Source organism: Camelus dromedarius, chromosome 27, assembly GCF_036321535.1.
Source record: "Camelus dromedarius isolate mCamDro1 chromosome 27, mCamDro1.pat, whole genome shotgun sequence".
Taxonomy (NCBI): Eukaryota; Metazoa; Chordata; class Mammalia; order Artiodactyla; family Camelidae; genus Camelus; species Camelus dromedarius.
The window spans coordinates 22,346,052-22,415,598 of NC_087462.1; the positions used below are offsets into that span (position 1 = coordinate 22,346,052).

A 69,547-nucleotide genomic window follows, 5' to 3' on the forward strand; every position below is an offset into this window, starting at 1 on the left:
TAATAACCATTTCACTGCCCTTCTTTGCTAATTTCAATCTCTGTGTCAGTTCAGCTGGTTGCTTTTACTCCTTATTGCGGGCTGCATTTTTCTAATTCTTTTCATGCCTGGCAATTTGAGGCTGGATGATATACATCGTGAATTTTATCTTGTTGGGTCTTGGATCTCTTTATAGTCTTACAACTATTCTTGAGCCTTGTTCTAGGACACATTTAGATTACTTAAAAACAGTTTGGTCCACTCAGGTATTGCTTTGAAGGCTTGTTAGGTAAAACCAATGTTTATTCTGGGGCTAATTATCCCCCATGATTGAGGCAAGACTCTTCTGTGTGCTCTGCTCAATGTGCTGTGAATTTTGAGGGTTTTTTTCCAGTCTGGCTGGTGGCAACAAGCACTGTTCCTGGCCCTGTGTGAGTTCCCGATACTTTTCCCTATAATCTTTACCCTCTCATTTCCTCACATCATTTACTGATGAGTTTCCTGGTGAATGCTCCAGGGGACTGCGGAGATCTCTGGAGCCCTCTCTCTCTCTCCAGATCTCTCCTCTCCAGTACTCTGTTCTACTCATGATCAGGGTTCTGTCTCTGGGTGTAGTGACACCTCTTTTTTGTTCACTAACACTTTCATCCCCCGCCTGTCATGGCACTCAACTCCCCTGACCACACAGGACAAGCACAGGACCTATACAACCCTGTTCAGACTCTCCTTGGGCATCTGAAATTTACGTTGGAAACACAGAGGAACAAAAAGTGGTCAGAACTGTCTTTTCAGCAAATCTTGTTGGGAAATCTGGATCTCTACATGCAAAAAGACCTAGCACCATCACCTATGGACCATCACCTAGCGCCATATGTAAAAACTAACTCCAAATGGATCAAAAACCTAAAAGCAAGAGCTAAAACTATAAAACTCTTAGAAGAAACTACAGGGTGTAAACTTCATGACAATGAATTGGCCATGGACACCAAAAGGAAAAATAGATAAATCTGAATACATCACAAGTAAAATTTGTGTGCATCAAAGGACACTATCAACAGATTGTAAAGGCAACCCACAGAATAGAGGAAACTATTCACAAATCATATCTGACAAGGGATTAATAACCAGAATCTGTAAAGAACTCCAAGCAACTCAAATTTTAAAATAGGCAAGAAACTTAATTAGATATTTCTCTGAAGAAGGTATACAAATGGCCAATAAGTACTTGAAGAGATATTTATCAATAATCTTTAGGGGAATGCAAAACAAAACCTCAAGGAGATACCACTTTATATCCATTGAGATGGCTATTATCAAAAAAGCAGAAAATATCAAGTATTGGCAAGGAGATGGAGAAACTGGATCCTTCATGCTCTGCATTGCTGGTGGAAATGTAAAATGGTGCAGCCAGTATGGAAAACATTGTGGCAGTTCCTCAAAAAATTAAAAATAGAATTACCACATGATCCAACAATTTCATCTCTAGGCATATACCCCCCCCAAAAAATTGAAAACAGATACTTTCACACTCCTTAAAAATGAACTCAGACAGGTATATTCACACTTCTGTTCATAATAGCATTATTCACAATGGCTAAAAGGTGAAAGTAACCCAAGTGTCCATTGATGGATGAATGGGTAAACAAAATGTATATACATACAGTGGAATATTATACAGCCTTAAAAAGGAAAGATTCTGACATACACTTGATCCTTGAGGAGATTATGCTAAGTGAAATAAGCCAGTTAACAAAAGGACAAATTATTGTATGACTCCACTTCCATGAGACACTTAGAATAGTCAAATTCATACAGACAGAAAGTAGAATGGTGGTTGTCAGGGGCTGGGGGAAGGGAGAATGAAGAGTTGTTTAATTGGTACAGAGCTTCAGTTTAACTGAGGAAGAGGAAAAAAGTCCTAGAGATGGATGGTGGTGACAGTTGCCCAACAACGTGAACGTGCTTAATGCCACTGAACTTCACAGTTAAAATCGTTAAAATGGCGTATTTTACGTTATGTATATTTCACCACAATAAAGAGAACGGGAGATTAGAGCTGAGCCATTAGACGGCAGCCTCAGGAGGGTGGTCTGTGCGTTCCTGCTGTCAGAGTGCTTCCCCGGACCCTCCATGGAAAGGTGGACCCACTCTTTTCCGGTGTGTGAGCTCCCCATTATCCTCACCATCAAGTCCTCTTTCAGCCTAAGGCATCCAGGATAGATCTCTTTTGGCCAAAGGATATTAGTTGAAATTCTGACATTCTACAAAAACAAAAAACAAAAAACAAAAAACAAACAAACAAAAAAAACAGCTGCAGCAATCTGTCTATGAGGTAGCATCCCAAACTTACTCCATGGCACAAAGAAAATCTGCCATTTGCTGAGCATCCTTCATGTACCGTGTTTTCACCTGTGCCTGACACTTCATCCCAGGGTCACCTTGCATATCCAGGCCCTTCAAGTTGAAGATTTCTTTGACAGTACACTCATTTTTATACCAGTTTCTCGCTAATATTTTCCCCTCTTCCGCCACTAAGTGACACGCACCACATAGCCCACGGGTCAGAAAAAGCTACCAACTTGTGCTGGTCCTCATTCCCGGACATGACGTAATTCTCATCACCAATCCTGCTTGGTCATTATTCAGACATAGTCTCTATTTTACTCGAGATAACTGGGGGCTCGGAGAGGGGAAGAGATTTGTTCAAACCCACAAAATGAAAAAGATGGAAGGGCGGGAGTCTTGAGGGTCCTGTCTGACTCCAAAGACCGTAATCTCTGTATGCTGGCTGGAGGATGGCTGGTGTTCTGTATGTCAGCAGCAATCGTTGCATTAAACACAAAAGAGCCAGGGAGCATTCTCCAAAATCACATGCATTGCTTTGGGACTAGGACTCATTATCATTATTAAAAAAAAAAAATTAGATTTCTTTACTTGAAGGCATGAAAAACAAATTCATCCATTGAAACATAACACTCATATCAACAGAGAGCAGTTTATAAAAGCCAGATTTAGCAGGTTAATTAAGAAATATGAGACACGGTGGCATAGCCAGAGGTCGCTACTGTCCTCCTGGGTTACATTGTCACGAAACATAGCCAATGCCAAATAAATGAGTTTTCTGAATCAACACCAGCCCAAACATGCTTTTTTCCTAATTGGTGCAATGCAGTAAATACCATGTCCATGCTCACATGTGCTGAAATGAAAACCACACCAAAAGACGAATAGCTCGTGAAGAAACAAAGTGGGGAAAAAATACTACCGTTTTTGAGTGCCACCTATGGGCCAACTCCAGTGAAAGTTTTTATCAGCCTTATTTTAAATATGAAGAAATTGAAGCTTGGTTAATATTTGTTCTCTTATCTGAGATCACATAGAAATAAGAGGTCAGGCTGGGATTCACACCTAATCCTATTTGATTGAAAAGCCTGCTCTTTTTCCAGGTTTCTTCACATTCATGTATTCATTCATTCAGTGATAATTTATCAAAAGCCTACCATGGTCCAGGGCTTCATCACAAACACACACACACACACAGAGGTTTCCAAAAAGTATGGATTTGTTTGCAATTTACAACTGTAGTAATTGCTACCAAAAAAAAAAAAAGCAATAAGAGGAAATAAAAGAGAATGCAGATTGGGGATGAACTTTTTGGTAGGTTATACTGTTGTTCCAAATATTTGCTGCTCTCGCCAGGGAGAATATTATATTTCCCTAGCTCACCGACTTCAGGCTTGCCTGTGGGACTTACAGCGCCCTCCCTATTACGTCCCCACCCTGTTGCACTCAGGAGTGTCCATGTGACTTGTTTTGGCCAGTAGAATGCGGCTGGAAGCCATATGTGTGTTTATCAGGCAGATACCTAAAGACCAGTTCAGGGTTCACTGTCTCTCTTTTCCCTCCCCTGAGTCCAGCAGTGTTCGAGGTAGAGGCTGTGATCAGTCTGTCCCAGAGTGAAGCTATTGTGGATCAGGGCTGCAGCTGACCCGTGATGGACATGTCTTTGTTGTAAGTCACTGAGGTCTGGGGTCCATCTGTTAGCACAGCAAAACACAAACTTATCCTGACTTACATACCACACTTACAGGAGGGTGATCAGGGAAGACCTCTTTGAGGAAGTAACATCGGCGCTGAGGCTGAATGCAGGACCCCACTAGGTAAACAGCAGGAGAGGAGGGCTTCCCAGCAAAGGCAAAACAGCCAGTGCCCACACCGTGAGGTGGGAGGGAAATGGCGTGGCCTGGGTGTCTGGAACTGATAAGAAATGAAGCTGAGGAGACGTCTGGGCTGAGTGTGAAGATGCCAGGAGCCAAGTGAGGAGGTTGGATTGCGTTCTGTGTGTGAGAGGAAGCCTCTGAAGGATTCCAGGCAGAAGGATGAAGTGATCAGATTCAAGTGTTCAAAAGATTGCCCTGAATTCTGTAAAGCAGGAAAGGAAGCAGGAAGGCCAATTAAGAGGCTCTTGCATCCTCTTGCGAGAGGCTGAACTGTGTCTCCGCTGTGGGGACAATTGGCACCCTTCAAAGTCCAACGACCCCCTCTCAGATGTCTGCCTGCGATCCCTCAAAAGATAAAGTACATTCTTTACTGGGCATGTTTCCCCTAACAAACTAATAGCCTTAAGTAACGACTAATCGTACAATAGCTCAGGCTGGTTTGTTTCAGCCCACGTCTCCGCCTTGACAGAGTCATAAACCTCACTGCCCCTTCACGGACCCCAAACTTCTTACCTCACCTACAAGCAATCAGAGATTTGTGCACAAGCCGATCATGTACCTTGTGACCCCTGGGTACCTGTTGTAACCCTCCCGAATGAAAGACCTTAGCAACTGACCCTCAGGGCTCTCACGGGCACGTCTCATCCATGCGGCCCACTGTTGTCTGTGACAGTGTCCCTAATAAACTCCTTTTCTATTTTCGCCCTTTGTCTTTGGTAAATTCTTTTAAAACCTGTGCACGAGCCCATCAGACCCCACGACACCCCCCCCCAAAAAAATCATATGTTGAAGTCCAAATCCCCGTACCTCAGAATGTGACCTTATATAGAAAAGGGGTCATTGCAAATCTAATTAGTCAGGTTTAGATGAGGTCATACTGGAGAAGGGTGGACCCTTGTCCAATATGACTTGGTATCCTTATAAAACGGGGAAATTTGGACACAGATTTGCCATGTGAAGAAGGCAGATGTTGGGGTGATGCTTCTACAGGTAAAGCCATGCCCAAGGCTGCCCGAAAACCTCCGTGAGCTGGGGAGAGACGTGGAACATAATAACCTCATAACCTTCAGAAGGAACCAGACTTGCTAACACCTAGATCTTGCACTTCTAGTTTCCAGAACCTTCAGGCAATAAATTTCTGTTGCTTAAGCCATCCAGTCAGTGGTGTGTTGCTATGACAGCCCCAGAAAACAAACACAAGGCCAGAGACAATGGTACCTGGAACTAGAGTAATAGCTTTGCAGATGGTAAAGCAGCAGGTAAATTCAACATATAATTTTGTTTTTTTTACTTTCTTTTTTAATTGAGGTATAGTCAGTTACAATGTGTCAGTTTCTGGTGTACAGAACAATGTCCCAGTCATGCATATATATATATGCATATGTTCGTTTTCATATTCTTATTCATTAAAGATTATTACAAGGTATTGAATATATAGCTCCCTGTGCCATACAGAAGAAATTTGTTTTTTATCTATTTTTATATATAGTGGTTTTTAATATTTGCAAACCTCAAGCTCCCAAATTTATCCCTTCTCACCCCCTTTCCCCTGGTAACTGTAAGATTGTTTACTATGTCTGCGAGTCTGTTTCCGTTTTGTAAGTGAGTTCGTCGTGTTCTCTTTTTTTCTTTTTCTTTTTCTTCTTCTTCTTTTTTTTTAGATTCCACATATGAGTGATATCATATGGTATTTTTCTCTTTCTGGCTTACTTCACTTAGAATGATGATCTCCAGGTCCCTCCACGTTGGTGAAAATGGCATTATTTTATTCTTTTTTTTAATCACTGAGTAGCATTCCATTGCATAAATATACCACAACGTTTTTATCCAGTCATCTGTCGATAGATTCAAGATACATTTTTGAAGGTGGAAAGGACATATTTTTTTTTTTTTTTGGAAAAAGCATAGATTAAAATGGAAAGGGAGAAACAAAGAGGAAATCACTGAAATTGTGTATCCAGCACTCCACCCAATGCTTTCATGACCTATTGCCTCGTTTCCTCTTCATAAGAGTCCTGTGTATCAGTCCGGTCCCCTGGGGAGCAGGCACCGAGATGGGATTAGGAATACAAGGGGTTTAATGGGAGGCAATGTCCGTGGAAGGAAGTTAAAAATAGAAGAAAGCAGAATTGGACACAGAAAGGGCTGTGATGCAGATCTGGCAGCATTTCAGCACACTCAACCCAATGGGGAGTTCCAGAGCAAAGACTTCCCAGCACGGGAGTCCTGCACTGGGCAGAAACAGACAGGCCCTTGTATTCCCATCATGGCTGGTCATTGACCTAGAAAGAGTGTAGCTCCTGCTTGAAAATGAAGGCAGATCCTAAAGGCGCTAACTAGCGTTTGTCTATTACATTCACTCCTTGAAGGGAGACCCAAGCAGTGCATCACACCCTGTAAGGTCGGATTTTTAGTCATATCTGACAAATTAAGAAATAGAGGCTCAAAACTCTGCTTTGGATGAGACCACATAGACTCTGGCTCCCATCCCATCCTCTGTTGCCATGGTCTCTGCCAAGTTCAAGTTAGTACTTGTGGCAGACACTGCCGGCAGCCACCCCAAGCCCCTCCTAGCTTGCCTCTCTGTGGATGAAGAGCTAAAAGCCACATTTCCCAGACTCCTTTGCTGCCAGGGCACAGGTGTGTGAAGTGGTTTCAACCTGCCTGATACATCCCTAGATGTGGATGTGGCACTGAAGCGAGGGAAGATATGCTGCCAGCAGATGAGAGGACCACTGGGTGAGCCCTGGGGCAAAGATTTTTTCTAGAACAATCCTTGATCTGTTTTCTCCCAACTGTGTTTTTTTCCGGAACATGCATAACCACGCCTGATTCTCCAAACACCCTGGAGGTTTGCAAACTATCTGTAATCCCTTAACAAATCCTCTTCTGTTTAAATAAGAAGAGAGGCCTCTGTTGTCTGCAACTGGGAATCCTCGGGGAGCTGGTACTGGATAGAGTGCACTAGACGGTAAGGGCACAGATGCCCCATTCAGCGGGGAAAAGGAACTTAGATCCAAAGGCATTTCCCACGCTCTGGCACCCTTCAGTGTGGCATCCATCCCAAAGGAATCATACACAATTTTGGCCTTTGTAGCATATAAACAATATTTTGAAAATCAAATACACACCTGGCAGTGTTTTGGTTCAGAAAGTCTAGATACTTTCAGATCTGCTAGAAATTGCCTTGCAAGAGCCAGAATTTCTTGCCAGCTCTATGCAAATGAACTTCAGCATCTCTCAACAAAGCAAAATAGCAGTGCTGAGGAGTCTGACTCAGCTACCACACAGAAAAAGCTGCTCACAAGACTTTTTTTATATTCAAGACCCTTTTAAAAACATCCCTTTTCAGTCTTTGATGTAAATCAGAGAACAAGTGTGATCATCTTTCTTTAGTTGTCCACCACAAGCAAATCCTACGCAATTTTCTTCAAGTGATTTTCCATATTACACAGCAGCCAAGAACGTTAAGGACTGACCTGTGAGCCCATCACAGTAAGGACCTCTTCCTATGCTGGTGTGGATGTTGTGTGGGACAGTGAAAAAAGCAATGAAAAGGAAAGACATTTGCCAATGGGGTGGGGGGGAAATTAGGACTGCCACCCCTCCCAGAACCTTCGTGTCCTCCTTCCCACCTCCCAGGGTCAGTGTCAGGGCCACAGTGAAAAAATGACGAAATAGGAAGCTAAGATGAGACGGTCTAGAGGGCCAATGAATTGAGGCAAAGAAGCTCAGAGGCCATCCCCTCCCTGGAGGAGCCATATGAGCAGAACCATGCCCAGCACACCAGTAGGAACCACACCACCCTCAGGACATCCCATGAACAACAGTCCTGCCCCCAAGGTCTCGTGATCAAAAGCCCCACTCCAGTACGGCTGCAGCTGTAGAATTTCCTGAAGCTATTCTCAAAAATCCTGTTCACCGGATTAAAAAAACCGCAGGATATTTGCACAACGGAACCCTACCCAGCAATAAAAAGGGATGAAACACTGATACACCCAACACCGTGGATGGATCCCAAAGCCGAAGAAGCCAGAGACAAAAGACTCCAAGTCTATGACTTCCCTTATTTGACATCCTAGAAGAGGCGGAACTAATATCTAGTTACAGAAGGCAGATGAGTGGTTGTCGAGGTGAGGGCTTGACTGCCAAGGGGCACAAAGGGAATTTTTTTCAGGCAATAGAAATATTCTCTCTCTGGATTGCGCTGGTAGATACATGTGTGCGTATACCTCTGCCAAGACTCCATGAGCTACACAACTTCCTGTGAGCTGTGTGTTTTATTTTGTATAAATTGTACCTCAATAAAATCCACCAAAAATTCCTATCAGGATGACTGGGACTGTGTTAGCTATAGGAAATCTATGTGAATCTGTGTGAAAACCCCTTTGCTACTTGGTTCACTCAAAACATGCCCCTTCACCTCTCGGAGGATAGAGAGAGTTCTGCAGTCAGCTGAATCTCACCACCTGATGAAATCATTCCCAGCCTCGGGGAGGAGTAAACACCACACTCCTTAAATCCCCTGGTGCACAGATGAGTAGACAGTGCAATGAAAACTGGCTCATTCTTTGGAGAAAAATAAAATTGAATCCCTACCTCACACCATATAGAAAAGTAGGTGCTAGGTGGATTAAAGACCTGAATGTGATGTATAAGACTACACAGCTAGAGAATTAAATACTGGGGACTATCTTTACAAGCTAGCATTCGGGGACACCTTCTAACACAAGACCTCAAAAGCTCAAAATGCAAGGCCACAAGTGAATGCCTTTAATGACATCAACAACACTGGAATTTGACACAACATTGTAAAATGATTATAAATCAATAAAAAATGTTAAAAAAAAAAAAAAAAGATTTCTTTTCAGCCAAACACTGTAGACAACATTAACAGGAGGATGACAGGTTGGGAGAAGAGATTTGCAATAGACACGGGACATCTGCAAAGGAACAAAGCTAGGAAACCTGACTTCAAAAAAAACCAAACAAACAGGCAATGAATATGATCAAGCAAGTGTTAATAAGCAGATGAGAAGATTCTCAAAATCACTGATAACCAAAGGGCTGCAAATCAGAACGACAATCTAGAAGTCTACTCCCTTCGAAGATCAGAGAGGTGAATAACCCCAGTTCTTGGTGAGATGTGAGGAACAGGAGACTTTCTGTGCACTGCTGGGGACTGTTGAGATATTGCTGCCATTTTGGAGAGTTCTGTGGCAAGACGTATCTAAATTAAGTATGCTTGCCTGGGCGGAAATCTCACCGAGGGTCTTTATGAAACAGGACCCTCACTAGACATATGAGAAGGCATTCAGCACAAAGCAATTTATGGCACTGAGAAGTAGAAGGCACCTTGGTGGTCATCCTGGAGAATGTAGTCACTGCTCTGTTCCAAGGGGTTGGATCAGCAGTTGCAGGGAACAAAAAAGATATGCAGAAGACCATGAAAACAGATCCCCAAAACTTAGCGGTGAGTGAAAAAGTAAGAAACCAAAGGAGAACTACAACAGAATAACATTTCTGTAATTTAAAAATCATGCACCCAAAACAACATGGAACATGTGGAATGAAATTACATGTTCTATGAGGGTACGGAATACTAAGTTAGCGCTGTTGCCTGTGGAGGGGAGGAAAACAGACATGGAGAATGTGGATTCAGGGAGTAAATAAATATAAGGGGGATATTTCTTTCAAATATATTGTCTCACTCCCCGCCCTCCATAGACTCAGATGTGTTCATGACCAGAGTCTAACAACTTTCTCTCTGTCCCGTAGCTACTTTCCACCAAGAAAGTTGGCCCAGGACACCTTGATCACTTGAAAGGGAAGGAGGGGGACCAGAAAAGGGGTTGAGGAAAGAGACCAGTTAATCAGATAACCAGCTAATCTCTCAAAATATTATCCCACCACAACTGTTTCAGGCTTCTTGCTGAGAGTTCTCAAACCCATAAAAATTCACCAGCAAAAGAAAGTCTATTCCATCTCATTATTTTCCTGTGACTTAGGTGAGTCTGTTTTAAATGAACCTCAGTAAGGGCTGCTGCATACAGTTGGACAGGCTGTGCACTGCACAAAGACGCCCTGGGCCAAGGGAGTGAGGGTGAGCTGGAATCTATTAGGGGCTCTGCTTACAGTCTGGGCCAACCTAGAGCTGCTCCAATCACAGGTAAGGGTGACTTTTTGTAATCTGTCTGCCAGAGAGGGTGAACTTTTGTAACTTCTACCAAGGCATTGTATGTGCCAGCTGGAGCCCTGGGTCTGATTAACAGTCTGATCAGAAATTCACGCATCAACTCAAAATTGTCGGTAGCCTCTGCTTTTAGGACAGCCCGAGGCTATTCCGCTGGGTCCTCTGCCTGGTTCTTTCCCTCCTTCATTCAGGTCTCTGCAGAGAAGCCTTCCCTGAACATCCCCTCTAAAGTCGGCCCCCTCCCCATTCTTATATTGCTCTGTCCTCTTATCCAGCTTTCTTCACGCCACTTTTCACTCCCTGAAATTCTGTATGTGTTGCTTTATTGTCTGTCCCCCAAGGGAGGGATTCAGCCTCACTCACTGGTCTAGTCATGGCATAGAATAGATGCTCAGTAGATACACATTGGATGGATGGATGGATTGGACCTAAAGAGCAAGTGAGGTACCATATTCTTCTCAGAAGAAAGGGAGCAGCAAGCACTTACCCAGAGCAAAAAGAAACGTGGTCTTATTTCTTCCTTATTTCTGCCCTGTTACGTTAAGATTAATTTGCCTAATGAACCAGTTCCTTAAAACCCATACTGGAGTGACTCAGCTTTCTCCACATAATCAACATTGTGTTTAGCCTCCAGGACATAATTAGCTTCCAAGTGATATTTAGCATTGCTTTATTTTTAAACAAAGGGTCAATTCATGATGTGTTATTCAGATGCTTTGTATGCGAGACACACTGAGTTTTCAGCCCGAAACAAGAATGCTTTTAGGACAATTGTCTCCATATTTGAGGAACAAAAGCCTAAGGCTTGTCTGCCTGCTGCCCACAGTCCAGCCCCCATCCTGGGCAGATGGCAGGTCAACTCTGCTGTTCCCACGAAGATCCTGCAGCCCCACCCCCGCATCTCAAGAAGCGGAGGGGCCGCTTTGAATCAAAGTGGAGGAGGAGTCTGTCTGTTCCCTGGTGTTCGCTCCGTCCCTTTATTGTCGTGGCCCCCATCCCTGGCTGTACATGGAAGCTTTAGAAATCCAGATTCCAGATCCTGCTTTTAAGATTCTGAGGTAATTGTTCCGGGCTGTGGCCTGGGAAATTGGGTAAAATTGCAAAAGTTTAAAAGCTCTCCAAGTGATTCCAAAGTTCAGCCAAGTTTGAGTCACTATTTTCAAAGGTGCCTGGTAGAACTTAGGCAAACAGCCTGAAATCCCAATGCGGCCTGCGCCCTGCTTCCAGAAACGCCCTAGGCTGCCCCTTGGTCCTCTCTGCTCTGCTGGCCCCTTGATTTTCGCCTCCTGCGTCCTGGCCCTGGCCCTGGCCCTACCTTTTCCTAAGCTCTCCAGTGGAGGAACCCGTGAGGATGCTCCTTCCAGCTTTGACCTCACCCCCTCCCAGGGAGAATGCCCTCTAGCCGTATGCAGCCCCCTCTTGTCTGGGTGCCAGAGGGCTACACCTGCCCCCTCTCCACCTATCCCCATCCCTTGAGATCTGCAGGCAAGCCCACCCCATACCCATCATTCCACACGTGGGCCACAGCTCCCAGATCCAGCCTAACTGGTTGGGCCTCGATGCTGCAGAGCGTACTGTTGCCCCTACAAAGAATGTCCTTTCCCGCCTCTTTACTTCACTTTCTCCTACTTGCCCCTTAAGGCCTGGCTCATCTATTACCTCTGCCAGGAGCCCTGCCCTGACACGGACTCAGGGCAGGTCAGCTGGTCCTTCCTCCAGGCCCCATGTCTGCCGCTTAGACCACCTGCCCCTGCCTGTGCTGGGACCAGAGTGTCTTCTTTGGGGGAGAAAGGGTTTCAGATCATATCCCCTGATTTTCATCCCAACTCCACCTTCCTGGAGAGAGAAGTTTTTGTCTTTATTTCATCTGGACCGGAAGTGTCATGGTGTCGGTGCGTGATGGGTACTTCTAATCTGCAAGGCTAATTTTATTGAAATGAGGGCATAATGAGCAAAAGATTACATTCAGACACTGGAGATTCCTGCTTTTTCCCATCTTTCGTTGTCGGCCTCTAGGCCGCTTGTTACCCCGAAATGTGTGACCCCTTTTGCACCCAGAGGTTTCTGCTTTTCTTTGTCTGCCCAGGAACCCCTGTTGTTTACATAATGTATGGTTTCCTGTGTTTGGCCCGTGCCCCTTCCTTTTTGCTCAATTCCTGCCTTTGGCCTGCGTCCCCCTTTCTCTGCTCATGTCGAGCTATCTGCCTGCTCTAATAGCCACAGGACCCTCATGGGGCTTAACCCAAGCGACATCAGAGACGTGGTGAGTAAACCAGCAAACAAATGGCACATCAGAGACAACCAGGAGATTTGCCTTGGTTTTCAGGTGCATCTCTGTCTGGACTACAAGCAGTCATCGATCATTCTTAATTTTAACATGTTCCCTTCCCATCATCAGAATGCAGATACTGCCTGACAAAGCTTGGGGCACCAAGAGCGGATCAGTGAACAATGGCCTGAACCCAGCCCACAGATGTTTTTTTGATTGTCTAACGTTGTATTTAACATACTAACTTATCAACATTCAAAAACTAGGAAAATCTACATATTCTGTGGATTTCTGGTTCTCTTGAAAGAAGTCACAAGATGTGGCCCCTCGGAACTCATATTCCCATGGCAACAATTTGCCGGGGTGGGTGGGCTCTGCACCCTCTGGTGGGTGCGCCCTGACCACTTGGCCCCAGATCCACACTCCGCTGCTGTCATCACCAAGACCTGCTGACCCTCAGGGCCTTAGAGCTCCAGCCCCTGGTCTCCATTAACCTTGTGCATGGCAATTAGCATGCAATCCACCATGTGCTATAGTGTTAAGAGTATTTAACCTGGAATCAGGCAGACCAGGAGTCACAGAAGCTGTGTGGCATTAAGCACTTCACGTCACAGCTCTGAGCCTTCTCTTCTGCTCATAGAGGTCCCAGACAAGAAAAGGAGACAGCCCATGATCACAGTGATTTATGTGATGAAATAAGTTCTCTAATAACATGAATATCAAATGTTATTGTACCCAATGAAGGGCACAACAAAGTGCCTGGCAAAGTGAAGGACAACTTCCTGGAGGAGGTGTCTTCCAACTAGGTTTTGAGGGATGTGTATCAGTTCGTCCAGGAATCAAGACTCTCTGGGTAAAGATACTCCAGACAAAATTTGTTCAAAGGCAAAGAGGAATAAAGCAAACTGGTGCGTCCTGGAAACAGTGAGCTGGTCAATGTGCCTGCATCAGGGTGCAAGGAAGGACTTGAAACTGCTTGGAGGGTAAATCAGTATCAGAAAGCCTTGAATGCCATACCACAGAGGTTGGACTTTATCTGGTGGCAAAAACCAGCTTTCATGTGGGGACTGACATAAAACATCAGATCTTGGGAAGATCACTCTGGAGGCAAAAATTAGGTCAAAGCACATGCCCCAAACATTGCAAGCTAAATGTAAAAAAAAAAAAAAACAAAAAAACCCAAAAAGACAAAACTCCTCTTACATTCATAAAAAGTTTGAATGTCCATATCACAGCCACTTTATTCATAATAACCCTAAATGGGAAACATCGTAAAGGGTCATCAGTTCGGAAATGGACACAAAAAGTGTGGTATTTTCATATAAACCAGAATTCTACATGACGCGGAAAAACAAACTGCAACTACATCCAACAACATGGATAAATCTCAGAAACATGCTGAGTGAAGGAAGCCAGACACACATTCAAAGACGTACGCACCGTAACTGAATCGCCATGCTGTACACCAGAAACTAATACAGCGCTGTAAGTCAGTACTATACTTCAACCAAGAAAAAGCATATACTGTATGATTCCCTTTAGAGAAATTTCCAGAAGAGATAAAGCTAATTAGAAGTTAGTGTTAGATCACAGAAAGCAGGTGATAGAGATCAGGACAGTGTTACCCCTGGAGGCATCAAGGAATCAAGGCATGTACTGACTGAGGAACAGAGTGAGGGAAGTTCCTGGGGTGATTCAATTCTCCATCCTATGTGAGTGGGGACATAGATCATCAGCCTCTACAGAAAAGACTGGGTGTGGCCCTCGCACGTGACCTCAGCTCAGCCGGTCGGACGCACGTGCCCAGACAGTGGAGCATCCATTCCAGCGGTGGCTGCAAGATGCAGCTCCGGGAGCAGCAGTGGCTCTTGTGCAAGTTGCAGAGTCTGACATTCGGGGGTGGAGGCCACAAGGTCCTCGCCCGCCTGAGTGACGCGTGTGCAAAGAGTCTCCCGGCCCAGCTGAGTGGAGGATGACACGGCTGCTCCTTGGACTGCTCCACAGCCGCTGAAATGAGAGAGGACACTTGCCCCAGAGCTTTGCCCTGACCACCCTTCCTGCCACCCCTCCCTGCTCAAGTTGTGCACACCACCACTACGTACTGTGCACATTCCCTGTGTTGACCGTCCAGCTCTCCTTTCCAGAATGTCAGCTGCAGGAGGGCAGGGGGTTAAATCTGTCCCTTTGGATGTAGAATCCCCAGTGCCTGGAACAATTATTAATGGAGAATTGGTGAGCAATAAGCATTTACTGAATAAAAGCATGAATGAATGAATGAATGAATGATGAGGATTATAATGCCACCCGAGAGAATGTTTAGGAATCATACCTTTAAGTGAAGAAAGCAGATCATAAAATACGTGCATCACAGCTCTAACATATTTAGCAAACAAATACAGAATCCACCACCCATCCTGCACTGTATTGTGCTAGACACCAGGAAAATTGAGTAAGGTTGAGTTTCTTTTTTTAAATCGTTCACAGTCTAGAGAGAAGACAGGACTATAAAGCAATGGTTCAGTACCACGAGGTAAGTACCCACAGAGAGACTTCTGAAGTGCTGTAGGAGCCATGAAGCTAGAACCCCAATAACAACAGCTCTCAATTATCCAGGCTCGCACGGCGCCAGGCGCCCTGCTAAATCTCGCCACATCCGTCATTTCAGGTAATCTCCACAAAAGCCCCAGGAGGAAGGGTGTTGGCCTTATCCCTACTTTAGAGATAAAGAAGCGAAGGCACAAGAGAGGTTAAGGAACTCATTTGTCAAGGATCTCACAGGCGATCAGGGCAGAGATTGAATCAAAAGCCAGGCTGGTCTGCCTCCCAAGACCCGTGTTCTTAAGCACAGGTCCACATGCTTCTGTTCATACATAAGAGGGCAGAAACTCAAGCACAGGAGAAACAGAAGTTTGATTGGGTCAGAAAAGAAAAGAAAATCCTAGAAAGAAACATACTAAAAAATCTCTCAGCGACAGTGCTGGCGAATAGCACGGAGTGTGCCCGTGAACTTTTCCTTACATTTCAAATGCATCTGATTATGTATTTATTTTATCGTCATATATAGCATTGTATCGTCATAATAGAATCTAGAATTTAAGGCTTTGATTTCACTGTGTCGACTGAAATAAACGCGCAGCCTAGAAGTTGAGAGTTATGTTTTATTTGGCGGGAGGACTCGAGCCGGGATGACAGCCTCTCAGATGGCTCTGAGGGACTCCTCCGAAGAGGTAGGGGAGGAGCTAGGATATATAGGAGCTTTACATCAAAGCTTTAGTTGGAACAATAAAAGATTCCTTGTTATCTAAAGAAAACCAGGCATCTCAAGTTAAAGAATTTAGTGCTTTTCTATGTATGAGAGGAAGCAAACATTTGGGCTCATTGAATTCATTCCTTTGACAAGCACCTAGCTATCTAGGGCCAGCATCTTGTCCTTTCTTATTCTGAGTCCCCTCAGAGGGCACCATTGTGAGTGGCTGCAGAGGCTGGGCTGCAGGCTTGTCTTCACTGGGGGTTGGTGGCAACTGCTAACGACTTGATGGCTTCAGCATTCTTTGTTGACTGATATGACTTGCAGTATTTTTCATCCACAAATGTTAACTTAAAAGAAAAATATTGTCTCACTGAATTTCCTGTTGGACCCTGAGGAAACCTGCACCTTGTGGTATATTGTCTGCAAGATCTTTGCTCAGACCACTGAACTTTCACTATGCTCAGAAATGTGCCCCCATCTTTGCTGACTTAAGTGTTGTTTTGTTTTTTGCCATGCCCTGAACAGTTCAAAGTCCATATGAGAATGCCAGGGTTTTGCAACCTTGGTGCGCACAAGCTTAGCAAGAATTCCCAAGCCTTTAGTTTCCTTATCAACGAAGCTGCAAAATGTTGTTTTAGCAACCCTGGAAGCTGTTTCTGAAAGATGTTTATTTAAGTACAATGGTGGGAACATGTGGACATTGGCTTTTTATTCTGAAAACCTTAGCTCATTTCTCTTCCTTCATCTGACTTCTTTTCCTGATTTGTCAAATTTGGTTTCATGTAGTTCTGCTGTCACCACTTCTGTGAACATCCCAGTCAGTCAGAGATAGAAATCCAACTCAAAAGAGCTTATGATTTTTTTTTAAAAAAGAAATGTGTGTGTGGTTGGATTTATGAGTTCCTATAACTGGAAGCCTGGGAGGTAGATCTAGCTTCAGGACTGGATGAGTCAGGGGCCTGCAGTGACCTCATCAGAATTCTTCTCTCTCTCTTGCATTTTTCAGGTCAGTTTCAATTCCGCTGACAGGCAAAAAGAGTAGCCCTGGCAGCCCCTGATCCACATTCTCCCAGCTTAGCAGCCCCAGTAGGGGTGGAAGAAGGGCATGACTTCCTATTTTCTCAGTGTCTGAATATAAATTCAGGGCAGGATTCTGTTTGGCTCAGCTTGGGACACATACCCGTGACAGTGGCAGGCATGAGAGGATATAGTCCTATGATTGACAATCTGACCAGGGCGAAATGAAGTGAGAGTGGGGAGCTCCCCAAAAGAAACTGGGATGCTAGGAAAGCAAAATACACACAAGAAGGAATTTGTGAAAAATCATGTTCCCAATTCCCCACCTGTCTGTATACCACATCTATTCATAATGTCATTTTGAAGCTCCTCCCATCAAGAGATAAAGAATCTAGGTCGGTCTTGTGACTTGGTTTGACCAATAGGATAAAGCAAAAGTGAGTAGTCTCTCTGTCTCTCTCTCTCATTTCCCCTCCCTCCCTCCCTCAGACTTTGCCATGTAAACAAGCCCAGGTTGGTTTGCCAGAGGAATGAGATTTGGAACAGAGCCAAGTCATTCCACTCCTCCTAGCTATGGCTTCAAGCAGTGAGACAGCCTTGCCAAGACCCTCAAAGCCAATAACTGACACACATGTGAGTAAACCTTGCAGAGCCCATCTCAGATCCGCAGAACTGCCAGCCAGTGCGCGCGCATGCGCGCGCACGAACAAAAATCAATGTTTATTTTTGTATCCTTCTGAGGCTTTGTGGTTCTGCTGCAGCATTACCATGGCAACAGATAACGGCGACACTGTGTATCAACTATACCTCTCTTGCATCCGCATCCTGCTAGTCAGTCCCTCCTCTGTGCTCTCACAGCACTTACACAGTCCACATTATACTGTGGCAATTTTTATATTGAAATGTAATCATTCTTTTAAATTACTTGTTCTTATGTTTTTCTCCTTCTCACTAAGCTCTTTGAAAGAGGAATTTGTTTTTAAATCTTTGTGAGCCCAACAGTTGGCACAGGGGTGGTAGAGAACAGAAACTGATTAAACATTCAGAATTCCAAGGATAAGAAGTGTCACCAAAAAAAACTATCTAGAAAAACTATGCAGGCAGAGTCCCCAATCTCCAGTCGGTTCCAATATTTTTTTTTTTATGTATCAGGGCCATATTTTTTTTCCTTCTCTGTGAATTGCATGTTCCCTGGGGTTGTTTTTGTTTTTGTTCTATATGTTTTTTTTTTTATTGGATTGCCCCCTCTTCCTTCTCATTCATTTCTAAATGTTTTTTTACATTTTTCTCCATATGTAATCTTTGCCAGATCCATGAATTGAAAATATTTCCTGCCGATGTGAACGGAGAGACGCGAACTCTTTCACTTCTATTACGGTATCATTGGCGAGCATGGATTTTTTTTAGTTTTAATGAGATTTAACTTTTTAATCTTCCCTTTATATTCCATACACTTCGTGTTTATTTAAGAATGTCTCCATATCCCCAGGTCAGAAACATACCCTCCTGTATTGTCTGCTAAAATTGGGGGAATTTTGTTTTTTCATATTTGGGTCTTAAATCGGTCTGGAGTTGAGTTTTGAATATGGTAGAAGGCAGGGATTCAATTGCCCCAGTATCATTTAATGAATATCCAATCTCCCCCTTCACCTGGGATGCAGCTAATAGCAGGTTTCTCTGTGTGCAGGGTCCATGTCTGGTGCATCGATTTGGCTGCACTAAGCTAATTAATTGGTGATCCCTGCACAAACACAAACTCTCAGTGTTTATAGCATGTTTACTCCACCTTGCTCTTTTTCTTCTTAGTTGTTTTGGCTATTTCCGGCTCTTTATTTTTCCAAATGCATGTTAACAGTCTCCTTGTCAAGTTAGGCACCCACTCTTATACCCACTAGAGTTGTCAGAATTTTATTTGGAATTGAATTATGTTTTAAAGTTAATGTGGGAATATACAGCTTTAGAAATAGAATCTTCCTATCCATGAACAGGATGTAATTTCACCATTTATTAGATTTCATCTGCCTCCAAAAGATACCCAGAATCCAATGATTCTCATCATCTCCCCTGTTACCAACCTGGTCCAAGCCAGCATCATCTCTCCGCTGGTTAAGCACCATTGCCTCCCTACTGGCCTCTCTGCCTCCACGTCACCTCCTCAATAGCCTATTCACCCAGCAGCCAGGATGATTCCCATGGCCTTTGCACCACCGAAAATCGCCTTGTAGCCCCAGTGGCGGCAAATGCCACACTTTGGGAAACAATGGTTTAAATACGTGAGTGAGTGGATGCTGACTCTATGTAAGACCCTGGGGATAGAGAAATGAGCGAGTAAGGGGTCGTCCCTCGGGGAAACCAAAACGGAAAACGCGGCGCCAGCCCCACACCACGGTGAGGATGAGCTCGGGAGCTCATGATGGAGCCAGACGCAAAGGCGGCGCGCGCAGGCGCTCGCGCCCGGACCGGCGGGTGGCGGGGCCCAGAGCGCAGCGACTGCGAGGCCGTGTCCCCGGGCCCGCGCGCGCCGCCGCCTGGCCCGGCCTAGCGGCTCCGCACGGGGACGCGCTCCGGGGGCGCGCTCCGGGCGGCGGCGGCGGCGGCGGCGCGCGGGGCAGCCGTGGCGGGACAAGCGCTTCCGGTGGCGGCGGAGGCGGCGCCGAGCGGGTCCTGGGAGCGGCGCGGGCGGCGGCCCGGGGGGAGCGGTGAGTGGCGGGTAGCGGGCCCGGGCGCGGGGGGCGGGAAAGACACTGGCGGAGGGGCGCGGGCTGGAGCCGGGGCGCGCGGCCGCCGGCAGGTTGCGAAGAGCACCCCCCCGCACCTCCCCCGGCTGGGAGGTCGGACGCCCCCTGGCCATACCTGGGACTCCCAGTGCCAGGGGTGCCTGCACCTTGGGGACCCCTGGCATCCCGCTGCCTGAGCTCCCCACCTCCAGCAGCCTGACCTCCCCTGGGGTCCCCCGGAACCCCCGAGGTGAAGTGGTTCCCCCCGGATGGGAGGGGGCTCAGCCATCCACGCCCGCACGCGCTCCGCCACGCTGTCCCCGCGGCCGCGTGACGAAACTCGCCGCGGGGAGGACACCCAAGATGGCTGCCGCGGGGACAGGCCACGGCGGGGACGCGCGCGAGCGACTGCTGGGTGGCCCGGTGGCACCGACCCCCCCCCCACCGCCCCTCAAGCTCCGATCTCCCGGCTTCTTCCCCTGGCGCAGAGCGGGGCTGCGGGGCCAGAGCAGATCACCTGTTCCCTGCCCTGCAGCTAACTCCCAACCTGGTAGGGAAGGGACAGGCAAGTGGTTGGCATAGCAGTGACCCGGCTCGGACCCAGCATTTCTGTGCTGCCTAACTTGTCACAGGCCTCCAACCTTCTCAGAATGACAGTAGCCACGATGCCTACTAAGTGTGTGCAGAATATTCAGGTCCATTTACTTCTGCATTCGTCCAGCCCCATGAGGTGCTTGGCCTTGCCTTCCTAATCCAGATGGGAAAGCTGGGGCTCAGAGAGGTTGAGTAAACCGCCTAAGGTTACACAGTGGTCTGTAGTCTCAGCTTCAGTGTTACTTCCTCAAAAATGTTCTCCCTTGGCCGAGTTGTCTGAAATTGCCCCCTCAAGCACACATCCTTTGTTAGATTACCCCAGTGTTTTTTCTTTAATAGCATTTGTTTACTTGCTCTTCTGATTCTCTGCTTGTGATCAGGGCTCATGTTTTGTGTTTGTCTTGCTCATCCATCTATCACCTGCACCACGTAGACCCTCGCTGAGTGTTTGTTGAGTGCCTGAGTGGAAGAGCTCGGCCGGATTGACTTCAGTGCTCGGGCACTTAACCACTCCATGGGCAACTGCCTTCTGAACGCCCCCCGGCATTTTATTTGTACTTCTCTCAGAGTCGTGATCTCTCTTCTATCTCATCTTCTACATTTTCACTCGGGTGCCTCTAGATTTTTTCATCCTTTGCCCATCCCCAGTTTTCTGAACTCTTTCCATGTTCCAGGCATTGTAATAAGTGCAAGGTGGGTATCCAGACGAGTAAGGAGGCTTTGCAGCTTTTACAGTGCTGAGCTCAGTCTTGCCAAATAAGATCTGTAAGATGGGCGGGAAGTCTCTGGGAGGATGAGTGGAAGCTTTACCAAGAGGTTTAGGGACCTCGGGCATCTAGCTTGTTAAAATGATGGTGTTTGGAGAGGAGTATCAGTTCCTATGCAGTTCTAATATGTAATTGCTCTAAGTATGGATTCAAGGGTTAGACTGAGGGTGCAGGCATTTAATTTAGATCTCATGGGCTTTCAGGAAAGGGATGTTATCTGTGGTCGAAGCTCTCAGAGAAGAAGCTGTATAGCAAGGGGTAGCTGTCATTCAGGCTTAGTAAAATATTTAGAATGCTTTTAATATTCTGTAAAAGTTTTCTGAAGTCCCATGTGGATGGGTATAGTAAGGTGTTACCTGAGGATGGGGGGGTGGGGAATATCCCTTCACCCTCTTCACTTCCTGCAAAGGATGCTGAGAGGACACTCAGAGCAGCAGTGACCCTTAGAGCAGATCCATCATCCAACTTCTTTGCTCTCTGATGCCTTAGAATGAAATATGGCATCTGCATCCTACCATGCAATCAGTGGTTAGGTTCATGTGGTTGGAATATAATCATGAGTGGAACCAACCTTTTGCTTGAGGTTAAAGGTAACAAATCAGTAGCAGTAAGTCACTTTTTTAAAGGCTGACTGTTTTCAATTAATTATTAAGTTAGAATTAATTAACAGTTATTAAATTATAAAGTTAGAATACATGTCAAACCTACACTTCAGGATACAAAGTTGAAAGTTATTATTTTTAGTTAATTGCTGTTGGTAAAATACTTTCAGAGACAGTATATATCATCTGTGATTTGATTCTTTAAAGTAGGTGGCAAAATGTGGAACTGAATGTATCCAAAGTACTGCAGTTGGTAATATTTTATTATTTTTACAGGCTTATGCCACCATCTCAAGTATAAACCAATAGAAAAAAAAATTTTTTGAAGTGGATAAGAACTTCTCTCATCATAAGAAATTAAGTAACCAAACCCAAAGTTGATCTTGAGGACCACCGAAACAATGATTGTACTGTCACTTGGGAGTTTTGAGGTTAACATAAGAGTGGGATCTGCCTTGTAGGGTGGGAGGTGGGGGCAGAAAAGATGGTGAGACAGACAGAAGGCAGTAATTCCCCATGTCTTCCTGATTCTCTAGGTCTCCATCTAGACCTATCCTAGGAATAGAGGAGGGTATGCAACAGAAAGCCAGTGCTGAGTAGAAATGCCCTTTGAAAGAATCTACTTCCTAGCATGGGATTCGACTTTCTGATTTATCATTTGATCTTCTGGGTGGCCACGCCCATAAGAAAGGAACGCTGCGTACAGATAACCAGCTTAAAGGCAAATTAGGAAACTAATGCTGTTTAATGCTGTTAATGCTGTTTAGCAATCCTCCTTGAGTGATTGGATCGTTCTTGCTGGATGTCACCTCTGGCCCTGGGAGGGTCAGGAGTGGGCTATAAAGTCAGATAGAACCGCCACTTCTGGGCTGGGTCATCTTGGGCGTGACACTTGATTTCTCTGCATAACAACAAAATAGGGGGAAATTTCATAGAGATCTGCAGTGAGAATTTAGCCATCTAGTCACACATGGAGAGCCCAGTGCCCGGCACACAGTGGACTCTCGGCCACATGACTTTGCAGTGACGTTGGCAGGGCATTTCACACCTCCAGCCCTTAACTAAATAAACCAGGGCGACCAGAGTCTTAACTCTTTCAAACTGCAGTTCTTTTAAGTAACAATAAGTTTCCAGTTTAATCACTGAATTATCATTGTTAATGTTTAGCCAGGGTTAAAGGTCTTTCTTACCAAGTCCCTAATAAAGCATGTTGCCTGCTAGTGTGTTTTCTGTGAAATTTTGGAAAATTCTTTTTTTTTTTTTCCCCAGTAGTTAAGCATTTTCTTGGCATGCAGCTGAAAGTTTGCAATGAAGTTTATCTTAGAGAAGAGTTCTTTTTCTTAGACGTTTCTGATCATCCTTGGGCTGCTCAGGCAGCCAAGCACCATTCCATTCCCCCCGTCTGAGCCCACCAGCACCACCTGCCACTGCGTTCATGGGCAGAACATCAGCCAGCGAGGACAGGAGCCTCCACACATGGAGAACGGCTGGTTAGTAATGATCCTGTATTGGTTAGCCGTTTACACTTAATAAAGGTTAATAAAGCACAGCTTCTTGTTCACCTTAGTTTGCTAATGCTTCCAACTCTGTCAGCCAGCTCTTGCCTCCATCTTATAGATGAGAAAGTTGAGGCTCAGAGATGTCAAGCGACTCATCCACTGACTTGCCTGGAAAGGACGGGCAGAATCATGCCTCTAGTCCAGATTGCAAAGTGCTCTGAGTCCAGTTCTCATGCCGTGGGCTGTCAGGGTGGGTGCTCAGGGGACCGGGCCTCAGGGCATGGGAGCCTTCCTCAACTGGAACCCCGGCCAGAAGGAACAGGCCCAGCCACCACCGTGAGTGGCCCTGGAGTCATTTAACATTTCTGTTTCCCCCAAAAGAGGGCAGGAATCATCCCTTAACTGGTAGGACATTTTATGATCTATTTATAAGCTTTATGTTCTTGGCAGCGTAGTGTTACCCAAACTTACCTAATCATAGGATAACCCTGGTATATTTCTTTTTTCTTACTTTTTTTTTTAAATTGAAATGTAGTTGATTTATAATGTTGTGTTAGTTTCTGGTGTACAACATAGTGATTCAGTCTATATATATATACACGTACATACACACACACATACATACATTCTTTTTCATTACAAGTTACTCTAAGCCACTGAATATAGTTCCCTGCGATATATAGTAGGACATTGTTGTTTATCTGTTCTGTACATAGTAGTTTGTACCAGCCAATCCCAAACTCCTAATTTATCCATCTCCCCGCCCCGACTGTGTAACCATAAATTTGTTTTCTATGGCTGTGAGTCTCTTTCTGTTTTGTAAATCAGTTTATTTGTGTCATTTTTTTAGATTCCATATACAAGTGATATCATACGATATTTGTCTTTCTCTGACTGACTGACTTCACTTAGCTTGATCATCTCTAGGTCCATCCATGCTGCTGCCAATGACATTATTTCACTCCTTTTTACAGTTGAGTCGTATTCCATCGTATACATATCTCTCCTGGCATGTTTCTTAAATATCAAATTCCTAGGCTTCTCCTCAGCTTTACTGAATCAGGATGTCCAGGATGAAGCTTTCTGGGTCAGAACCACCTCTCTAAGGAGCAGGGATTCTGGAGCCAGACAATATAACATCACATTCTGGCACCACCACTGACTTGAGCAAGCTAGCTTACTGCCCTTATAACCCAGCTGCTATGATGATTAGACAGGATATTTAAAAGGAAAGCTCTTAAAATACGTGTTTTTTAAACACTAGTGTTGTTCTTAAGTGACATCCTAATTTTGTTGATGAACAGGCAGAAACTTGAAGCAGTGGGATAATGTGTACAAGGTCACAGAGTCATCGGTTGGAGCTGGGATTGGAGCTCAGATCTAGTGCCTCCCCAGGTATAAACTCCTGCCCACGACACATCCCTTCCCTTATCACCCCCATCTGAGGAGTCCAAGTTACAGGACATTTAGGGAAGGTGTGGCGTAGAGCCAGGAATTCAAGTTCAGTTAGCCAGCTGGTTCAGTAAACTTACTTGGAAACGAATCTGATGCCCATTGTCTAGTTGGAGCGGACTGTTCACCTGCCACAAAGGTTCATACGTGGCGGGAGGTGGTCCTGGCCTCGGACTCTGGAATGGTCCTCACCTTTGTGTAGCTGTGCGCTGGCTGTGTACCATCTGACCAAACAGGGAGGCGGTGTTGCCCTCCCAGAATTGTTCACGAAGGTTGTGATGCAGCTTAAGCAGAAAGAAGATGGAGTGAACTGCCATTTCCGGTAGGCCTGTAATGTGTAAGGTATGAGTGCCTTGTGAAGAGAGAATCTTTGTCATGGCACTCATTTTGGCCCTCAGAGCTTATAAATTCTGTGGCTGAGTTACTGTGAATTTTAAAGCAGGTTTACTCCATGGAAATAGTGAGTATTTCTGAAAAGTGTGTACAGTTAGGGATGTCAGAGTCATTCATACTCCGGTGTTCTGTAGGATTTACCCAGGCTAGTAATCTGATAACTCAGATGAAGGCTTCATCCGCAGAGGAGGGTGATGTCCAGACACAGCTAGCTCTGCATGGGAAGCGTGTCTCTCAGCATGTTTGGGGGGATTTAGGCTGTATTCGTTAGGGTGTTTGTTTTTCAGCTTACTGGTTACTGTGTGTTGGGTCTTTCCAAATCCAGGGCCAAGCCATTGGTGGGTGCAGGAGTGGCCTACGGTGCATGTTTAATGAGTAAATTAATTTTGTTTATAAATGAATGAATGAAAAGACTTGGAGAAATTCATTTTGATGAGACTTCAAGATACTATATTTAACCAAAACCTTAGCCAAGAGGTTGAATTTCAAGGTTTTTTTGTTTTTGTTTTTGTTTTTTTTTTTTTTTTTTGCTTCCTCTAAGAGATTATTTCTGTCCTCTTGGAGGGGTTAATTAATGTTTTAACATGTGTAGCAGGTATAAGATGCTATCTTTAGGAATGACTCATTTAAATGCAGTGTAATGCTATATTAATGGTCCCAGGTACTTAAAATACTCAGGTTATTAATTTTGTCTCCAAGTGACAAAACTTGGACTTTCTTTCTTTGCACAAGTGGTGTCAGTTGCCACAGAAGATTTTTTTTAAATCTCACTTTTTTTTCTCGTACAAAAAAATTTTTTTATATCTTTAAAATCCTAGTTTTTCTTCAAAATCATTCATGAAGAAGATTCTTTTTGGAGGGGGTGGATAATTAGGTTTATTTATTTATTTTTAGAGGAGGTCCTGGGGCTTGAACCCAGGACCTCATGCGTGCTAAGCATGCGCTCTTAAACTCTTGAGTTACACCCTCCTCCCTGGAAAATATTCTTAAGGCAGAACTAACACCCCAATTGGTCAAGTGTCAGGACGCCCCGTTATAACCATTTAAATATACAGAGACCTCCTTTCACTAGTCAGTTCCTCTTAATTTCTCTGTTCCAGACCTTCCAGCGTCCTTTGCTTCTCTACAACCCCGATTCCATCATTTCTTCAAATCACGGATACTGAATTTGTTGCCATCAGAAGCCCGCTGGTAGGATTTTGCCAGCCGTAACATTTTGCAGTTGACCACCTGCGGTGGTTAAACCAGCTGGTACCTGGTTAGTAAAGTTCTCCTGGGGAGCTCCTCATTTAGTCCGTCAGTATCTGTGATGTTTCCACCCTTCCTGCCTCTCCTTCCGTGGCCTCTCTGAATTTCTGAAGCTGTTTCAGCCGTTCTGCTTAACCGTCAAAGCCTCAGGTAGATGTGTCAAAGAGAAGATCCTCCCACTGGTGTCTTCGGAGTCCCTCCAGGGCACCTTCCACTTGTTTGGGTTGTAAAGCTGATAAACTCACCTTCTAGCACACACTCTTTGGCGTCCCATGCAGTCTGTCCCCTTGAGATGTAGCATTTTCCCTTATCCCTGCCACCTCTGCAATTGGAAGATGTATCTTGTTCTCTGAAACTGTCTTTTGAGCCATCATGGCTTTGCAATCCTTCGTGCTGTCCCCAGTGTCATCCTGAGGGCTGCACAGCAGAATGACTTCCTCAGTGTCCTCTGCAGAAATTCCTCGTTGAGAAGCACTTGAAAAACTGTCACCATCCCCTGTCTTGAAATCTGTCAGAACCGCGTGGTTAGCGGTGCTTAAGAACGCTCTGAAAAGGTGTCTGGTCTCTGACCAGTTTCACCCTTAATGGGGACAGAGGGAGGAAAGTTCATGGCCAGCAAGTTCAAGGATGGCTGCGCTTTTTCTGCATAAACCCGACCATGGGGACGCCAAATCCATTCTTCCCCTACTATCCTGGGGACGTGGCTTTCTTGCCAAGAAGGTGCCGGCTGCGGCCCTTTCCTCACAGCCCGGCTCACCCCTCGATCCGTCGGTTGGGGTCGGTTGGTACCGAGTGTGCAGGGTGGAAACCCTTAAGCACAGACTGCAGCATCCAAGGCCGCCCGCCAACCAATGGGCTCCCGGGATGCTGCAGACCTCCGACCAAGTGACCAGGACCCCCAAGCCCCAGCGGTCAGGGGGGCGGAAAGGGGACAGGCCCCAGGGACCCGGGCACGGCAGCCAATAAAACTAGGACTCCTAATGGTTAGAAACTGGTTACTGGGAGTGGAAAAAAGTAAAAACTGTTCTTGTGCTTGAAGGTTCACGTGTGAAAATGCTTGTCTAATTGGAACATGGGATTCATAGTTAATAATTAGAATTGTATCTGCTTTGGGATCAACTGTCTCTGTAAGTGTTGTTGCGGCATTCCTGATTAGCCTTTATAAAGGTTTTGAAATTGGCGGGGGCAGGCACAGGCTGTCCCGTCTTAGTTGGTATTTCTTACGTCCATGTCTAGTTCCATTAAGGTCCTTTTTAAGTACGGAAAACAGTGCTGTGTTAACATCCTATTGCTACTTAACGTATCGCCACAAATGTCATACCTTAGAATAAATGTATATTGTCTTACAGCTCTGGGGGTCAGAAGTCCAAAAACTAGTTCTGTGTTGCTTTTGGAAGCTCCAGGGAGAACCTGTTTCCGCTCTGTTTCCACTCTGTTTCCAGCTTCCAGAGGGCATGGCCTTCCTTGGCTGGTGGCCCCGCACCAGCCCAACCTGTCCTTGTCCTCCCCTCTGCTTCTCTGACTGCCTCTCCTGCCTCCCTCTTTTCTCTTGTAGGGACCCTTGTGCTGGTATCAGGCCCACCTGAATAATCCAGGCTAGTCTCCTAGTCTCAAGACCCTTAACCTAATCACACTAGCCAAGTCCCTTTGCCACGTGAGGTGACATATTGAGGGTCTGTGGGCACTGGGGCCTGGACGTCTTTGGGGAGCCATAATTCTGCCCACCACAGGTCTATACAGAATTGGGGTTTTGGTGGGCTTCGCCTGGAGTCTGAAGGTAAGCTGGTTTCCTCCCTAGCTGGGCAGACAAAGGAGTGCTTGTGAGTGACATCTCAGAATCGCACTTCCCACTCCTGTAAAAGGTGCATAGTAGGCAAAAAGCACGCCGTTGTGAATACTGACACAGAATGTGCTGCCTCTGGCACATAGTAGGAGCTTGCACTTTTGGCAAGCGTCTAGCGCAGTTCCTTGTATGTAACAAGAAACTCCAGAAACGTCGGGGTTCCTTTCCTGTCTGTCTGCTTTTGCTTCTCCTGCCGGAGGAGACCTTGTGAGGCCTCCACAGTCCACGTGTGCTATGGAGTCACCATAGGGTTATCTTGGTGCAGAACTTCATAATGTGAGGACACTTTTCCATTTAAAAGGAAAAAGGAGGGCCTTAAAGCTACTGATTCTGTGCAGACATCAATTGATATACTTTGCTGGGGGAGAGGGAAATAGCTAAAAGGGACTAATGTAGTCAAGAGTGAACTGGCTGACCAGTGCCCAGGAATCCAGTCTGGCTTTGGGTCCTCCCCAACTTCCTTCTGCTGCCAGCGCCCGTGGCCCAACCCGGACAAGATACCTCCCGCTCTGTGCCTCTGTTTCCTCATCTATGTGATCAGCACAGTGGGTAGATCGATTTTAAGGCCCTACCCAGCTCTTATGCAATTAGAACATTTTTATTTTTTAAAGTACTGTGTTATAAAACCAGATCATGTTTTGATGACCTGACCTAAAGTTTGCCTTCTGTTTAACAAATTGGAGATGGTTTGTTATTAAGAACTCTATGAGGAGGTGGGTACAGCTCAGTGGTAGGGTGCCTGCTTAGCATGCACAAGGTCCTGGGTTCAATCCCCAGTACCTCCATTAAGAAAAAAAAAATTAAAACTAAATAAGTAAACCTAATTACCACCCCCCTAAGGGGAAGAACTCTATGAAAGCTACATTAAAAAAGTTTTTTGTTACATACATTAAGTATAAAGGGGGAATGAATGGTGAGAGTGAGAATTATACCTTAAAGGGAAGAAAGATACTTGGTACTGAATTTTATGAGAAAAAAAATCAGTATCAGATATCCCCTGGGGGGCACTGCGGATTGCCCAGGCCCGAGGGAAGGCATAGGCAGAGCAGGGAGAGATGCAGGGAGGGAAACAGCCCCCAGCTTCATGCAGAGTGACAGCCTGGTGCCCGGGGAGCTGGAGCTCTGCACCCAGGGCGCCTGCAGAATCCCATGCTAGACCTGCTGGATCCGAGTTGCTAGAAGAAGGACAGTGTGTGTCTTTTTCAGACGCTTTCCAGGTGATTGCAGTGTGTTCCGTTGGTTGGAACCACCAGTCTATGCCAGCAGCTTTGTGGGAAGGGACAGTGTCCCGAGGAGGGAAGTGTAGTGAAGCAATATTTCGATGGGCTCAAAGCAGGGCTGGGTGTAAAGGTCTGGACTGCGAGGTGGCCCTGTGGCCCTGTTTCCTTGGAAACTGCAAAGTTAACAAGACTTGTAATGTTGTATCCAGAAACTCCCTCATCAGGTACTCCGTGCCTGGCCTGGAAACGGAGGCGCCTTTGCTGTGTCAAGAGTGGGATGTTCCACTCTTCCTGGCATGATTTCAGACAGCAGAGTTTCTGACAGTCTGCAGTTGTGGAGAACCAGGTTTCTCAGTGAGATGAGAAAGCGGTGGTCACCCGGAGAAGGGGGTTGTCCTGACGCTTGACAGCTGCATCGTGACGCTGGGAGAAACATGGGTTCCCACTGACTTCACAGCTGAGTTTGTGTTCATGTTCCCAGCCTGCTTTATGAGTGCTGGGGCTGAGTTTTGACTTTCTCACTCACACTGACCAGCTGCTGCACATTCGCATAGGAATCTCGTTTCCTCACGTCTGTGGACCTGACACACGACTTTGACCCAGTGGGCCATGACGTGTGTTAATTTGAGATTCTGATGAAGTACAGGTGACAGGCCTCTGTCATCTAACATACCTAAGAACTAGTGAAGCACTGAAAGATAATGAAAAATGACCTGGAAAAGAAAGCCACTATTAGAACCATTATTAGAACTGGAAGAAAAGGGGACAGGTACAAGAAAGCAATGGTTTGAAGCCTTAAGAGAGAGAAGATCCTTTGACCTGCTAATAGCATGTAGAGAGATTCTAGTTTAAGGAAGTCACCAATCTACAAGGAAAAAGATTAGTAGACAAGGATACAGCTTTCGTTATCATGGCGACAAATTGAAAGGAACATAAACATTGTAGGTGTTGCTAAATACCCGAAATGAATATTCTGTGCCATGGGGAATGCTCTTGAAATACATGCAAGAAACAATCAGGATATTAAAGTACAGAGTATGATGGCAACTTTATTTTTTTAATTAAATGATAATATGTATAGAAAAGGAAATATACCGAAATGTCAACAATGGTTATTTCAAGCGTGGCTAAATTATAGCAGATTTTGTTTCTTCTTTATTTCCTACAGTAAGCTTATATTATTCAAAATACTACAATAAACGTGCGTTACAGCAATACAGAGCAATTCTAAAAATAAGCGTGTGTTACTCAGAGAAAGATATTAGTTACTTTTGGGGAAAAAGTCATGGTTCTTAGCCAGAAAATAAGTTTTTTGTAAGGAAAATTACATGCACCATGCTATTACTGTTCATGCGGTTGTCAAAATGTGTTTTTCCCACTATGACCCCATTAGATTAAAGAACAGAATTTTTCATTTTTGATTGGTAGTTTATATGCCGAATAAGGCTGAATGAATCTGCATCTTTTTTTAATTGTAGAATTTTTAGCGTGTGAGCCTTTTTTGCATAATGAGTCACTTCTACTTGTAGGAATAACAAATTTAGTAAACCAGAATGCGGCAGTAGTTTGACGTTGGTTGGTTATTTCATCCAGAAAAAGGGTTTCAAACTTCAGACCCTCTTACAATGAATGTTATTTTTAACTTTTTACATTGTTATTTTTTTCCTAAAGTATTTATAGATTTCCAAAAGTAAGGGATGATGGAATACTATGTATTTATAAAAAGAAGTGCATGAGACAATTACTGAAATTTGATTAAGCTTAATTGAGATTTACAGACAAATGTAGCTTTGGACTTAGAACGTCTTTCTGCCGTTTATAGCAAAGTTATTTTTGTAACTAGGAATGTACATAACTCTTTCTTTGAAGATTAGTGTGAATACAGAGCTTCTAAATGTACAGTGACATCGTAAGTTTTGAGCAGGCTTTTCTGTTTGACCCTCCACAGTCCAGGACGATGTCTGGAGAACTCCCACCAAACATTAACATCAGAGAGCCCCGATGGGATCAAAGCACTTTTGTTGGACGAGCCAATCATTTCTTCACTGTGACTGACCCCAGGAATATTCTCTTAACCAATGAGCAGCTAGAGGATGCAAGAAAAGTGGTGCATGATTACAGGTAACGTTAGCAATTATGCTTTTTTGACTTAACACAGTAATGGGTCATCATGTTAGCCTGTTGCCTTTAAACCTTCCCTTAGTGATTTTTCAACATTTTTTTTTGCAATTATTTTTACAAAAAAAAAGTAAAAAATAGGAAGACATGTTTTATCCCCCATTGCTGACCCTTAACACAAATGTCCAGGGTTTTTCTTTTTTGGGGTTTTGTTTTGTTTTGTTTTGTTTTGTAGGGGAGGTACATAGGTTTATTAATTTTAATGGAGATTGGTGCCCAGGACCTCATGCATGCTAAGCACACACTCTACCACCGAGCTCTATGCTCCCCCCCCTCCAGGGTTTGTAATAACCTGAAAACAAGACAACCACCCCTCCAATTCATGGGTACCAATCTGTGAGGTCCCCTTTCCTAGCTTCCTGCCTCCTGCTCTCCAGTACAACCACCCTTGCATCCACATCTTTCTGTCTCCAGATGGAGACAACATCATGCAAAAAGCAAGTTGTCACAAATTAGGGTAGGTTGGTTGCTTCTGATATAAAACCTCAATGAATAAACCCCACAGATGGGATCTCAGATGGGAAGAATGCTGATGGCAGGATTTACGGGTTTGTGATGGACTCCTTCAGCTCAAAGGGCCAGGCGTGAGGCGGGAGAAAAAATATGCTCTAAGACAGTGGTGCCGACTTTTTTTTTTTTTTTTCAGTTAAAAAGAAAATTTGTATACAATTTTTAAAAGTTACACTCCATTTACAGTTATTACAAAATATTGGCTCTATTACTCATGTTATACAGCACATCCTCGTAACCTGTCTTACACCCCGTAGTTTATACCTTCCACTCCCCCACCTCTGTAATGCCCACCCCTCCACTAGTACCACTAGTTTGTTCTTTATATCTGTGAGTTTGCTTTTTTTGTTATCTTCACTAGTTTGTCATATTTTTTAGATTCCACATATAAGTAGTATCATCCAGTATTTGTCTATGTCTGACTTACAGCACTCAGCATAATGCCCTCCAAGTCCATCCATGTGGTTGCAAATGGCGAAATTTCATTCTTTTTTATGGCTGAGTAGTATTCCATTGTGTATCTATACCACATCTTCTTTATCCCTTCATCTGTTGGTGGACGCACAGCTTTCTTGATAGAAGACCATGTAAGAAATAGTCCAGGCTTTTGTGGACCATAAAGGGTTTCTGTCTTATTCTGCAGAACACAGCATATTCTTCCTAGTTTCTTGGGGGTTTTTTGTTTGTTTTCCAGGGCTTTTTGTTTGTTTTACAATCCTTTAAGAAATATAAAAAGCACTCTTAGCTAACAGAGTGTACAGGCCACAGCCAGTTTGCTGATTCCTGCTCTTGGGGAGAGTTGGGCAAAAGCTGAGAACCGGGTTAAGTGGGAGCCCTGAGCCTAAACGTGCCGCGAATGATCCGTGTTTACATGTTTGACTGTCGCGTGGGGAGTCAGGGAGGACACCCAGGGCGGTCTGTAAACTTTGCTGCCGGACACTGGGAAATGCCCATTTTAAGTGTTTATTGTCTAGTATTGGCTCTTAAAATTTCACTGACTCTACGTAATAGTTAGATTGATCACACCATCCGGACACAGATGTTCGAGGTAAATTTAAACTTGAAAACCTTCTAGCTGCCTATTCCTGGAGCACTGGTGAGGTCTCCGAAATGGACACCTGCCATGTTGTTTGCTGTTGTCTTCCTAGACAGGGAATCGTTCCTCCAGGCCTTACAGAAAATGAATTGTGGAGAGCGAAGTACATCTACGATTCAGCTTTTCATCCCGACACCGGAGAAAAGATGATTTTGATTGGAAGGATGTCAGCCCAGGTCCCGATGAACATGACCATCACAGGCTGCATGATGACCTTTTACAGGCAAGTTATGGCAACGGGACAGCAGTCAGTTTGTTTTACGTTACAGAAGCTTAAAGTACGTCTTTGTATGTGAGTTGTTTTCTTGAAATAAGTATCATTTCGTGGGGAGTTTCATTTTGTATAAATGTAGGTCTAGGGGCTTGTTTTCCTGTTTCCTTCTGATGAAAGCTACTCTCCTTGTGCCTCAAAGGAGGTTGAGTTTTTCCCTAAACCTTAGAGCCAAAAGAAAATAAAAAGAGCCACTAAGCAAATTCTCCTTTTAATCCATTCATATGATGCAGGTGTAAGTATAGGTGTGGGTGCAGGCATCTAGGCTTCCACATGCGGTGAGGAGGGACCAGAACGACTTAGGCTGCAAATGGCTTTTTTCCCCAAGAGAAGGGACCTGACGTTAATTGAGTGCCTACTCTCTGCCAGGCTCTCTAGAGATTGAAGATAAAATTTAACTGAATTAACTCCATTCTCCCCGTAACCCGCTGAGTTTGTTGCTGCCCGCATCTGACAGATGAGGGAACTAAGAATCAGACAGCTTTAAATTCTGCCCAGCCCCAGCGATCCTAAGCCTTGGACCCAGTGTTCTCCCTTCTCTGACCCTCTGGTTACTGGTGCTGCCCTTCCCTGTTGTGTGCGGTGCCGGGGTCACAGTGGCGGTGGGTGTGTGACGGGTCGCTCTGTTCTAGGACCACGCCGGCCGTGCTGTTCTGGCAGTGGATTAACCAGTCCTTCAACGCCGTGGTCAACTACACCAACAGGAGCGGAGACGCCCCCCTCACTGTAAAGTATGACCGTACAATGTGACCATCCTCTGCTCATTTGATTCGGTGGCCGTGCTCTCCTGTTTAAAATAGTCTCTCTGTACCAATTGTTCACATTGTTCAGAGCCTTAGGGAGCATATTTTTCAGGAGTGTTTCTTTTCCTCCCTTTCTATCAAGATGGCAGTTTTTTTGCAGCCTGCCTGCTCGGGGGTTGTCCGTTACACTGTTGGTGGTGCTGGTAGGGGGATCAGCCCCCCACACCCTGGGGCTCCTTCCCCACCATCCCCCGCAGAGCACACAGCGGGCAGCTCAGGGAATGTAGGGAACGGCCACCTGTAACCCCCTGCAGTCTACTCTGTGCGTGTGGACAGATAAGCCGGCCGTCAGGAGTAGCGGCCGTGCAGTGTGATCTCTGCAGAAACCAAGGGGACTTTTGTATCTGATTTGTCTTTAAAATAGGTCATCTATGGAGCCCAAAAGAAAATGAATGGATTTAAAATGTTACTTCTCGTTTAAAAAAAAAAAGTTTATACAGTCTAGAGAGATCAGTTCACCAAACCTTTTAGCCTAACTTGTGTAACACTTCAAAGTGTTTTCCTTTTCGTTTTAGCTCTCAAAGTGCTTTTGACCGCCCGTGTTTGTCTGTTAACATCCTAGGGAACAGAGGGTGTTGACATCTGCAACCCAGCCACGCCTGTCACACCTTCATTTCGCCCGATCCTTGAATTAAAATTTATTTTGAAACAAGAGAGGACTGCTTGGACTTCGCTGCCTTTTCAGAATGAGACAGTATTTTTATACAATAAGATGTCGTTTTAAGAAGGACAGCACTGCATTTTTACTTTCAGTATTGATATTTTGAGAATAATGATTATTTGAGCAAATACGCTCCAGACATTTAGACCAATAAGCATTTCCCCTCGTTTGCAGCTTCCTGCGATCTGGCCCCCCTCCTTCCCCACCCCACCCCACCATACATATTCTAGTATGTCTACTTGTTTGGCACTGTAGTTAGGATACATGTGAAGAACGCCATTTTTGTACAGCTCTGCTTGCTTTTTCTATGAGTATCTCTACTTGTGGAGTGATAATGAATGTTGTTTTGTGGAATCTCCATTTTTCTTAAATTTTTTTTTAACGGAGGTGCTGGGGATTGAACCCAGGACCTCGTGCATGCTAAGCATGGGCTCTACCACTGAGCTGTACCCACTCCCTTGAATCTCCATTCTTAATCATGCTCTTTCCCAGTTCCCCTTCGTTTCTTCCCAGAGTGTTGCACTTGGGTGTCCTGAGATTCCCTCGTTGTTCACGTACTGTTTTCCTTCTTTTCAGCGAATTGGGGACAGCGTACGTCTCTGCCACCACAGGTGCAGTGGCAACGGCTCTAGGACTCAACGCGCTAACCAAGGTACTCAGGCTTCTGCTTCCATAGCAAAGCTTCTTAGTTCTCACCTGCCTGACTCTTTAAGTCCCTCTGTTATTTCTCAAAATAGTTCAAGTCCTGTGATGGTCTTCTTACCGTCATTATCTTCAACTGCATATTTTAAGTATATCTTCCATAAGCCTGGGGAGGGGGGGTCACTAATAAGATCAGCCAGAGCCCTGGTCTGTACGTGGCCCTGTGTGTGATGGGCTAAATGCTCACCCACGCGAACAGCCCACTGGGGGCTGTGTGCTGGGCTGCGTGCCTCCGGCCACATCTCTGAGAGGTGGAGGAGTCAGCCTCTGAAACCAAGACTCAGGGACTGCAAAGCCCCCCTTTCCATCATCCACACGAAGCCATCAAAATATCTTGGAAGTCTGCCTTGTCCCCATGTGGCCATGCTGGAAATATAAAAATACCTCCAGGAAACAAGTTTTGAAAGTGCTCTTGGCCCCGAGGTTCTGCCCAAATGGGACTCTGCCTGGTCAGCCGTTTTGGAGAAGAAAGAAGTATTTCCATTTAGTCCTGCGGGAAAAATAAGATGTTGCTCTTGGAATTGTCTTTTCTGCAGCACGTCTCTCCGCTCATAGGACGTTTTGTTCCCTTCGCTGCGGTAGCTGCTGCTAATTGCATTAATATTCCGTTAATGAGGCAAAGGTAAGGTTAATACACAGTCTAAGAGAGGACTCGCCCTTGACAGTAGGGGGCCCTTATAATACTTTGCTTTGTTGAAACTTTAATTTTTTTTTTAATTTTAATATTTGCAGATGAAATTATATGAGATCTGGGATCTGCTTCCAGATAATCTGATGTTGGGGGTGAGGCTGGGTCTACTGATAAAACAAGCTTAGCCATGAGTTACAATTTTTTTTTTTAATTGAAGTATAGTCAGTTACAATGTGTCAGTTTCTGGTGTAGCGCACAATGTCCCAGTCATGCATATGTACATATATTCGTTTTCATATTCTTTTCCATTAAAGATTATTACAAGATATTAAATATAGTTCCATGTGCTATACAGAAGAAATTTTTTGAATCAATTTTTATATATAGTGGTTAACATTTACAAATCTCAAACTGCCAAGTTTAATCCCTTCCCGCCCCTTTTCTCCGAGTAACTGTAAGATTGTTTACTATGTCTGAGAGTCTGTTTCTGTTTTGTAGATGAGGCCATTAGTGTCCCATGAGTTACTAGTTATTAAAGCAGGCTGATGGGCCCACGGGGGTTAGAATGCTCTTATAATAAAACGTTTTAAAAAATACATCTCAAACTTAACGGCTACGTACGACTTTTTCTTTAAAAGAGGTTTTTTTTCCCCTTCCCCCCAAATTTTCTTTCGGGGTTTAAAATAATATTAATCTATATCTTTGGAAGTATTTTTTTAGAACTGGCAAAAATTAAAGGAGAAGAAAGAATGAGAAAAAGCATTTTGGAATGGATAACGAAAAACAGGGTAACAGTAGGAGCTGTAATTATAGTGTTAGTGACCATAGTTAAAAATCCAGTAGCACCGTGTACTTGTGACCCCTGTGTCAGTATCGTGTCAGTATCATGAGCTTGCTTAATGATGCCACGTATGATATCCATCTCGCATTTGGAAAATTGCTCAAGTTTGCACACGAGTGTAGACATTAGCCTTATCTGGCCTCTGCACTCATTAAGTCATAGTGTTATTGAAAATGCTACGCCCTTTTCTGACCAAGTTTACTAGTGTCCTTCTACTTTCGTGTCTATCGCATGAGGATTAAACTCGTCCGTGGTATCTAAAAATAGACTTGTTTCTTGCCAGAAATGTCACCGGAGTGGATTTTTGGATCAGGGAAGGACTCAGTCTTTTATAGCTGTTTCCAGCTGTTTGCTGAAGGCACCTGTGGACTTCTTTGCACGTTGTCTTGCTCTCTAGGGAACTCAAAGTTGGCATTCCCGTCACCGATGAAAACGGGAACCGCGTGGGCGAGTCGGCAAACGCTGCCAAACAAGCCATCACACAAGTGGTCGTGTCCAGGATCCTCATGGCTGCCCCTGGCATGGGTGTGTAGAACCGTGTCATCTACTCATGTAGCCGGTACATTTCCATCAAGCAAGCATTTGCGCAGCAGTGAGCAACTGCAGTGAGAATCACTCCCCTTGGTGGAAGCTGCTTTGGTGGTAGGGGAGTCAGTGGGGGGAGGCAGAAAACTAACAAATTAAGTAAAACATGTGAGATGGTAATAGGGCTAAGGGGGACAAGAGAGTAGGGGACCTGGGGGTGGAAGTAGACTGGACCGATGGGAGGGAGGGAGCCAGGTGGTTACGGGGCAGAGGGAACAGCAGGAGAGCAGGGAGCGTGCCTGGGGTGCTGAAAACGTCACAGGGAGGCAGATGCAGCTGGAGGAGAGAGAAGGAGGTGGGAACAGTAGGATGGAGTAGATGGATGTGGGTGGCCCCGCAGGCATTTGGATGGAACCCTGCCTTTTAGTCTGAGGAGTAGGAGGCCATGGAGGGCTTTGAGCAGGGAAGTGGAACAATCCAGCCTAGGTTTTAACTGCATGACTCCGGGTGCTGTGTTGAGAGCAGAGTGAAGAGAAAACAAGAACGCTGGTTGGTGATTGGTCAGGAAGCTGTCAGGTACCGCAGTCAAGAGATGATGGTGGTTGGACCAGGGCGGTGACAGTGGAGGTGATGAGAATCAGAAGGGAAAGAATCTGGTCCTTGTAAATCCCGAAAAGAAATTTCCAAAAGTTCTTCAATGGATATCATTTCTACTAAAGATATATTTGTATCCATTGGCAGCCCTTGAAACACGAACCAAGTCGAGTTGGTTAGAGCAGCTCTTAAGAAGATGTGTGCCAAGCTACCTCTCAGCCATAGGGCTTGGAGTCAGCACGACCAAAAGCAGGAAATCTGTGCTGTTACTCAGGTCCTCAGAGAATCTCTGGTCCACTCCTAAGGCTCCTTAAGCTACACTGAGACCAGGGCTCTCAAGAAGGTTCTCAGACTTACTCAGAAACCAGAGGGCCTGAGAATACATCACTCTTTGCAGAAAAAAAATGAAAATTAGTATGTTTAATTTCTTCATCTAAATTGAATGCACTTGGCTGTCAACTAGGCTCTCGGAGGAAAAGCATACTTCATCAAGTGCTGTCAAGTTTCCCCACTAATATTTTTTGTTGTCCTTAAATGCCTTTCGTCACTGTGAATACTCATCTGCAGGCAGGTAGGAGTGGGCAAATGAGTTGAAGAAAACGGCATGAAAGGAAAGTTTGAGGAGGCTTCCAGCTCCCCAGTTACATGATTTAACTGCCATTAAATGATTTAACAAAGAAACACCCTGGTGCCCCTGTGAGGTAGTGATGTGCCCTGTGGAGGGTGGGTGAACCATGGAAACCACAGTTATGAAGTGCAGGTCCCAAGTCCTCTTAGTCCGGGACCAGCACGTCGTCACGCCTGCTGAGCCCAGCTTTCCAGACTTGCTGAAATCCAGGTGGCAATCCTCGCATCTCCCCTGGGCTGGCTTTTGGTTTTGTTCTTTCCCATTTTGAAAAACGAGGCTCCTCTTGGGAGTTCAGCAAGCCCAATGCGTGTGTGTCCAGTGGCTTGGTTATTTTAAACATTTATCTAGCCCCTGAAGAAGAAACAGTCTTTCAGTCCCAGTGAAATCCACAAGGTAACTGACATACTGAAGCAGTCGATGTGACAGTTGAGTCTGAGTCATGAGTAAATGAGCTAATGCTACCTACGTGCATTATTGTATCTACTCATCCTGGCCAGTTTGATAACAATTACCCCTGTTTTATAGACGAGGAAAACAGAAAACTGAGGCTCAGCGAGGTGAGGGAGCTTTTCCAGGATCACCCAGCTAGCAGGTCATCTGCCTGACTCAACGCAGGAATCTTTATACTCTGCCCCACGCAGGATGGACACCCGGGCAAGGTTGCATTTGTTTCATAGGTTTAGGTGGGGAAAGTCCCCAATGTTTGTACTGTTGCACATTTAATGTTAAATGTAAAGTTCTCTCCAGGATTATAAAATTTTCTGGCCAGCAAAAAGCACCGCATTCTTCTTCCAAAATCTAGAGAGTAGAAACAGTGGATTTTTTTTTTAATACAAAGATATTTTAAGGAATAATTGCAATTAATTTTACCCTGCCAGTGTGAAAATAACCTAAAAGTAATAGGATCCTTTTGTGAAATTGTTAAGGGAAAAAAAAAACTGAGCTGAAAATAGACATTAATGAGGAATTAAGTGGATCTTTCTTTCCTTCCAGCCATCCCACCATTTATCATGAACACTTTGGAAAAGAAAGCCTTTCTCAAGGTAAGTCCCAGTTCTGTTTATCAGGGTCTCCATGCTTCCCATCCGTTTTCAGACTTCTAACTATGCAGAGTGTTTCCCACGTAAAAAGTGAGTGAAGGATGGAAAGGCCAGTGGCAGTTGGGCACTTCATGGAAGACTTCATTTCTAATACCAGGCATTTGATAAAGCTCTCATAAACCTTCATTTACTGAATGCTGCCCGCTTCTCTTCAGAGGTTAATGCTCAGGTACACACTCATCTCAGTCACCAGTCGGATCCCTAGCTGGGTAATAATGAAGAGATGGGGCGTGTTGGGAATGATTCGTTTGTAAGTCACTATACATACTATCAGAAAGGAAAAAGTAATTTGGAGTGGTAGCCTCCGAGAGCACGGAATTTAGTGCCCCGATGTATCTTTCTGTGGTGATCATATCTAATAATCCATTAATCTATCAGCCGTCTCCCCTCGAGGTCTGAAAAATATTACAGGATGAAGCTGTGATGTTAAGACTAAGACATCTCTGTGCACTGTCTGTATTCTTTTTGTAGCTTCTGTGATTCAGTGCAATAGTGTTTATGCTTCACCTTCATTCTCCAGCTTTTATAGCAAGTAGGAAGCGGCGGGATAGGGCTCGTGCTGGGTTTGGAAACAGACACCGTTACATCCACCGGGGGAATGGGTCCGGCTCCGGCTGGAGGAGCGTGTGGGGGTGAACACTGCAGCTCTCCTGGGGTGAATTGTTTTGGGTCTTAGAAACCAAACTGTAACACTGAGGGGACACAATGAGACTTTGAATAACAAAGGACATGGGTCACAGCCCTGCGCTTTCTGAATGATTTCAGGGATTAGGAAAGTTCTGAATGTCCAACAGGCATGTTCATGGGCTTGTCTGCTCCCTGTGGGCTCCAGAAGGAAGATTAAGGCTCACCCTGAATACTTCCAGCACAATTACATTCTTAGAAGAATAAGCCAAGAAAGGGTGCTTTGAAGAAGCAGTAAATGTTGAGAGCCTTGATTGACCAGCGTGCCCAGGTGGTTTCGTGTTGATGCACCAACCCCGTGTGGGTGGGAGAAGACCCCCCCTTACATCACCCCCTCGTGCTCTCCCTCGGGAGCTTTGGGTGTGTGAATGAATTCTATTCCCTGAGCTTCTTCCTCCAGCAGTTTTACATGGTGATGTGACTTGTGCGATCGGGCGTCACAGTAGCACTGTGGTGACTGAACTGCCCCATCGCACGGTAGAGCGTTCTCGGGGGAATCCACAGACCCCTGGGCCACCCCAGGAAGCTGCACCCTCAAAAGCTCTCTGAGTCCCCATCCAACTCCCGGGTGGCTTCCTAGAGCCTTAGCTGTAAGATTAAACAGAACTATGAAACAGTTACATACAGTTAATCAGTACAGCTATTCCTGAAGACCAAAATGTCATGGTGACCTCATTTGACATTTCACCTACTTGGATAAGCTCTTATTTTGAGGATCCAGGAAAAGATCTTGCCGACGTCTCTTTCTGCTGCAAAGTTCAGAAAAGATGAGCTCTTTAAAGCTGCCAAGGAATTCGCTTATGTGCTGGGATGGTGATGAGATCGTAAGACTACCGTATTACATAAACATCTAGAACTCACCCACTTTGACATCTCAGTGGTTTTCAGACAATCTGAAAATAGTAAGGATGATAACGCTCCTTCCTCTGTCCGTCGCTGCTTTCCTCGTGGGAAGTGATTTAGGCTTTGAGGGAGAAAACCTGTCAAGTGAACTTCCAATGAGGACCATCAGCGTGACACTAGGAGGAGGTGGCCCATCCGGTAAACCTGCAACTTCACAGGCATTGAACTGATGCTCTGTGCTCTTCTCTGCTGGCCCTTGAGAAGTCACTGGGGTGGCAGTACTTCTGCCAGGGCGTCTGTTGTTGCACAGGTTGTCCTTTAATACCTTGGTGACAAACACTTGGTGACAGAAGACGTAGTTGGGCGTATTGCATCATTTTCTTGCGGAGACACAGACAGAAATTGCTACAAATACAGCCTGGCATTTTCTTACATGAAGCAACCAGCAGATGATCCAAGCAGCTGGCCTGCCATCGCCACACTGCCCTTGGCTTTTTCACAATCGTAAATGAGTAAATACTGTGTTTTCCTCCCTCGGCTTAGTTGGTGACTTTCAGCTTTGCTTTGGAACCAGACCCATGAATAATAATTTGGAGGTGTGCTACCTCACTCCCCCTCTGCCCTCACCCCACTCCCCGAAGGGTCTCACGTGGAGCCTGAAGGGGCCACTGGCATCAGAAGCCCCGTGTCAAGGTCGGGAGAGGCAGGCAGAGCAGCCCACCAGGCAGTCCCAGCGCCTTGCTAGCGCCAAAGGGTCTGGCTACAGTTGAACTCGTTCCAGCCTCCGTGGAGGATGCTGCTTTGAAAAAGCAACAGCTGAATATGGTTGAGCTCCTCAGACGTACATCCCACTGCCATGTTCATGGTTGCTGTCAGACTGAAATACTGCATTTTGCCCATGAAGAGAAGACTTTCGGACTTAATCGGTAGTGTGGCCGTGACGAAAACCCAGGCAGAGGCTGCTTAGATGTGCATCCTGCATGCATTTCCACCTGCAAAGCACTGTCACGTGCTATTTTGAAAGGCAGGCTTTTTCCTGGCTCCTTTGACAGAAGCTCAGAGATCATCTCCTCAGTAGCTCATAAGGTCCATGTGGGTGGCATCTGCCTCGGTGGTCGGCCCTCTGTCCCTAGCTCCAGCACCCAGATGCACCTCTGTGCAAGGATGCACTGATCTGGGCTTTTACCTTGGACAAGACCAAACTCCTCTGCAAACATGAAATGAATTGAATGTTCTTGGCTTTTTTTCAACGGTGCACTTGGGGAGGCCTTGGCATGACTCATCCTTCCCCCCTACGCCTTGTCTTTTCCCAAATGGAGCCCTGGGAAGTGGCATTAGCTGGGGGCAGGTGACTCACAGAAATCTGTGCAGTCAACCAGAAAGTTCCCTGCTTAAAATCTGATGCTTCGCCCAGCAGTTTTCTTGAAGAATAGCTTCCGTGTTCTCTTTACCTTACTGGCATTTTCATTGAGAACAAAGCTGATGTGGTTTGGGTCAGATAAGGGCCCCTTATTTCTTAACCCCTGGTTCTTTTCATATTTTCCTTAATAAAGGTGGACGGCTCTGACTACTCAGTAGATTTCCAGGATTGTCTGCTGACTGAGTGTAGAGGTGGCGTTTATTTGTTCATTTATATATTTTATTCAGTAGCCCTCTGCCGAATGCCTGTTGCATGCCAAGCAACGTGCTAGGTGCTAGAATCATAGAAATAGGGCGTGAGCCCTGCTCTCAGGGACCGTGAAGCACAGTGGTGGGGAGAGGCACAGGGCAAGTGGTTCCAGGACACAGTGAGTACAGCGTAGGGCGCAGAGGAAACGTACAGGAGGCTTCTCCCTCAGTTGCAGTTGGTGGGCAGAGGCTGGAAGAGGACTGGCCAGGGACACATGCTCTGCAGAGGCTCCGAGAGGACACAGAGTGTGACTTACGGGGAGACTTGTGGATGGTCAGGTCGCCTGGGATGCTGGCCGAGTGTCAGGAACTGAAGGTGCCATACATAAAAATCAACTCCCAATGGTTCATAAAATCTCAACATAAAAAAAAACTACAACTGTCTAACTCCTAAAAGGAAAATATAATAGAACCTCTTTGAGACCTAGAGTTGGGCAAAGATTTTTTTTTGACACAACACTGAAAGCACCGTCCATAAAAAGAAAAACTGACAAATTGACTAAAATATATAAATGAACAAATAAACACCACCTCTGTACTCAATCCAAATGGTAAAATTCTGTTCTTGGAAAGCTATGAAGAAAATGAACATTCACACAACAGACTGGGAGAAAATTTATGCAAAGAATATATCTGATAAATGACTTGTATCCATAATACATAAAGAACTCTCAACACTTGTTCAAGAAAACAACCCAATTAAAAAAAAATGGGCAAAAGGTTTGAACAGACATTTCACCAAATATATACAGATGTCAAATATGCACGTGGAAAGATGCTCAGTGTCTTTAGTCATTGGGGAAATTCAAATTAAAACCATGTTAGCTGCCACTAAATGCTTGTCAGAATGACTAAAATTTAAAAGACTGACCATAACAAGTGTTAATGAGGATGTGGAGGAACTGGAACTCTCATCCCCTGCTGGTGAGAATGTCAAATCTTATAGTTTGGCAGTTTCTTAAAAAGTGAAACATAAGCTTACCATGTGACCCAGCCATTTCACTCCTAGGTATCTGCCTAGAAGAAATGAGAACACATGTCCATAAAAGCCAGATGTTCACAGCGGCTTTATTTGCAATTGCCAAAGACTGGAAATAACCCAGATGTTCATCAACAAGAGGATGGATTGATCTGATTGTCATGAATCCACGTAAGGGAACAGCTAACTCAGCAATAAGAAGTGCTGAGCTCTGGATGCACACAACCACAGGAATGAATCTCAGAATAATTACCCAAGACAGTAGCTACTATACATGTAATCCTAGAAAATAGGAACTAATACATAGTGACAGAAAGTAGATGAGAGGTTGCCAGGGAGCGGGTGACCCTGCGGTGTAGGGAAGACGGCGGAATTGCCCAGGACACGAGGAATGAGGAAGACATTAGGGATGATGGATATGTTCATTATTTTGATCGTGGTGATGGCTTCACAGCTGAAGACATATGTCAAAACTTGTACACAGTGAATCTGTGCAGTTTATTGTATGTTGGAAAGCTGTTCGTGGAAAGATCATCAGGAGGAGAAAGAATCGAGAGTCAAATTAACTTTTTGTAGTTTTTACCTCTTTGAAGATATGTCTTTTAAACTTACGATTCCTGTCTTTAATTCATTTAAACTTTTCATTTCAAATACCCTCCGTTTGCACGAGTCTGTAAGGTCCCTACTTGAAGGAGCTCTGAGGTTATCTAGGGGAAAACCACACATCGTCAGCTCGCTCGTGTATTCTCAGACTCAGTCCTGTTGAAGAAGTCGGGAAAGATGAGGCAGGATGCGGTGCTGGGGAGGGAGTCGGGAGGAGGGATGACGTGCAGGTTGGGGCTCACGCGAGACGTCAGAATTCTGTAGGATCCCAGTCATTGCCGAGAGCCTTTCCAGCAAAGCCGCCGCCAGCCTTTCGTTTGGACACGTCCATCGTTGAGATCACACACAGCTGTTCGAGAGTCCACTTGAAATGAGGGGCCGCTCTCACGGGCTCTCGTGGTCTCATCTTCCCACAAGATCTCATCAGTACCCGTCACCAAGTCTGTGGACCCACGCAGAGGGCGCACAGGGAGGTGCTGGGAGGAGCATTTCCCATCTCCTTGTGAAAATCCTTCAACATCGGTCGGAACCAGTTGCCCCAGATACAGGTTTCCTCTCCTTGCTGTCCTTTGAGGGGTGAACACTGTGTGTGTCTCTGCTCATCAACGTTTCTCCCTTCCTCTCTAGTCCGTGCCTCCCTCCCCTCACATTAACCTGCGCAATGTACCCTTTCGCCAGAGGAGTCTCCTCGGGGACCAGGGTACGCCTCTGACGTGAGCCGCCGTGGAATTGTGGTTTTTTCACAGCTTGTGTTGACTCTTAACTAAGTTGGCTGATTTCCTTACAACCGATTCACAGCTTGGTCGCAGCTAGTTCAGTGGCCTGATTTAGAATAATCTAGAGACCTCATCCCTCTTTCAATTGTGTATTACACCTTTTTAAAACTCCTTTTTGAAAACTAAAAATCTAATGCACGTATTCTCCAAAACACCAAAGAACTCATTCATTTCCATTAAAAAAAAAAGTGATCGGCAAAAATGTGTTACGCCAGCAAGAGTTTTAACCATGCCGACAGCAACTAAAACCACGAAAGGAGAGGCACAGAGGAGGGCAGGTGGGCGGGGTGCTCGTTGGGCATCTGCTACGGTCCAGGCACGGTGCTAGGGGCTGTGTGAATGTTATCTGATGCATTTTCACTTGCAAGCTTTGAGGATGCTGTGGTGATCCCCACCCTACAGAGAAGGAGACCAAAGCCTGGAGAGGTTGGGCTCCGTCTGCCCTTTCCCCACGGTCGGGATGAGCTGGTAGGACAGAGAGCTGCGTGCGGGTTCGTTAGTCTTCCAGCCTTGGAACCAGACTGCCCTGCCTCCCCGGCTACGAGAGAAACGATCGCGAAGCGATAATGGTTTCTCCAGCTCCCAGAGACAGCCAGGCAGCTCTCAGATGATACGTGCAGGGGAACGAAAGGAGAAGCCACCTAAGCTTTGCATGTGCGTCCAGCGACAGATCAAGGAGGGGACCGGGAAGTCAGGACTAACAGGCTTGTTGGCGTGTTACCCCCACATCTCACTAATCGCATTCCAGCTGGATCTTGTAATGGGGCGTGGCTCCTTCCCGTTTCCCAGCAGAAGAGGCGGTCTCTCAGAGCCTGTATGTGAATTATTCAAAATCATTTCTCTCTCAACACAGAGGTTTCCGTGGATGAGCGCCCCCATCCAAGTTGGATTGGTTGGTTTCTGGTGAGTAGAGTGACTTTGCTGTCATTAATTTCTCTGTCAAAGAGAAATACACGGTATATGAAAGGTGAGGGAAAGGGTGGATGACATGGGACACAAGCTTTTTTCTAATATTCATTTATTTAGCCGTTTATTTTACTTCTTTTTTTTTTAATGGAGGTGCTGGGGATTGAACCCAAGACCTTGTGCGTACTAAGCACGTGCTCTACCACTGAGCTGTACCCTCCCTGGGATACATTTGAAAAGTGTCAGACCATCCCCAGAACATCTGGAACTCATGGTCCCCGGTAACTCAGCTGGAAGTAAACTGTCTTTAGAGAAACCTACAACATTTTAGGGCGATTGGCGTGATTCTTTTTTGAAGTCCTTTTATCTCTTTGATTTTTTAAAAAATTATTTTGGCTGTCGTTGGTAATAAAATCACACAAACAGGACATATTTTTGTGAAGCAATGTAACACTCGAAGGAAAGAAAAGGAAGGAAGGAAGGAAGAGAATTGTTATAAAAGTAAGAGGGAGAAAGAATCTGAAAATCAGCCATTTCAAAATGCTCTGATTTGTCTTTTGTTTGTTTGTTTTTAAGTTTGGTATTCGCTACGCCTCTGTGCTGCGCTCTGTTTCCTCAGAAAAGGTATGTATTTGTTATTCTTTAGAATAATCGTGAGTTCTGATCTTAAAATCCAGTTGAAGGTGCAGGTCCGCTTCACTACTAGGAAAGTTGACTCTCAAAACGGTAATTGAAACCACGTCTCTAGAAGGCAGAGACAGAGGCAGAAATCAAACGCACGTCTGTTGAATTTCAAAACCCTCTTTGCCCGGCTCTTCTCTGCTACTGATACCTTCAAAAATGCTTTGTTCTTGTGTTAAGACTCAGGTTAGCTCGGGTGCAAATTTGCTTTTATAAAAATTTAAGTATGGTTCGTTTGTTGTCCGGTCCACTGGCCAAGGCACACTATCGTGCAGATGTATTAGAACTTCAGCTCCACCCCCAGGGACGGCAGTTACACACGCTTAGCTTCAGTGGTTGGTCTATTTGCTTCCCCACTTCTCCTACGCGGAGTTTTTGTTTTGCTTTGTTTTGCCTCAAAAGCTTTATTGTACACATGTCTTTCATCACCAGCTGCCTTTGAATCCTGCCTTTGATGTAGAACTGGATGGACGGGCACTAAATCAGCATCCTATAAACAGAGGGCTTCCGCCGCCTTCCAGTCTAACATCACGGCGCAGAGAAGCAGCATTCTGTTGCCTTGCTGTGGTTTGTGTCACCAGGCCCCTGCCTCTGTAACACCCTCCGTGGCCGGTGGGTCCCCAGCGTGTGGCTTTCCATGCCCTGGGCTTTTATGCAGGTTTGAGATGAGGCGTTCTGCTCCAGAACTAGCTCCATCAGGTCCCTCTGAATGCCATCTTTTATCTGATCTTTCACTTGATAGATTTCAAAGAGAAGGAGCCTTTATCACTTTGATGCCTGTAGCCAAGCCCCGCCCTTGGGGAGGGCAGGACCCTCAGAATCTGTTTTCAGGCCCAGCACAGATGAATTTCCTCATCTAAAGAGGAGCACGCCTACCCATCTCATTGTGCAAACCCCAGAATCTCGGGGCTTCATAACAGAAAAACTTATTTCTTGAGTGCATAACTTTGGAATATCTGCATTTAGCACTTGACTTTGAACTCGGTGACAGAGATAGTGTCTGTGAAGTCCTGAGGAGCACGCCTGATAGCAAAGGAACTCTTCATAAATGTGGCTGTTCTTATTTTGAGATTAAAAGAATTTGAAAATCGTGGGAAGGGATAAAGCAGGAGTTCGAAATTTGCACCCCTTTTGGGAATGATGGAAATGTGAGCTATCTTGATTGTGGTGGTGGTTTCATGGCCTTGATTTTGTTTAAGTGTTAGGAGAAAAACCAATATATTCATTCTGATATTTGTTTTACGGAGTGAACTCTAGGTCTAGAAATTTAAAGATCTCTGTACCTGCTAGTGCCATGAAGTCACATGGTTTTACGTTTCGGAGACCAAGGACCCTCTCTCATCTTCCTCTATTTAAAAACAAAGGCTATGAGTCTGGATATTTCATGTACACATTTGTTTGTACGTTTGTTTATCTTTCTGTCCCTCACTAGTTAGGCAGAGTAATCATATCCCTTGGTTTGTAACACGCTGTCCTCATTGGTCCAGAAAGGACCCTCTTTTATTTTATTGATCTAAATGAAATAATGACCATTCAGGAATCCGCTGCCCAACCCGTGAATAAAAATGTTGCCAATAGGTTATTTCTATCCCTGAGTTCTTCCAGCCCTTCTCCCTGCCTCCCCTGCAGATTTAATCACGGGGATGAATTTCATGCTGGTTATGCAGTTGCACTGAAAACTTACCATCATCGTATATAAGCATGAGCCTTATGGTGGTGTTTAGTTTTGCCTCTGTGGGAACCTTTCAGAGAAGACTGTCATATTCCTTTTGTTCAACATCATGTGACTAAGATCCCTCCCCATTATTGCATGGAGTTGCAGCTCATTCACTGCTGTGTGTTAGCCACTGTATGAATACACCACAATTATCCATTCTCCTACGTGAATGAGACGAAACGAAAACACTCTTAGCAAAACCCGTAGGAAGCAGCAAAAGGGTTGCTTTGAGAGAAGTTTGTAGATTTAAATGTTCCTATTAGAAAGAAAAAATGGCTGAAAATCAATGCAGTAAATGTCCAACTTAATTTTAAAAAGATAAATAAAAATAAACTCCAGAGACAGAAAAAAGAAGGAGTGAAGACCATAAACAAGTCAAATAGATAATAAAGAAACAATTGAGGGTCCACACAGTCGAAGTTGATCCTTTGAAAATAGAAACAAAGTAGACAATAATCTTACAACGTCAATCAAAACCAAAAGGCACAATGATAATTATAAATGAAAAAAAGGCGAAACTACATAGATCCAACAGAGTAAAAAGATAAGAGCGTGTTATCAACATTATCACACAGTAGATGTGAAAACGGGCAAAATGGATGAATTCCTAGAAATGTATTGTCAACGCTGAAAAATTAGAAAATCTGCATTGGCCTCCAGCCGTGAAGGAAGTTGCAGTGATCGTTAAACTTCTCCCCACAAGGAAAACACAAGAACCCGGTGGTTTTACAGGGGAGGGTTACCCAAGTGTCAAGAAACAGATTATTCCAATTTTTTAAAACTCTCCTAGAAGATAAAAAAAAGAGACCACTGCCATCATCCATTAGGGTTTGAGTAACTTTAATTCCAAAATCGGATTTGTCCTTTAAATTGTATCAGTAGTAATTGTACATACTTACAGATCAGTGGAAATTCCTGCAAGGACAGAGACACAGTGTAGCCCGTTGGTTTGGGGCATGGCTTCTGGGTCGAGCTAGACTGGACTTCACATCTCAGGTGTAACTCCGGTTTCCTTATCTGTAAAACTAGGTTAATACCTGACTTTCAGAGTCTTTGTAAGAACTAAAATGCGTAATGTCTGGCCCCCAAAATGAGCAACAAGTCACAGCCATTATCATTCTCATATTATTTTAAAATGACCCAAGGAACCACTCCATAGGGGAAAAAAATAGCCAATGTGGGTTTTTTTTCTAGTTTCTCTCTTTAGTCAATAATTTTTCCTTTTTTTGACATATGTTTATAAATCTGTAGCTGACCTTCTTTACCTCGTAGTTCACCACGTCTCAACTATCTTAAAGAACAATTCTTTTCAAAAGACAAATTACATGTCAGAATGTCAGCAGTTTCTCTGGGCAATTTCTCCTCATCCTTTTATAGAACATGTATGTATTAATAACCAAAAAAAAGAAAAAATAAGCTTTCATACACATACCCCTATAATACCTTCAAGTACATTTTTTTAAATCCCTAAAAGCAAAGACTCACAGTGGCCATTCTCAGTGGTGTGACTAAAGAGATGGTTTTTCTCGCACCTTCTAGCATTTTCTAGAAGTTTTAGCATTAGTTGCATTATTATTTATTAGACAGTGGACAAAAAACACATTAGTACAAGTGAATTTTTAGTGCTAAAAACTCCACTGAGTGCATCTGTCTTTTTTCGTTAGTGGTGAACGTTTATATTGTTTCCCTTGGGAAGTGGCGTGACCGCAGATTGTTTTCCGATGCCGTCAGTGCCTGAACGTACTACAACCATACTTCCTTGCCAACGATGAGTGCTTAAGCCTTTTAATAATGGGAGAGGTCAAGAGGGTCTCTCAGTGCACTTCTTGGGTCCTTAGCGACAATTTTCTGAAAGGCACAGGGTGCTCATTTTCTGGGCACACGAAGCGGTTTTCCAACAGGACTCTGACTGCACCAGTCATAGGGGCGGTGGGGGTCCCCTCTCTCCTCCCTTCACGTCCTAATGCCCACCCCGACCCGTGAAATAACCATGTCATCTGTCCCTTATCCCAGTTCCATGTCCGTGACAAGCCTGGAGGAGGAGCTGCGAGCCAAGATTCGAGAGACCCGTCCTGACTTACAGCGCGTGTACTTTAACAAGGGATTGTGAAGCAGGGGCAGAAACGCCTTCAGCCGGTCCCGCCAACCGCAAGCCCGGTGGTAGCCGAGCTGGCGAGGAATACCAGCCCGGGTCCTCCCAGTGACACAAACCTTTGAAAGATCCACGTTAGCCTTTTAGAGTCAAGCTGCTACATACAGCACAGCACCTGGTGTGGGCCGGGTGCCCCCACCTGTTGGCCCCCTTACATTTGAATCACGGTCTGATTTACAGAGGCACCCTTCCTGCAGCTTTTTCCAAGGCCACTGTCCCAGCCCTCCCCCGGAGTTTTCGAAAGCCCCGCTAGGCATACAGTAGACGTTCACTAGCTGCTCCACAAATAACTTGATTATCAGTCGGCGGAAAGGAAATCTGTTTGAAACACTGAACTGTTATTCCCACTTTTGTTTCCAATCAAAGCGGTCTCAGTAGTGAGTTGGGGAAACGCAAAAGCTCTGAGGCCATACTGTGAAAAATGACTTGTACGTATTCAGGGCAGTTGGCCCCCAGTCTGAGCAGGAAGCATCGCAAAGTAGATGATGGGTTTCTTGGATTCACAGACAAAAGCTCCTTCAGATCAGATACCTCCTGAAAGTCATAGGAACAGGCAGTCGCGAGGCAAGCTCCCTGCTGTCAGCAGCTGTGTGCTTTCGTATTGCTGGTGGGTTTTCTTTGCCTGACTTTTAAATGTATCCTGTTTCACATTCCTGCGAAGGTGTTAATCTTCCCTTTACCTGTTGGCTTTATATTCAGTGATTTAAGCCAACGAGTCAACTAACTGAAATGTTAGTTAGAAAGGCAAATTTTGGAAGTCTTTCCAAAACCAGTGCAGTATGACTAGTTTGAATCTGGTTGTTTGCTGTTTTCTTGTTTTGTTTTGTTTTGTCTGTTTTGTTGTGTAGAAGCTCGTGTGCAGTTCGTTCACCTACAGGTCTTTCTGTGACATTGTAGCTCTGTTTGGCTTTCAGAAAGATACAGACACAGTGTGTGCGTGTGAATCCGTGACTAAGTGACATTTACTTGAATGTTGTATATTACATTCCACCCCCTGTGAGAATAACCAACGCCCGGACCACTGTTTTCATCACCCAGGTTAGCTTCACAAATAATACATTTAACGAAACAGAGATGATGTTTCAGTTCTGTCGAGGTTCAAAGGCATATGCAGAATAGTTATTTTATCAAGTGTAGGCCACTCGATTCAACTTGTAATTCAGAGACTTAATAAGTGAAAAAACAAAAATGTAGAAACTAATCTTGGCAGATTTTTTCCTGACAGTGTGACCAGCCTGAATTTCCTCACAAAGCAAGAATGGTGTGCCTCATGTCTGTGTTTCTGTTTTGTCTAAAAGGATTAATGGACCCAAAGCTTTGGGCCACTCTGAGCCTTTCTTTATGCTGCCAGAATTTCCTCGTTGAGAGTTTCTCTATTAAACCATCCCATGACATTCCGGCCTTGGATGTATTTTGTTGCTATAGAGGCGTCTCTTTAAAAATTGGTAAAAGCCGGAAATTCCAGGCACACCTCCACAAGGTGCTTCAAGGGCACTTTTAACAAGAAACTAAAGCCCGTGAGGCCTGCCCTGCTCACCCCAGCTAATCTCAGAATCCCTCTCCCTTGTCCACTGGTGGCCCCATCTCAGAATCTTAACCTTCATTGAAAAATTTATGACCAGTTGGAAGATTGACAAAATAACCGAAATTTGAATACACACCAGGAGGACAGGACCAAAGCATCATGACACAAGGGATGACAAGCCTGGAAGTGTGTCTTTTTAAACACTATTTACTGAAGTTTCCGACTCCTGATGCTTTTATAGAGAAATATGAACTGTAGCGTCGAATTGTGGTTTATAAAAAGGAACAAATTGAGCCAAGATTGGCAGTCTTTGCTGATCTCTTTGAAATAAATAACCTTTTTTTGGAGGAAAGTTCACGTGAGGTGCAATCCGCTGGTAACCGCAAATAGTTATTAACATTGCTATGAACACGACATAAAGAATTACGACTGTAAGTGTTAACTGACTGGCAGTTTTGATTTCAGTATTAGCACCGTGTCTTGCCAGAGTTGGAGTCAATGTATTATTTCAGTTCGACTGGATGAAATGTTAAATAAACTTGGAATGAAAATAAATCCTCTCTCTGGTTTGTATGGAGTGGATGATGCAGTTTGTATGTTACGACCGATGGTACGTTTCATGTAAACTGAATCTCTCGGTACCATCAGTAACTCCTAATAGATGTTTTTGTAGTACACCTTAAGTGGGAAACAGATTCTAGTTCTGGCCACCAGCCTTCCACCTTCTCAAAGACTACGTGCACAGAGACGCACAGACCCCCCCCACCAGCCCCACACAGCACAACCCCAGGACCATTAGTTGTGCCCACAGCGGGAGTGAGATTCTGCATCAGACCTGGATGACTAACACCATTGCACAAGGTGGTGAGGTCACTCCGCTTTTATATCGTTTGTTGGATTCTAATGTGGAACTGGCATTTGCTGTGGTTCACAGAAAATATAAATTAACCCAAGATTGGGAAATGCCTTATTAACAGACTTCTTAAAGAGCTGTGAGCATTTTAACCTTCTTGGTCACATCTCTGCATCTGTTTCGCTACTGGAACTCAGTTTGTCACTAAAATTATGTAAATAAATCCAAGAGCTTGGGTCTAGGAGTCAGACGGAGCTGATGCAATCTTGGTTGTACCCACTTTTAAATATATGTATTTGGGCTATGGACATCCTCTGTGACCTTCAGTCTTGTTCATTTGGGTGATTTGAGAAAATAATTGAATCTACATCATAGAGTTGTAACCAAGGTACTTCCTGTACAGCTGTTCACATAGTGAACAGTCTGGGGAGGGTCACCCATCATGTATTTGTCTAGAGACACTGCCCATGAATTCAAAACGCCAGTGTATCAGTGCTAGCAGTAAGATTTCAGAACCCCGGCAACTTCCCCAGAGATAACCCACCACCTCACTAAAAATAGCAGATTAAAATGGTCATAGGGAGACACCTGAATCCATCCTTTTAAGATGTCTAACAATGAAGGATTTTGCCCAAACGAGATAGAGGTGGGAAAAGTCTCTGCTCACGGCTGAGAAAGCGGGGGCTTCCATAGTGAAATGCAAGTTCAAAGCTGCCTCTGGTGGCTTGAAAACTAGAATGGGAGCCAAGGTCTGACCCCCCAAACCGACAGCCCTGTCCAAAACTACAAACAACTGGGACACTAAGAAAATTAGTGTTTCCCTTGTGGATTCAGAATTTCACTGGGAACTGAGGAAATACAAAGTTACATTGGGTAGTGATGCTAGAAGGTATCACTTCAACCCCCGATGTTCAAAGTATGGTCCACAGCCCAGCGACATCCAGGTTTGCTAGAAATGTAAGTTCTCAGGGCCCAGCCCGGACCTACTGAGACAGCATATGTAAACATCGCAGCTGGAGAAGTTCCGGCTGTGCCCCGTCTCCCGTGCTCCATCAGGTCCATTTCAGATCAGCTTGTGATACTCTATGAATGTGCATATTTACCACTCCTCCCCCCCCCCCCAGAGTCCAAGGAAGCATTTAGGTTCAATGTGGACATACCGAGGGACACAGGATCAACAGGCATCTGAGGGCAGGGATGTCCATGTGGTCCACTGCCAGAGCTCTAGCACCCAGAGCAGCCGGTCCTGGCCACGGGTCCACATGGTCATCGGGTTTAACCCGGGCTCTTGCTGGGGATCTGAAGCCATGTCCCTGTATTTCCAATTTCCAATTGTGGAAAAGAATCCACTTGGCATTGTGCAGAGAGGTCATCACCAGGATGCAGAAAGAACAGGGACCATGAGAGTTTCTGGGAACAGAGCTGGAAAGGAGCAGCGTCCCCAGGCATCCAGAGGCAAAGTGGCCGCAAGCAACCAAGTTGTGACCAGGGTTTGTCTGGAACCAGCCAGTTTGTCACTCAAGGCACCACTGGCCCTGGAGCTCCTGGAGCAAAAGGAGCATTGGCGATGAAACTCACAGGGGCTTGTTTCACACTCAGGGAGCCCATGGTCTGCCCAGTTTTAAAGAGATGGGATCTGAGGCTCAGACAGGTGGACTGACTTGTGTAATGTCACATGGTGATCCAACCACCATCTCAGTCCACGCCTGTCAAACTCCAAAAAGTGTCCTCCACTGTACTTCACGGCCTCTCCATCAATTAGAATAGTTAGAACTAGCTCTGGTACAGCATTTTACAATCCTCAAAGTGGTTTCACGTCTGCATACATTACTCCTTGTTTTACCGAGTCCAAACTCATTCGGCTCGCCATACAACAGGCCAGTAAATCTGGAGATGAGGTGCTGGGGCAAGGAATAGCGACTTTATTCGGAAAGCCGGCAAACCAAGAAGATGGCAGACGAATGTCCTGGAGAACCACCTCCCCCAAATCAGAATCCAGGCTCCTTTTATACTAAAAAGGAGAGGGGGTGTGGTTGGTTGTTGCAAACTTCTTGGTGTAGGAATCCTTTGTTCTCGCAGCTGTCCAGGTGGGTCAGATCATGGTGCCCCTATAAAACCTCTAAGAAAACAAAGGTTATTTTCCATCCTGCAACTTGTTATCTTTATAGGAGTGCAAAAGTGTTAATATCCTTAAAGGTCAGAGCCCTGAGAACAGGCTCTCCTGTATATTTCAGGCTAAAGGCAAGTTTGTTTTACGAAAGGTGCAGAGCCAGCAAGACTAAGCCTGGAAAACAGGGCACAGGGTTAAAGCCAACGGAACAGGTCTCATATGGAGTCAGGTTTGTTGCATTACTCTTGTAATACCGCCAAGGGTTCCTCTGAGCATCTCTTCATTAAAAAGGTGGGGGAAACAGTCTTGAAGAAGTGAAATCACTTACCACAAACCTAACTTGGTGAATTCAAAGGCTTTATAAAAGAATGTATTCACATTCCTTCATATACACCAGCAAACAAAAGGTTTGTAGAACGTACAGTATTCAAATAAGCACCCAACGGTCAAAGGCAGGTCGGCAAGGTCATTGCCAGATGGGGTCCCCTATTACAGTAACAGGAGCAACAGTTCTCACAGTGTGGTACCAGGACCAGCAGTTATAGCATCAGTGGGAATGAGAAATGCGTGCTCTCAGGGCCTTTCTCCTCGTACTGAATCAGAAACTCTAAGGTGGGACCCAGCCAACTTTTAACAAGCCCTCTGAATGATTCTGACACCAGAAATTCAAAAAGTATGGAGGGATAAATTAGGGGTTGGGGATTAACAGAAGCACATCCCTATATATAAAATCGATAAATAACAAAGACCTACGGTATAACACAGGGAACTATATTCACTTTCTTCGGAGAGAGCCGCAGCGCGCAGAAGCGCCGCCAGGCAGCAGCATTGCCTGCAAGACGCGCGGCTGGAGCCTGCCGATCCCTGGAGCTGCCGGCAGGTGGCGCAAGGCAACGGACTTCGGCCTGCCAACGTGGGTCTCTGGATTTCTGATGCTAAGTCCGGAAGAGGGTGCAGGAAGCTATGAGAAGGACCAATGTGATCTCTTCAGCTGCAGCAAGTTGGAAAGATGCCCTGGTTTGGCGTCCGACAGGCAGGAATGGAGTCATCCACTGGGGCTCATTTTCCAGGGTACCGGATTCCCAGTGGGAGCGGGACAGAGCGGAACCAGAACCAGACCAGTCAGTTCCCGCCCTCGGGACTATCAGTGCTGTGACGCAGGCCAGTCACACCTGGAATCACACCTGGACAATGAACCCTGAGCCCGGCTGGCTGGATGAGGGGAGCTGGCAAGCAGGGTCGGCTTGAAGGAGCAGGAATTTTCTCAGTGGCAGGAGGCAGGGGGCAGGAAGAAAATTGGGGCTTCTCGGGGGCAGGGGAGAGTCCATGTGACAGACCTGGAAACCAGGGAGACAGTGGCTGAAGGTTGTGTGCACCAAGGGAAGTTTGGGGAAGATGCTGCCAGGTTCTCAGGGCCAAGTCGTGGGGGCCCTTCGGTGCCCAGTGAAGGAACATGGACTTCATCCTGAAAGCAGGGGGTCCTTCTCAGGGTGGTTTGTGCAGGGGAGGAACAACAGTCAGGTCCTAGCTCTGTCTCTTACTGTTTCTTGCTAAGAGACAAGCCAGATCCCCTCTCTGAGCCTCAGTGTTCTCATCTGTAAGATGGAGACAATAAAACCCACCTTAGATCTTGCGGTGAAGGTTAAAATGGACAGGTGGCAAGCCGGAAGTCATGACTTTCCTTCCCCTGCCGTTTAATTTCTCTGTAATAACGTTCAAACGGGAAAGGCGGGCAGGCCATTTCCAGTACGGCCCCGAGCCAGCTTGGTAAACATCAGTAGTGCGGGGAGTCGTCCCAGCCAGCTTCCCGGGGTGGGAAACCGTTTCATCGTGTGTGATTGCAATCAAGAGCAAGTTCTTTCCTTTTATAATGAAAATGTATTTTAATCATGTGCAATCTCCAGGAAAGATGGTCGCCTGAGAGAACAAGTTTTTTTTAAATAAGAAAAAGCTAAAAATAGAGACAAAGATGTCGATGCTATTGAAATTCCAAAGGATGCAACCTCGAGTTACAAACTCTGAATAATAATTTCGGTCTGGAGGAGGGGAGATGCCTGGGACCCGTTTCCCCAGTAGAGCGGTGACAGGTGAAGCAAGAGACTAAGGGCTGGGCAGCTTTCCCCCTGGATGGCGCGGGTGCTGGCGACTGAAACGCGGAAGAAGCAAAAGATTTCCTTCCAACTCGGCCTCCTCACCGAGAAGGCTAAGTCACGTCGGAAAATCCAGTAGTGATGACCCGATGAGGAGGAAGAGGGTGCTGTCACCGTGGGAGAAGCTGGGTCTGGATCCCACTTCCGAGGGGAAATTTCAGCTTCCCAGGAGCAATGAGGGGCTGGGGAGCAAAGAGCAAAGGAAGCCCCAGCTGCTGGCTAGGGCCTGATAATTAAATTAAAAAAAAAAAAAAAAAAAAGAGTAGAAAAGAAAAATGGAGGGAGGAAGAGGAGGCGGCTGGACCGAAAAGCCGCCTGGACCAGGGACCAGCTGTGGCTGCAGTTCTCAAGTCTGGGAGTTGAGATTAGGGAACAGAGGGTCTGAGGGAAGGGGACCCTATCCTTGAAACTGGGCACCCCTGTTTGGGTGTAGGGCGGGATTTCTCACCCTGGCTGCACCCCCAAAATCTCTGGGAGAGAGTGTCACCGGTCCTGTTGCTCAGGCCCCATCCAAACCAATGGCTTCCCAATATGCGGGTGTGGCCTGGGAATCAGCATTTGGGGCTCCCAGGACTCAGGTTCTGAGGTGCAACCAGGGGTGAGAACTGCTGTCCTAGAGCTCAAGGAGTACTTTGAGGTGGTGTAACGACTTTGGAGGTGCTGCGGGGGGCGGGGAGAACGGTTAATGCACTGCAGTGACACGAATGCCCAGCGGTCAGCTGCAAGTATGGGCGTGAATTACCATTTAAATCCACTAGGCCACCGGGGAGCCCCCATTCCAGGCGGTGATGGCCAACAGTCACCGAGCAGTCATCTTACCCTGTCACCACCTCGTGTAACCTCACAACACCCTCTAAAATAACTACCACCTCGGTTGCTCCCATTTCACAGATGCAATTACAGGGTTTCTGGGTCTTGCCAGAGGTCATCCAGCCCGTATGCGGCAGGGGGCGGCAGAAGCCCGGCGGCAGAAGCCCGGCGTCGGGTGTTAGCGCTTCCTGGCTAATCCGCCAGCTACCCTTGGGGTCCTGCCCAGGCCCTCCCGCAGCCTGGCTTCCCTCCACGGGAGGGGACGGAGCCAGCCTCCTGACCCCAAGGAAACAGTATCCAGGACTCCATGCCCACGGGCCTGGGAGAAGGGACCCGGACCTTTGCGGAAAGCAAACAGCAGATGTCCCTGGGGCCGCAGCTCGTTAGCTCGGGGGAGCGTGGCTCTGAAGAGAGTCCAGTGTGAGTGGAGTTTGCAACTGGACAGATGGTGCATGCGGAACACCGGAGGGTGCTATTCTGGATGCGCGCCTGCTTCTCCCGTCCTTTGCCTTCGTCCAGGCTCCGCCTCACGCTCCTCCTCCGTGCCCCGCCTTCTTTCATGCCTCAACCTCTCTGACCTAAGAAGCTCTTCATTTTTACTACCAAAATAACGCACGCTCATAAGAATAAGCTAAGATGGCGCGGAAGTGTATAAAGTGATAACTTCCTTCTCCTAACCCCAGCCCCAACACTACCATCTCCAGGGGTAACTGGTGTAACTGGGTCTATGTTCATCTGGACACTGTCTATGCTCGTGCAAACGCATATGCTCACCTGCGAGTATATTTGATTTGACTTTATAGAAATGAAATATATATGTTATACTCTAATCTTTCCTATTTCCCCTTAAAACATAAGCTGTGGATGTTTTTAAAGGTAATATATAGAGATTGATGTGGGAGGCCCCATGAAAAGACTGGCAGGACTCACAGGCAGGGACACTACTTTCCCACCAATGCCATCCGGTTCCCTGGTCCAGCAGTATTCTCTCGCTCTAATGCTTCTGTAAAACCGCTTGCTTCTAGGAAAGCAGAACTTACCCCTAAGATTCTGTTGGTCCCTGAAGCTCACTCCTGATTGGTCCATTTCTAATACCTCATTTGCATAAAGCTCACTCCTGATTGGTCCATCTCTATCACTCCTGATTGGTCCATTTCTAACACCTACTCTGCATATGATGTTGCAAGATGTTGTAAAATGTTGCAAATTCTTGACTTGTAGCCTATAAAAGCCTGTGTAAACCTACAGATGGGGTCCAGAGCTTGGAATGTTAACTCCTCTGGGCCCGCTGGCTTAATAAACTTGAGTTCTCCAGCTCTCTGAGTGCTGCTTGGTCTCTTGCCAGGATCCAGGTTGCTGTTAACACTGAGCTGTAACACACTTTGCTCTAACAAGATCTTCCTCATTATTCTTAAGAGTGTCATAGAATTCTGAAACATTCATTCCTATAATTTTTTTGTTTTGCTTTTTTTTTTTTTTTTTTTTTGATGGGGGTACTGGGGATTGAACCCAGGACCTCATGCATGTTAAGCATGTGCTCTACCACTAAGCTATACCCCTAATTTATTAATTATTCTTCTATTAGTGGACATTTCTGTTTTTTTCCACGTTTTTGCTCCTATAAAAAAAAAATTCTGTTGTGAATATCCTTGTGCAAAGCTTTACAATTTCATGATGTTATTTCTTTAATGGAGGTTCTTAGAAATGAGATGAGCTGGGTCCTAGGATGCGAGCATTTGCAAGTTGGATATGAAGATGCAGGATGATGATGAAAGCTAACTGTATTTAGCGTTTATTTTGACGTGCCAGGCATTGTAAGTGCAATTTATTCATTAGCTCACTTAAGCCTCTTATCAACTCTATAAAAGAAATTACAAGACTATTATCCTCATTTTTCACACAATAAAATTGAAGCTTAGAGAGGTTGAAACCCTTCCCCCAAATCACACAAACAGTAAATGGACTCTCCTCCAAAGAAGTTCCACTCTAGCACCAGTGCCCATTTCCTCATACCTTCCCCAGCATACGACACAATTGTCTCTGTAAGAACTGAAAATCTTAAGGTAACTTTTCGAAGTTTACTTCTTACCCTTTGAGGTTGAGCATCCTCTGGGTGTCCATTCTTTTGGACCATTGTCTCCTCGACTTGAACCAGAGCCTCCACTGGCTCCTCCTGCCAGGCTTCCCTGTATTAGCCCATCCTCCACATTGCCTGAGCAGGCACTCCCTCTCCTGAAGCCCTTTGACAAAGTCCTTGGTCTGCCATGTGAGACTCTCCATGACCTCATCCCTGCCAACCTGTCCAAGTGAATATCCTCTCTCTGGCCCTCCTGTCTCTTTCCCATTGGCTTTTGCAAGCCATGTCCACGTGCTTTTGCATCTCTGAGCCTGCACACATGCCACTTCCTTTCTTCCTAGAAGGCTTTTCCATCTTGGATATGCCTGGCAAACTCCTACTCATCCTTCAAAGCCCAGGGGAAATGGTGGGCCTCCTTCTTGAAACCAAGAAGAACACCAAAATATTAATGGTGATAGTGAGACTGCAAGTGATATTTACTTCTGTTTTAGACTTTTTTTTTTTGCTTTCTAAATGCTTTGAAATAAGTAACTATCACTTTTATAATTAGAAAAAAATAAAATAGTTAATTTTTTAGTGTTTTTCAGTTGAAATGTCTTCATCTGTACTTTATAAAGTAGTGCTTTAGGGCCCTGACCTACATAATTCTAAATTAGTCTTTCAGAGGAAATTTGGCCTTGCCTCTGTTCATTTGGGTCCAAGTGGGTATCTTCCTCTGAGAAAATTTCCAGGTACCTGGCATATAGTTGACACTTAAAAAGTAAGTGTCTGCTGCTAAATGCATTAATTAATAAGTAACTAACAAAAAAGTCAAGCACGTGCACGAACACACACACACACACACACACCCCTTGGCTGACTTCTAAAGTGTAAGTTTCTCATGCATCCAAAAATTTCCTTCCTGGGCTCCTCTCCCAGACTCAGGGACGGGCATGAACTTCAAGCAAGTTCCTACACAGGATTGCTTCCAGTTCCTCTGAGCCTTCAGTGGCTAAAAGAGCAGATGTTACATATCTGGCTCAGTGATGGCCTCTGTCTCATTCCCCAAAGCTGGGAGGCACAGCTTGAGCACAGAGGGATAGAGGAGGGGGACGGGGTGCCCAGACCTGTCTGTTTCTGTCCGATGCTGATTCTTCTAAAAACAATCTTTCCTCTAGGATTTGATGCTGCGTTGGCTGAATGTCAGAGCTGCACCAAAACCTGAAGATTTCCCCGCCTCCTCCCCCTTTTATCTTTGACGGGCATTGTGCCCTGCGAATGTTTACTGAGCATTTAGTATTTATCAGGCACTCTGCTCCGTGTTCTCTGTGAGTTGCCATTTTATCCCCACAGCAATTTTACGAGGTAGGAACTGATATCCCCATTCGATAGAAGAGGAAACTGAGAGCAGAAAGACTATGTGGCTCACCTGGGGGCCAGAGCCAGTGGGAGGCGGAGCCAGGCTTGGACTGGGAGACCGGTCTCCTCCCTCCGAAAGGGAGGCTGCGAGGCAGCTTTCCAGCACTCCCACTCCTCCGTCCTCTCCCCTGGGTGTTTGCCAGAATCTCATTACCTCCAAATTTTAAAACAACACACTTTCCTTCTTGGAATTAGTCCAACTGGGAAATGAAGTTTCCTGGTCACCTGGTCAGAAATTCCTTACTAAGAGCTGAAATAAAAGGCTTGTTCTCAGTGATGTTTGCAGCAGAGGTGACTGTGACAGTGGAGAGGGGATCCCTTGATGTGTACAGAGCAGGGAGGAACCGCCTCAGTCTCCCAAGGTCGGCAGCCCTCAAAGGCCTGAGACCTGAGCGCAGGAGATGCTGTAGGTGATGGGAAGAGCAGGGTTGGCTGACCCCTGGCATCAGAAGTGTGCCTCCAACCTCCGCCGCTGGTGGGAATGTAAACTGGTGCAGCCATGGAAAACAGCATGGCAGTTTCTCAAAAAACTAAACATACAACTACTATATGACCCAGCAATCCAGTGGGATTATATTCACCCAAGCACACCTCTGAAAAAGCAAAAGCACTAATTCAAAAAGATACATGCACCCCAATGTTCACAGCAGCAGTATTTACAGATACAGAAGCAACTTAAGTGTCCATCAGCTGACGACTGGATAAGAAGATATCGTTTATACATATACACAGTGGAATAAGAGACAATGCCAAGAGAAAGCCTTAAGAAGGAATGAAATGTTGCCATTTGCAGCGACATAGTTGGACTTGGAGGGCACTATGCAAAGTGAGAAAAAAAATCAGAGAGAGACAGATACTGTATGATATCACTTATATGTGTTATCTAAAAAATATAACAAACTGGTGAATAAAATAAAAAAGAAGCAGACTCATGAAAGAAGGAATGAAGGAAGGAAGGAAGAGAGAGAGAAGAAAGGAAAGAAAGAAATAAGGAAAGGAAAGGAAAGGAAAGGAAAGGAAAGGAAGGAAGGAAAGAAAGAAAGAAAGAAAGAAAGAAAGAAAGAAAGAAAGAAAGAAAGAAAGAAAGAAAGAAAGAAAGAAAGAAAGAAAGAAAGAAAGAAAGAAAGAAAGAAAGAAAGAAAGAAGGGAGGGAGGGAGGGAGGGAGGGAAGGAAGGAAGGAAGGAGGGAGGGAAGGAAGGAAGGAAAAGGAAGGAAGGAAGAAAAAAGAAGGAAGGAAGGAGAAGGGAGGGAGGGAGGAAGGAAGGAAGGAAAGAAGGAGGAAAGAAAGAAATGTGCATCCAAGGGTGACACACGTGGCTCCCAGCGTGGCGGCTGCCCCCCTGCAGAGGCAATGAGCTGGCTGCCCGTCTTGTTCCGGGAGGACCACCTCCTCCCCAGGAGTCAAGCAGACAGAGAACAGTGGAGAGCACTTACTCCTTGATGCCTCTAGTAATATCATCAAAACAAGGGGACGGCCTCTCCCTAAGGCTCAACTAAGCTCTTCTACGGCTCAGAACCCCGGTCTCTTCAGCACCCCATGATGTATAGATCTTTCTGGATATTCTGCACCCACCAGCTGCCCCACAGAGGTGGTCTCTAAAGTCCCCTTTGAATAAGATTCCTCACCTCAAATCAATGAAGTCATCAAACAGAATCAACAAGCCCATCCTTGGCTTCTGGCCCAGGTACTCTGTCCTGGAAAACTACTAAGTCACCAGGGGAACTTGGGCAAGCCACTGGCTCTCTGTGAAATGCAACTAGCGTTAGGACCTGCCCCTGGGGTTTTACGAGGGTCACGTACGGTGATGCTCATGGAGCGCCCAGCGCAGGACCCACTCACAGCCAGTACTTAAGGGTTAGGCACTGTCTCAACCCGACGGGGCTGCTATAATGAAACTGCGATAGATTGGGTGGCTTACAAACAACAGGCGTTTGGATCTCACAGTTCTGGAGGCTGGGGAGTCCAAATCGCAGAGCTGGCAGACTCGATGTCTCGTGCGAGCTTGCTTCCCCGCTGACAGCCACTCCTCACTATAACCTCCCCGCGCGGAGGGGACCCCCTGTCGGGGGGGGTCTCTTTTATAAGAAAACTTATTCTGATCATGAGGGTTCTGCCCAAGTGGCCCAGTCACCTCCCAAATCCCCACCTCCTATAGCATCACCTCGAGGGTTAATTTCAACATGTGAATTAGGCGGGAGGGGTGGGGGGGGGGGGACTACTAACATTCAGACTCCAGCAGCCACTGTCTCCTTTTGTGTTCGTCAAAGACTAGGACTTGGATTCATGGTTTACTTATGAGTCGATGCCAGGAAACACCATGCGAACAGGGATCAATGAAAGGAGCTGGTACTGGGTGTCATTTTGGGTGAGTTCCTGCTGTGGGCACCTGGGGCTCAGGTCCTTATGGGACCCTCCAAGGAAGCGTGTGGATTCACGTCCATATCATCTCCCCAGAGGACAGGAGGCTGGGACATTTATCTGGACGCTCACCCCCAGCACGTAGGGGTTGCCCCGGGAGGCGGTGACCAGCCCCACCGCATGTCTGGGCACAGCTGTCCAAGGAGAGAAGCCCTCGGCAGAGAAGAGAGATGCAGAAGCTTGAGGTGAGAGGGGCTCCGCTTTCAGGCCAACTCTGGAGGGCCAGGGGCACATGCCGAGGGGTCTCCATCACCTCTGCTCCAGTTACCATTAGTATTCACTTGCAACAAGAAGTACCTGTAATAGGGTATTTTTTCTTGCACGACTCACTTAAATCTAACAGTCTGCTGCAACCAACTCAATCTAATTGTCATCGTCCTCCGTGATGCTGGGATTTCAATAAACACTCAGACAATCTCATGGTTCATGCGAAGGGAAAAAGGGAAACTACTTGTTACTGAGGGCTTCCATGTGCCGGGGACCGTGCTAAGCACCCAGTGCTCCCACAACTCATGCACTTGGGGATTCATGGACCCATTTTGCAGGAAACAAAACTGAGGCACAGAGAGGTTACACATCTTGTCCAAGATCATACAGCCTGTAAGAGATACAAATACACAACATAAGACGCTGGCGCCAATCATCCTAACCATTGCTGTGTTAAACCAGAAACGGCTCCATTCTATGAAGTAGCCCAGAGAGCTGGTGAGTGGGGAGGACAGAGCAAGGTACTCAAAGTCAGGTGCCTAGAAGGCTGAGTTAATCACCTTAAGAATGCTTCCCTGGGTTCCTTCTGCAGGATTTCTCTTCCAGTCTCAGGGAGGCCAGGTGACAGTGTGCACACTGAGGAGAATGGTCCGGCATTCAGGCTGACTGGATGCCATTCCGTTCTCGATCTTCCTGGTTTGGACAATAAATTGTCTATCTCTATCTCCAAAATGGCATCAAGTTAACAAAGAGCTTCCCTTGGATCATTTTACTTTATCCTCCCCGCAACCTTGAGAGGGAGCTGTTTCTACCACCATTTGACAGATGAACAAAGTGAGACCCAGAGAGGGAACTTCACTTGGGAAAAGCCACACTGCCAGCCCCTGGCGTGGCTGAGACTGAAAGCCAGATGTCGGACCCCAAAGCCCACGTTCCCTCCGCTCGACTGAGACAGGAAGGGAGGCAGCAGGGCACTGCCATTCAGGGAGTGACACAGCAGTTAGCACCCAGGTGGCAGGAAAACCAGCTCCCAGTAGACGTGGCAGCCCAAGATGGCAGGAGATATGACCTCCAGTAGACCTTGAGCTTCAGTATGCGTTCATTAGAATATATTAGCATGGGAAATGACACACCCATCGGCGCTGTGACCGGTCTGAGGCTGACCATAAAAGGTCAAAAACGGGCAGTGGCCCCGTTCCTGGGAATCCCCACCCCTTCCCCAAAGCAGTTGGGATAATCCTCCTACTCTTTAGCATATGAAATCCCCAAGCCCATAAAACCTAACAACCCCACACCTCTGGGTTGCTCTCCCTCTTGCCTTCTGAGACGGGCCAGCACTCTGTCTCTGGAATGTGTATTGTCAACTGAAATAAATGCACAACCTAAAAGTTGGGAGTTATGTTTTACTTGGTGGACAATTCTGAGGACTTAAGCCTGGGATGACAGCCTCTCAGATGGCTCTAAGGGGGCTGCTCCAAAGAGGTAGGGAAGGATCCAAGATATATAGGAGTTTTGCAACAAAGACCAGGTAGTCAGAACATTAAAGATTGCTGTTATTAAAGAAAACCAGGCATCTCAAGTTAAAGAATTTAGCGCTTTTCTATGTATGGGAGGGAGCAAATGTCTCGGCTCATTGAATTCATTCCTTTGACAAGCACCTAGCTATCTAGGGCCAGTATCCCGTCCTTTCTTATTCTGAGTCCCCTCGGAGTGTGTCACCGCCGTGGCTGCAGAGGCTGGGCTGCAGGCTTGTCTTCACTGGGGGGTGGTGGCAGCCGCTGATGACTTGATGGCTTCAGTGTTCTTTGTTTACTGACATGGCTTGCAGTATTTTTCATTCACAGTATCTACTTTTACTTTAACCACCACTCCCCGCCACTGCCAAGCCTCTCACGTCTCCGGCCTTCGGAGACCACCTACACTTGGTCTGTGGAATGTGCATCTCTCTCAGTAAATCTGCTTTTACTCAACTGTGGCTCATTCTTGAATTCTTTCTGGCAAGAAGCCAAGGACCCTCACTCGATGGGGCACATCCCAGGGAGTCATCTGGGACACTGGCATTCTCTCGAGCCCCATTTTTCCCTGTATCATTTCTTTCTTTTTCCTTTGAGCACACTGTGCCAATCCTCATGTTTGGCTCTGCTTTCAGAAGCTCAGGGTCCAGAATGACACAAACCCCAAGCTTGCACCCCTGTCCCAAAGCCCAGAGGATTCTGGGCATGATGGCCATCGGTTCCAATTCTGTGAAGCTGCCTCTGGGTTTCAGTCCTGGTTTCAGTGTTTACTAGCTGAGTGGCTCCACCTGGGTGAGTCCGGGCCCTCTCTCTGCAAAACGAGATAATCCAAGCAAATGCCCACCTCACGCGGCTGTTGGGAGGATGCAGAGAGAAAATGGATGGAGAGAGGGCTTGGCACCGTGCCTGGCACGTAGGAAGCGGTCAGGAACAAAATGTGAGCCATTCTTTCCTCTCTCAGGCAGGAAACACCACCCAGATCTGAACCTGGATGGAGTCTCCAGAAAACCAGAGAATTGGGGTTCTGTTTTTGTTTTTAGCACATAGCTGGGAACAGTCATTCAAAATTTATTCCCCCAGGGAACAAAGACTACTTTCCAAAGAAAACAACTGGGGCCGTGGAGAAGAGAGTTATTTGGCTTGTGAGGAAAAGGGACTTGAGAAATGTGGATCCTTTATTGCCACATCTGCACTCCATTTATCCTAAGAGACTTTCCATTTAATCGCACATGGAAGGCAGGACCCAAGGGGGCGCATTTGCATAATAAAAGAGGTGACTGAATTCAAGCACGTGGAGTCTCCACCTGTCAGAGGCTCCAATCCTTTTGTTCTCTGTTCTAATCATTTCTGGCAGCTTTTTTAAAAGGCTAAAACATGTGGCCTGGGGAGATATCAATTCAGGAGAAAAAAATATGGTCATAAAAGGGGTTAATTTGAATCATGGGCAGAAAGCCTTTTTTCTTTTTTCTTTTTCTTCCTTTTTTTTTTTTTTTTTTTTCCTGCGAGGGGCCCTGATCCAGAAGGGAGAGCAGTGATTGACAGAGGCAGAGGAAAAGCAACTGAATTCCTGGTTTCTTTTTCTTCTTTTTTTCCCCCTCCTCAGCAGGGGTAGGGGTTGGGATTTCTTCAAAGTGGAATTTTAAAACCTTCTGAATACACATCTATTTTTTAAAACAAAACTATTCAATGAATGCAAATAAAATGCTGGAAAATGTGTTTGAGTTTTCAATGTTATAACCAGTTAGAGAGGCAGAAAGGCACTATTTGAGGCCCTACCATAGTCTTCATCTTCTCAAAGTCTTTGATATGTTCATATCATTTCCATTTTACAGATGAGGAAATTGAAGTTCAGACGGTTAAGTTCTAAGAAAGTGCCTGAGGGAAGCATTGAACCTCATTCTTTTTGCTACAAAGCAAAAAATGCAATACAGAAAAAGACAAGAAGGGATGCCCACCCCCAAAGAAAGGAACAAACAAAGAGAGAGAGGAATGACTTTTAGCTATTAGAAAGAGAGAAAATATAAAGAAAATATAAAGAAAAACATAAGCAGGTAGATGCTCACACACACCCTGAGATTCAGAAGTAGTCCCAGAAAAATAAATGTTATGTGGAAATAAACCTCTGGGGGCCAGAGGGGCAATACGTCCTGAGTAAGGAAGCAAAGCCACCCGGTGGGCACCCTGGCACTGTGGACAGCACGCATCCACATGTCCCGTCTAAAAGGGCTCAATCAAGGGTGGTGGAGATAGTGGCTGTCTCACTCCTTAATCTCCCCAGCTCCTCTTGCAAACACGCATGAGCAAGGGAAAAGAAGCCACAGACAACGCATTTAATAAAACCAGGTGACCGAGTGTCCCAGAGCACAGGAGGCCGCCGCAAAGCCACCGATGGCGCTGAGCTCACCTGGGCTGCAGCGTGCGGGGGCAGGGGGAGGGAAACCCAGGACTTCCAGAGGTCCTACAAGCTGAGAGCTGCAGAGACTGGCAACAGTGAGTCATTGAGAAGGTGACCGGCAGGACTGGGCATAAATCCGAACACGGAACTGGGAGGGACCTGCAGGACTCTGATTGGCAGGTGAGTGCACAGGGAAGGAGAGGGTCTGGGTGCTGGTGAGACAGGAGGGAAGGGGGCAGGGCACAACCATTAAAAGAATGACACAGCAGTTAGCGCCGAGATAGAGGAAGATTCAGCTCCCAGTAGACCTTGAGCTTCAATATATGCTCACTGAAATACAAGAGCGTGCTAAGTGGTCCTCCCACAGGTGCCAGGACAGTTTCAAGGCTGATGGTGAAAGGTCAAAAAGGGGGTGATGGCCCAGTTCCTGGGAACCCCAGCCCCTTCCCCGCATAGCTGGAATGATCCTCTCACTTGTTAGCATATGAAGTTACCAAGCCCATGAAAACTAACAACCCCTCACCTCATGGCCTTTCTCTTGCCTTTTGAGACAGCCCGCATTCTGTCTATGGAGCGTGCATCTCTCTGAATAAATCTGTTTTTACTCAACTGTGGCTCGCTCTTAAATTCTTCCCTGCAGGAAGCCAAGGACCCTCACTTGATGGCTTGATGAGGCACATCCGGGAGACTTGCCTGGGACCTGGGACATGGCCATCCTCTGGGACCTCAAGGCTCTCCAAAGCATCCAGGAAAGAGAGCCACTCGGGAGACTGCTGGGAAGAGCATGCAGTCTGACCAGGGCAGGAAGTTTGTGGGTCAAAGTGAAAAAGGGTTAGATACTTCAGCAGGAAGAGAGAGATCCCTGAAAATCAAGAGAGGGCTGGCTGCCCTGAAAGATTTTTTTTTTTTAAATACTTTGTGGAAGCAGTTGAAGAGAGAGAATTGTGAAGTGGCAGAGAGAAACAGGACGAGACACGGGTTAAAGGCGGCAAGACAGATTTTATTCAGATGAGGGCAGCAGGGCAGAGAGATTCAGGTACAAAGTGAGCTCAGCTCTGACTGAGACAAAGATGACTGAGGTTTTTAAAGGGAGAACAGAAAGGGGCTGTGAGGAAATGGACATTTACAGAAGGGAGATAAATGGAGAATTACCGGAAGTGGTTTGACAGTGTGGAGTAAGGTACGAGGTGCATTTTTTTGTTTGGTTGTATTGTTTTCTTGAGCAAAGACTCAGCACGGGGGCTGGGGTCAGATTTCGAGACCTGGCCTTGTACAG

General features: G+C 45.7%; 1 protein-coding gene and 1 non-coding gene across 7 annotated transcripts; one reads left to right on the forward strand and one right to left on the reverse strand.

Annotated features, from left to right (window-relative positions):
• The first annotated feature begins 19,132 nt into the window (after nt 1-19,132).
• On the forward strand, nt 19,133-52,892 carry SFXN1 (sideroflexin 1). Of its 6 annotated transcripts, XM_064480106.1 has the most exons (13): nt 22,876-23,098; nt 24,412-24,502; nt 26,053-26,210; nt 31,212-31,384; nt 33,100-33,270; nt 33,951-34,049; nt 35,359-35,434; nt 36,021-36,106; nt 37,354-37,481; nt 39,697-39,746; nt 46,210-46,259; nt 46,839-46,886; nt 50,674-52,892. In XM_064480106.1, exons 4-13 carry the CDS (start codon nt 31,221-31,223, stop codon nt 50,768-50,770), a joined length of 969 nt encoding a protein of 322 aa, XP_064336176.1. In that variant the 5' UTR covers nt 22,876-23,098; nt 24,412-24,502; nt 26,053-26,210; nt 31,212-31,220; the 3' UTR covers nt 50,771-52,892. The 6 variants fall into 6 exon arrangements, with proteins under 6 accessions (XP_064336180.1, XP_031293682.1, XP_064336176.1 ...); XM_064480109.1 differs by lacking the exon at nt 26,053-26,210; XM_064480107.1 differs by lacking the exon at nt 22,876-23,098 and having other exon boundaries at nt 24,171-24,502.
• Nucleotides 52,893-59,748: 6,856 nt separating this feature from the next.
• Nucleotides 59,749-59,820, reverse strand: TRNAV-AAC (transfer RNA valine (anticodon AAC)). The gene has a single exon. It is a non-coding gene; the product is annotated as a tRNA-Val (tRNA).
• Between the last annotated feature and the right edge of the window lie 9,727 nt (nt 59,821-69,547).

Coding starts and splice junctions, on each gene's coding strand:
- SFXN1 (XM_064480110.1), top strand. CDS start 31,221: ATGTCTGGAGAACTCCCACCAAACATTAACATCAGAGAGCCCCGATGG. Junction 35,435..36,020: donor GACTCAACGCGCTAACCAAG/GTACTCAGGCTT, acceptor TCTTTTCTGCAG/CACGTCTCTCCGCTCATAGG. Junction 46,260..46,838: donor GTTGGATTGGTTGGTTTCTG/GTGAGTAGAGTG, acceptor TTTGTTTTTAAG/TTTGGTATTCGCTACGCCTC.